Source organism: Telopea speciosissima, chromosome 4 (genome assembly GCF_018873765.1).
Source record: "Telopea speciosissima isolate NSW1024214 ecotype Mountain lineage chromosome 4, Tspe_v1, whole genome shotgun sequence".
NCBI lineage: Eukaryota > Viridiplantae > Streptophyta > Magnoliopsida > Proteales > Proteaceae > Telopea > Telopea speciosissima.
In genome coordinates, this window is record NC_057919.1 from 31,827,864 (window position 1) to 31,899,952 (window position 72,089).

The 72,089-nt window shown below is 39.3% G+C and overlaps 1 protein-coding gene, 1 long non-coding RNA gene and 1 pseudogene across 2 annotated transcripts; 1 reads left to right on the forward strand and 2 right to left on the reverse strand.

Moving 5' to 3' along the window:
* Positions 1-17,870: 17,870 nt before the first annotated feature.
* LOC122658363 lies at positions 17,871-40,764 on the reverse strand. The gene is made up of 5 exons (XR_006332431.1): positions 40,753-40,764; positions 33,495-33,496; positions 23,916-23,927; positions 18,032-18,033; positions 17,871-17,946 (listed from the first exon to the last, which is right to left on the reverse strand). It is a non-coding gene; the product is annotated as an uncharacterized LOC122658363 (long non-coding RNA).
* LOC122658362 lies at positions 24,273-31,580 on the forward strand (annotated as a pseudogene).
* Positions 40,765-64,872: 24,108 nt separating the features above from the next.
* LOC122659210 lies at positions 64,873-65,322 on the reverse strand. The gene has a single exon (XM_043854347.1). The coding sequence runs from the start codon at positions 65,320-65,322 to the stop codon at positions 64,873-64,875; it is 450 nt and encodes a 149-aa protein (XP_043710282.1).
* Between the last annotated feature and the right edge of the window lie 6,767 nt (positions 65,323-72,089).

Genomic DNA, 72,089 nt, shown 5'->3' on the forward strand with positions numbered 1-72,089 from the left:
TTAATTCATGCAGTGTCCTCAATGCATGCAGAAAAGAAAGAATAAGGACAAGGGAGGGGATACATACCAGGATATCGGGGTCAAGGTAAAGAGGCTCATGGAGATTCATGACCTCTTCATCAAGCTGGAGTAGGCATCTCTATGTACGGCTTCAATCTTTGGCCATTGACCTTGAAAGTAGCTCCTGTACTTGGATTGAGGACTTCAACACCCCATGAGGATAAACTTTTGAACAATATAGGGCCCATCCCATCTAGAACGCAGCTTACCTGGAAAGATATGCAAACAAGAATTGTACAACAAAACATTCTGGCCTACCTCAAAAGATTTTCTCAAAATGTGCCTATCATGGAAAGCCTTGGTTTTTTCTTGTAAATTCGGGCATTCTCATATGCCTCATTCCTAAGCTCTTCCAACTCGGATAGTTGGAGTTTCTTATGGGCACTGCGGTCGTAGGTCAAAGTTAAGCTTCTTGATAGCCCAAAAGGCCTTGTGCTCAATCTCTACGAGGTAAGTGACATGCCTTTTCATACACCAGACGGTACGGAGATTGACCAAGATTGATCTTGAAGGCTGTCCAATGGGCCCATAATACATCTACCAATCGGTTAGACCAATCCTTGCGGTTCGGGTTGATGGTTTTCTCAAGAATTTGCTTGATCGCCTATTTGAAACCTCAACTGGCCACTGTGCAGGGATGGTAGGGTGTGGCCAACTTATGGACGACACCATACTTTTTCATGAGGGCCTCAAAAGGCCGATTATAAAAATGCTTGCCCGATCACTAATGAGAGCCAGGGAGTACCAAAACGGGAGAAGATATTCTCCTTGTAAATTTCACAACCACCTTGTGGTCATTGGTCTTACAAGCAACGCCTCAATCCATTTGGACACATAGTCCACGCAAGTAATATGTACGGGTTACCAAAAGAGTTAGGGAAAGGCCCTATGAAATCAATACCCCATACATCAAACACCTCAACCACGAAGTGGGTTGAGGGGCATCATATTTCTCTTAGTAAGACGCCCTAAGGATTGGCATGAAGAACATGCCCCGCAATAAGTAAAGCGTCTTTAAACGGACTAGGCCAATAAAATCCACACTTTGTAAAACTTTGGCCGCAGTCTTATTAGGCCCAAAATGGCCTCCACAAGCCTCGATCATGGCAAAAAGATAAGCAGATTGTTGCTCATGATCGGGGACGCATCGCGGATTACTTGATCCAGGCAGGTCTTAAAAAGATAAGGATCATCCCAAAAGAAATACTTAACTTGTGAAAAGAAACGATTCTTATCTTGGGTGGACCAATGTGCGGTGTCACACCGTAACTGGATAATTAACAATGTCAGAAACCAAGGTTCACTAGACTCGCCATCGGATACTCATCAGGAAAATTCTCGTTATTGGAGAATCAACGATCAAGGAATTAGGCAGCCGGGATAGATGGTCGCAATCAAATTTTCACACCCTTTCTTATCCCTAATTTCAAGATCAAATTCTTGTAACAAAAGGACCCACCTAATGAGGCGAGCCTTGGCATCTTTCTTCTGCACAAGATATTTGATAGCTGCATGGTCAGTATAAATAATCACATGTGATCCAACCAAGTAGGGCCTAAACTTCTCTAAAGCAAACACAACAGCTAAAAATTCTTTCTCTGTGGTGGTATAATTAAGCTGTGCATCATTAAGAGTCCTACTTGCATAATAAATCACATGGGGCAATTTATTGATTCTTTGCCCAAGAACAACCCCTATAGCAAAATCGGAGGCATCACACATAAGTTCAAATGAACGTCCAAATTAGAGCTTGAATAATGGGGGCTGAAGTCAACGCTCTTTTCAATTGCTCAAAACTATCGTGACACTCAGAAGAGAAATCAAATGGGCAGTCCTTTGCCAAAAGAGAGGTGAGAGGTCTAGCTATCTGGCTAAAGTCCTTGATGAATCTTCTATAGAAACCTGCATGGCCAAGAAAAGATCGAATGTCCTTCACACTCTTGGGTGGTGGTAAATTAGCTATAAGGTCCACCTTAGATCTATCAACCTTAATCCCTTCTTTGGACACAATGTGACCAAAAACTATACCTTGCTTTACCATGAAGTGGCACTTCTCCCAATTCAGGACCAAGTTCTTTTCTATGCATCTTTTAAGAACCAAAGAGAGATGATGCAAGCAATTAGAAAAAGTAGAGCCGTGAATAGAAAAATCATCTATAAACACCTCTAGGAAGTGCTCTACCATATCAGAAAAGATACTCATCATGCACCTTTGGAATGTAGCAGGGGCATTGCAAAGCCCAAAAGGCATACGCCGGTAACCAAAGGTTCCATAAGGGCATGTGAAAGTGATCTTGTGTTGGTCCTCTAGAGCAATAGAAATTTGGTTATAGCCTGCATAACCATCAAGAAAACAATAATATTCATAGCCAGCTAGTCTCTCTAATATCTGATCAATAAAAGGTAAGGGGAAGTGGTCCTTCCAAGTTGCCGCATTCAATTTCCTATAGTCAATGCACACTCTCCATCCTGTTTGGATACGGGTTGGAATCAACTCATTATTAGCATTCTCAACTACAGTGAGTCCTCCTTTCTTAGGCACAACCTGCACAGGACTCACCCATTAGCTATCAGAAATAGAATAAATGATGCCATGATCCAAGCATTTTAGGATCTCTTTCTTGATTACCTCTTTCATCACAGGATTAGCCCTCCTTTGGGGTTCCCTAGAAGGTGTGGAACTCTCCATCAGATGTATATGATGTTGAACAATGGAGGGGCTAATACCTTTGATGTCGGACATGGTCCAACCTATGGCTTCTTTATTGTCCTTTAGAAGCTTAATCAACTCTTCTTCTGAATAGAAGTCAAATCGAAGCAATAATAACGGGAAGAGTATGATCATGTCCTAAGAAGACATACTTAAGGTTGGAGGGCAATGCCTTCAACTCTAATGTGGGGGCTCAATAATAGAGGATTTGGGAATGGAAGTGGATAGGGGTCCAAGGGACTCCAAAGGTGGTTGGATGCTCCAGACCTCAGATAAGGGAGTATCATCAACACCCTCCAATTCTTGCATACATTCTTGAAATCCCGAATCAAAATCAATCTCAAAGAACGTATCAATATCATCGGAAAATCCTTGAAGCATATGCACCTCTTCATCCATGTCAGGCTGCTTGCCCAACCTAAACACATTGAAGTCAGCAGAAGTATTGCCAAAAGATAATTTCATGAGACCATTCCTGCAATTGATTAAAGTATTACTGGTAGCTAGGAATGGTCTACCCAATATGATTGGGATTTGGTCCTTGAAGTTAGCAGTGGGTTGGGTATCTAAAACAATAAAATCTACAGGAAAAATAAATTCCCCAACCTTCAACAGGACATCCTCAATCATTCCCTTAGGAACTTTAACCGACCGTCTGCAAGTTGAAGAGTAATTTTGGTCGGTTTCAGTTCTCCCAATCCCGATTGTTGGTAGACATGAAAGGGTAAGAGGTTCACACTTGCACCAAGGTCCAATAAGGCATGATCAATAGTAGTATGGCCTATAGTGCAAGAGATGGTGGGGCTTCCCGGATCCTTATGCTTGGTCTCATCGGTTGTGAGATTAGAGAACTAATGTTAGCAGCCAAGAATGCCTTTTCGGGCACATTGGTGGTCCGCTTTTGGGTGCATAAGTCTTTGAGGACTTTAGCATAAGCGGGGATCGGGCAATAGCATCCAACAAGGGGATATTCACCGAACTGTTTGAACACATCCAATATCTTCTCCATAGAAGGAGACTTCTTGCTAACCAACCTATTTGGGAAAGGGCGGTGGGGTATAAATTCTTTCGGGGTTGGTCTTTTTAACTTCCTCAACAGAATCCTCTTTGGTTTCCTCAACCAAATCATCGGTATATCTTTAGGTTCATCAGACGAACACGAAAGCGTAGGCACTTCAATGGCCTCTTGGAAGGGGAGAGTCAACAGGAGTATGAGATGATAAAGACCGAGGTGCACTAGCTGTTGATACTCACGGCCACTCCTTAAAGCATAAACAACATTTACCTGTCTAGAGGGCCCTTGGTGTCGTTGGCCTTGTGCAACATTGGTTGGAGGAGCTTGGGTACCTTCGAATATGAACCGATGCCTAGGATTTGGCTGGTGGCTAGGTAACTTCCCTGTTTCCCTCTCATGCAGGATTGTGACAAGTGGGTGAGTTGTTTTTCCATGTTATTGTGGCTTGTCATGAGAAGAGCTATCTTGTTGTCCATCTCATTCAGTCTTGTTGCCTCTCCTATATTAGTAAACCCTGGGGTTGCTTGATAAGGTGCAAGGAGAGGAGGTCTAGCAGAATTAATAGAAGGTCCTGGATGAGGACGAGAGGGAAAGGGGTTAGGAGACATTCCTTGGCTTTGTGGTGCATAGTTGGTCCTTTGGGCACCAACCTGGCCTTGATGGTTAAAGTTGGATGGGCCTGCTTGGTTCCCTTGATTCCATGAGAAATTGGGGTGATTTCTCCATCCTGGATTGTAAGTATTGCTATATGGGTTATTTTGGTAGAGAGCACTTACATTCTCGGTCTTGGAATTGCCCACCAAGGTGTTGGGGCATTCCTCGAAAGGTGTCCGGGGTTTGGCACCAAGCGCATACCGACACATGGTTGACCTGGTTGACCGGATTAAGCTGGTATAGACTCTTTAAGAACTATGGACTCCAACCGTTTTATGAGACTATCAAGTTTGGCCTCCTTGGCTGGCATACCCTCAATGAGATACCCCTTAGTGGTCCTTTCGGCCTCTTGGGAAGATTCCCATTCCCTAGTCTTATCGACCAAGTTGGTTAAGAATGTCCATGCATCATTCTCCTCGAGAAAAAGAAGTAAAGCCTGCTTGGACACATAGACTCTACAAGTTGCTTGATCGATAATCAATACCCTCATAAATAATTTGGCATAGCTGCCACAAGTCAAAACCATGGTGAGGGCATTCTAAGAGGAGGTCCTTGAATCTTTCTATGAATTTAGAAAAGGACTCATGTGGTTTCTGCCTGAACTGGAGGATGTCACTTTTAAGCTTATTGGTCTTGTGAAGAGGGAAGAATTTTCTCAAAAAGACAATGGTGAACTCATCCCATGTATTAATGGAGTTTGTTGGCAGTCCATAGAGCCACTTCTTGGCCTGGTCTTTCAGGGCAAAGGGTATAAACCTAAGCCTAACTGCATCATCAGTCAAATTCTGGACCTTAATTAGAACACAGACCTCCTCAAATTCCCTAAGGAAGAGATATGCATCCTCATTAGCCATCCCATGGAAATGGGGTAGCATCTTGATGAAGTTGGTCTTGAGTTCATAGTTATTTCTGTAACAACAGAGCGAGACTAATGCATGAGGCTGTGCAGCCCTGGTGGGGTAAAACCTATCCTTAAGAGTCTTGGGTTGTTGGTCACCCATGGTCAAAGGTGGTAGAGAAGGTGGTCTTCTAATAAGACGATTACTTGAATCACGAGTCCACACCTTAGCCACCTAAATAGATATGAGGTCTCCTTTAGAAAAATTAAAGAAAAATAAAACACTTAAAAAAAAAGAAACTAGAAACAAGAGGGACCCCAAGGTAGATAGTGCATCTCTATCCCTCAAAAATCGAAACAATGGTTCAAAATTTGTAAGGATGCCATATAGGTTGGCAAAGGGAACCCGTATAGTCTTCTATAGCCACCTACGTGCGACTCCAATATGGATTACGATGTAGAATGGAGGTCTACTATACGTTTATGTTTCCAACACTCTCACTATGTCGCTTTCCTGTTATCAAGAGTGGTCACCTCCAAAGATAAGTCACATGTCAATCCACCCAACCAAGTCAAGATGTAGCGTCATAGGTAACTTAATCCTATGAGGGACACCAAAAGATGGAGGGTTGAAGCATATGAAGGACTTTAGATTGGACGCACACTATTTGAAACAGAAGAGAAACAAGAAGAGGTTTTCAAAAATTGATTTTTTTTTTTTTTTTTCAAAAAAAAAGAAGACAAAATAATAAACTAAAACACTTCGAACTACTTAAAAATCAGATAAATAAAATGGACAATAATCTCCCCGGCAACGGCGCCAAAAACTTGTTTGAGTTAAAATAAAACCGCAAGCGTACGGGTCAATCGTAGCTACGGGTCGAACACGAGGAGATATACGCCACTCTATTTAACTAACTTAAAAGTAATGCAAAATGAACCAAATTAAAGTGTTAAATTAAACTAATTAAACTAACGAAAATCAATGCATCCTAACTCATAAGCATCTAACAAAATTAAGGGATTAAATCGGCGTCCTAACACATGAGCATCTAATCTATCAAACTAAAGCGAATTGAAAGGAATAAAAATGCAGCCACACATACTAACCACATAAAAAGAAATAAGGGAATAAAAATGCATCCATAAACCACAATCATATAAAATTAAAATAAAAGAAATAGAGGGGGAAGAAGAAGAAGATAGAGAGAGATAGAGGAGATGGAGAATGAGATTGAGAGTTTAGATAGTAAAACCTGGATGTGCTTGCATGAATGTAAATGAAAAGCTTGAATACTTGCATAAACTTACCATGGCCTCCTCTTCTAAATCTTCAAGTCTTGTCATCAACTTAAGAACTTAGACTAGAAGGCTTAAAACCTAAACTAGAATTAAGAAATTACAACCCAATTGAAGACTTAAATTAAAATTAAAGCATAAACTAAACCTATTATAAGCATTAACTAAAAATTATAAAAACAAACTAGAACTTAGAAAAGCCAAAAATCACAAATTAGAAGGAGAAGAAGAGAAGAAATTTCACTTAGTGAATGAGCAAATTTTACAAGAGAGGTAGGGGGTATTTATAGGTGGAAGAGAGGAGAGAGAGAGAAGATGGAAGTGTAGGAGAAATATTCCTAAGAAAAGAGAATATTCTCTTCTCTTTCCTCTTTTACAATGCCTTGAATCCTAAGAAAAAGAAAAAATAGAAAGAAGAAGAAGAGAAGATTGTTTACATGTAGGCGTATTTCAGAAAAATAAACTTGATTTTAACAAGTCTTCCTTTTCTTTGTAGATATTTTCTCCAAGCAATAAAATCAAAGCATCTTTGATTTTTCAACCTTCCATAGATGAGAAAATATAAATCTATCCCAAGTAGAATTTCGAAGTGCCCTTGAGAAGTTGGAGAGAGAGAGAGTAAGGGTGATGACTAGGATTCCTTGAGAATAAATAAAATACCCATTCTGTCCTTCAGAAAACGTGGAGCATGAGGTGCTTATATAGGTCTCACCATTGTGTTCCTTGCGAAAAATCACACAAAATAGACCCAAATTTCATCCAATTCGGAGTTGGGGAGCCCAAGATATCTCAAGTTGAAGTTGGACTGTCCAGAGCCTTCCAAATGGAATCTTTTGGGTACAGTAAAGTAACTTCTGATAATTTCATTAAGGCCCCTAAAATCCAAACTTCCATTTCACTTTGTCCCCATCCGACTGTCAATAATTATAAATAAACCCCTGTAGACCATTTTCACGCGTCGTTATGGAAACGGCCGTAACTTCTTCGTTTCAACTCGGAATTAAGTGTCGTTTGAACCATTGCGAAGCTGACTCGATGGGCTATGCATCCATTTACACTTCTAAAAAGCTTTAAAACATCTCCTTAGTATCATCTCCTTCATTTTCACAAGAATTCACCTAAACCCTGAAAAGCACAAGAAAGCACCGAGTAACTCTGTCCAATGTGGTAAAATGTATAATTTATGCCCTAAAATTTCACACATAAATGTGCTCATCACTCGCTATTGGTATAAGTGACTCATCTTCCTACCAGGAAGCTTTAAATGATGAGTAAAGTGATAAATGGATGACGGCTATGATGGATTAAATAGAGTTTCTATAAAAGAACAAGAACTGTGAGATTGTGAAAAAACCCAAGGAAAGAAAAATAATTAGATGTAAATGGATCTTTTGTAAGAAAGAGGTAGCCTCGAAAGAGAAGCATGGAATAGATAAGGCAAAACTTATAGCTAAGGGTTATGCAAATAAGAAGATAGATTATAATAAAATATTCTCTCTGGTGGTGAAACATACTTTGATTCAAGTACTATTTGCTTTGGTAGTTTGATTTGGAGCTGGAACAACTTAATGTGAAAATGATGTTTCTTCATTGTGACTTGAAGCAACATATTTACATGGAGTAGCCTGAAGGTTTCAAGGTACATGGAAAAGAAGATCATGTTTGTCTATAGGTGCAGGTGCAGGTGCCAGTCCCATTAAAATTAGAAATTTCTCTGATAGTGCAAAGTCGTAGTTCAGGCTGCAACAGGGTCAGGTTGGGGCGGGCCTTTCAACCCTGACCCGCCCTCAGGGCGGGGGGAGGGGGAGAAGGGAGATGCATGGGCTAGTCAGGCTAGGAAAATAAAATAAAAAAGGGAAGAAGAAAGGGTCGGGTTGGGTCAGGCAAGACTAGGCTCAACCCGAGTCCTTAACCTTGACCTGGGGCTAAAATTTCCAACCCTGACTCACCTTTAAGACCAAGGTATCTAAGCTCAGAGCGGGATCAAGGCGTCAGGGACCAAACTTGCATCTCTAGCTGTAGTAATAGTACACTCCCAGGTCAGCCACATAAAATAAAGTCCCCAAAAATAAAAATTAGTAGTTCATCTCTCCAAGTTTGATGGATTCTCATGGGAAAGGAGCCATATTTGACTCCTATAACTTTTTTGTTTTTTTATTGGTAGAAATTTGACTGCTATAACGTGTGAGTATACAAGTGGCGAATGGCATTGTGAGTCTATCTTGACCCTTCTTGGTTAGCCAATCTTGACTGCACTATGGTCCACACGCATGATAAAGACTTTGTTTTCACCACAAAAAAAAAATTTGTTAAAGACTTTGTTCAATATTAATACCCTTTTCTAGCTGTAAAGTAAATTCAATTCGTATGGAAGCAGTATTTAATTAGTGGAGTCCCACTATGGATTAATAAAACTTTCTGCCTATTAAGGAAGGGAAATGTCCATTAATGTCTCAAACTTAGTTCTCACTATATCATCTATACCAATCATAGTTTTTTCAGAATTGGATAGACTTTACCTCATTTAAGTTGATTTGTTGTTGGATATTTAATGTTTGGAAGAAATTATTTGGCTTTGACCCCAAGTCGTTCTTCATCTATCAAAACAAAAAAAACAAAAATTAGTCTTTGAATACGACTACGACGATGCCGGTCAATTGGCCGGTCGAGTAATGGTTCAACACTGAACTACTGAGATCGTAGATAAATGTGATTAGGTATTGGGATCCCTTATCATGGGAGGAAACATAAGACTTATTAGTTAATTTGGGGTTTGAAAATAAAGAAGAAAAAAAATAAAATAAAATAAAATACTCTCGTGGTTGCTATTGGTGAATTAGTTTTGCATTTATTACTTTCTCTTTTATACTAAGGGTTATCCATACTTTAGCAGATGTCTTGGTTAGGAATGCTCTGCCTCTTGTATGTGAGACAGTTTGGTCACATTTCATTCTTTGGTTTGATGATCTCGGTATAAGTGATGTCATTGGTTGTACACATTTTGGAAATCAGTATTCTCTTTATCCAAAAACAAAAAGTTTTGTTTTAATTTAATATTGTCTCATATTTAGACTAAGAAAAAAGAACTTTGTCCGGGAATGTAGTCTACACTAACACTCCCATGAGTCTATCTCTTTCCTCTCCATATGAAAAGACACTTAAACTTCTTTGTTTTGAAGAGGAGAGAGATAGACACATGGGAGTGCTAGCGTAGGCCACACTCCCAGACAAAAAACTTCTTCCCTTTCGAATATATCTATGATTTTGAGAGATGAGTAACCTGTGCAACCGATTACACGTCTAGAGACTTGTATTGTAATATATGTGTAGAAAAAGTAACTATTTGTTGTATGGCCAAATGTTCTCTGTGTAGGAGCACAAGCTGAGCCCATACACATGGTGGTGGGCAAAATGATCACCCTGCCCCCCTGAATGGCAAGAATACCGAACCCATGTGTCTGGACGGAAACTGCACTCTAGCTTAGAGAAATAATATATAGTTACAGTTATAGCAAAAAGAGAAAAGGAACGCCACCCAGTTGTACTTTTGGGAGTGTACCTGCACCCAGACATAGCCGGGCGTGAAATGACTTGTCGGTATCCATGGAAAGACAAAGGTGTGCCGGTCATTTCATTCCCGATTGTGTCTAGGTGCAGGTACAAGCCTAGACAAACGATCGGATGGCGTTTTATCTCCCTATAAAAAAAAAATAGTTAAAATTGAAAGTGTGGAAAAGAAATGCGTCGCCACCTTCCTTCCTCTTACGTTGGGTACTTTTTTTCGATGGTAGGTGCAATCAATTATTCGTTTGCTGGAAATCATTTTGTTGAATGGAATAATGGATTGGGAATGCAACAAAAAAAATTAAAATTTAATTCTTCTAATTCCATTATACCTCACGTCGGTGTTGGTATAGAATGTTTAAAAAACCTTTTTTATTTTTATAAAAGGAGATCGAGAATAAACCAATTGCACAATACTTCCAAGGGGACTTGGCCTTCTTTTCATAATCCAGCAACGCAAGGGATCATTGATCTTGCACGTTCTTCAAAGAAGACAATCTTCTTCTTTACTCCAGCGGATCACAAGCCCAAATCCTATTATTCGTAAGAGAAGAGAGGATTTAAAAAACTAGGGAGAAAATTCCAAATTTTCATGTGAGTGAGAGAGTAAAGAGAGAATTGAGAGAGAAGATTAGAGAATTCGGTATAGGGAGAGGGCTGGAGTGATGGGCAACCAACCCTCCTCCCCTTACCTCCCTATTTATTGGAAATTACAAATTTGGTAGCCATATCTTTCTGGCTCCAAGTGGTCCCAAGTTGGGCTCTCTAGGGTCTTATGGTTCGACTGCCTTTTCAGCGACTTCTGGGATTGATTTTGGAAGATCTGATCGTCCGATTTTTATGATATTTATATTATTAGAAATCATTTTGAATGTAATAAATAATAACATAAATATCAACCATGGATTTGGTAGGGAACACAACTTGATCTGTGTTCGAAGTGGGGGATCCCCAGTGTGATCACCTTTTCAGTAAAATTCCGGGAGTAATTCTAGGAGATCCAACCATCAGATGTTGATGATCCACAAGTTTTCGGAAATAGTTTTAAATAAATAAATGTAAAAATAACCATCATATATTTTTAATGAAACACAGTCTCTATCCCAAGGCAGGCAGGGCCCACAAAATTAGTATTTAATGAAATGATGTTGACAATGTCTAATGTACACCAAATTTTAAGACATACATTAATATCATGTAAATATGTTATCTGGAAAAATATCAAGCCTTTTTGGCAGTGTTTCCATTAAAGTCCACTTAAGAGACAAAATGATAATTTTTCACAATGGGACTATTTTGGACTCCAATTGTTGGTAGTAAAAAGGGATGAACATTGGGGAAACAAAATCCCATGTCTACAATTGACCACATGCTAAGGTTGAGAATTAAATTAAACCATATACCTGCCAAGGATTTAAGTATATTCCATTGTATTTTCAGCCATCTATTTCTTCTAAGAAAAGTTTCATCTTTATTGTACCACATTACAAACTCCTTCTCAATGAAACTTTGCTAATATATATTTGTGTTGTTATGAATACACACAAAATGGATGCTTACAAGAGAGGGAGGAAGATGTGAGAGTGGAGAATACATGAGTCGATTCCTGACCTCCCTTGGACACTGCAACAACTTCCAAGGATACCAGCAAAACTGTACTAGCATCCGATTTTCCTTGAAAAAAATGTTCTAATAAGTTATGAGGATCTAGTAAGGGTGTCAAATTGAAACCAAAATCGAAAACCGAAATCAGATTTGGACCGAATAACTAGAACCGAACCGAAGTGAATAGAATTTGGTTACAATCTAGAATTGAAGAGAATAGATCCGAGGTAGAACTTGGTTAGTTTCCAAAACCAATATAGGAATTGGCGATTAGAACCTGATACATCCAATATTCATCGGGCCAATCAACGGCCGCCACATGTCACAGGCAACCCGCGCGGCCACCACTCGGGCGCAGCCTCACCTAGGGGCGGCCACACACCCAGGCGCGGCCTCACCCAAGCACGGCCTCACCCAGGCGCCACCACCACTCGGGCGCGGCCTCACCTAGGCGCGGCCACACACCCAGGCGCGGCCTCACCCAGGAACGGCCTGCACCCAGCGCGGCCACCACTCGGGTCGGCCGCACCCAGCACAGCATCGTGGGCACAAACGTGAGGTGGGGGCTACTCACCTATGACCCGATCGTATCGCTACGGACTCATGTCACCACCAGGACTCTAGGCCACCGCTTAGAAGTCACGTCACCCAGACGGATTCAAGCACCAAGGGCGTTATCACCACACACGGGTATCTATCCACCAAGGATCTTGATACCACTAAGACACTCCCTCCGCGGGAGATGATCAATCGAGATAGAGCCCCATTACCCAAGGTCTCTATCCACTCAACAGCACAATCGCCATCAAAGCGGACTCTCCACACCGCCATACGCTACTATAAAAGGCAAGGTACACAACCCCATCGGGGGACATCTAAACTCATCTTGAATAATCACTATTTATCTATTTGAGCCAAGAGATCTAACTTTGGCATCGGAGAGCCCCAAGCCGGAACCACACCGGTTCTCTCTGTTGACCCTTTGGTCCACTTGTAGGTACGGCACTCGCAGGACTGCTCGACGATTTCTTGACGCAACAAAACCAAAACTGAACCGAATTTGGGTACTAATATATTACAGTACATTAATATAATATAATACTTCTTACCAAAAAAATATATAATAGAATACTAATATATATATAGTATTAATATTAGATTTTATAATACTATTTTTTTTTGCTAAAGATCAACAAAGTATGAATTAATATAAAAAATTGTGGAGTTACATAAAAGAAGACTAGAAAGCTACCAAAATGCCTTCACCCAGATCCGATCATTCACCTACGGCAATGCTATCAGCAAAAGGCTTGACCCAAAAAAAAAAAAACACACATACACTAAATGGAATAAATCCCAAAGACTCAAAAGAGCGAATTATGTAAATCTGTAATAAGGGCGGCCAAACGCATCCCACGAGACATCTTGAGAAATGAAGGTAGGGGTACCTTGCCAAACATTAGAAGTTTTTCTTTTACCCGCATGATTTGCTAAAGCGTCGGCTACCACGTTAGTTTCCCTGTAGCAATGGGTGATTCTCCACTAAATAGAATCAAGGTAAGGAGAAATTGATCACCAAATCTGCTATATTATAGTATAATATAATGTAAACAATGTATAGTAACCAAATCGGAACCGTATAGGTTCAGTACAAGTACCAAATTTCATAATCAAAGCGGGGCTTGGTCCGAATCTAGATCACACTAATACTCCTTGGAACCAAATTGAATACCTGGTTCTGGACCGATTTACCCCCTTAGGATCTAGTTATTAAAGTAGAGTCCATCTAAACTTGGGTCCACTGTACAAGTTGTAGGGTAGTTTCTGCAATTATTAGGTAATTTCATAACTACCCATTTCTCAACCGTCATTCGGTCACACACATATAGTCAATTTCTGACCGTTCATCGGTCACACACAATTTGCCAATTACTGATAGTCAATTGCAATATTTCAATCACTGACCGTTCGTTGGTCACACACAATCGTCAATTACTGATTATTTATCGATCACTCACAATATTTTAATCACTGACCGTTCGTCAGTCATTAACCGTTTATCGGTCACTATCACTGACCGTTTTCTTTTCTAATCATTGACTGACAAGTTAGTCTTGACTGAAATAGATATCGGTCTATTTCTCTACTGATCAAAATAGAGCGAAAAATAGGATGTAAACACAAGCAAAATCCTAGCCCTTGTTTGGATGGCTTGTGGTAATTATAAGAGGCAAGTCCAAGTTCTAATTCTTTTTACATTAAACTCAAGGACTCTTTTTACCAACAAAAAATAAATAAAAAAAAGCCTCAAGGACTTCGCTCGAGTAACACCAGCAGGGCAATGCAAATATTATCGTAAGGCAAGGGCTTTGATGCTTGGTTGCATGACTTTTCTTTAATTGTTTGAACAAAACAAAAGGAATGAGGTTTCTCTAAGCAAGCGGCAATACGGCATAGAGGAACATAGCGATAAAATAGTATCGTATATTAGAGGGTAGTGAGATTATTTTTTGTGTTGGGGGTACAATGTTTTGGATTCCGTTGCTTGTTTTGTAGGTATTTCGATAAAATTTCTATATAGGGTTTTGTTATAATGTGTAGCTAGGGGTCTTTCTCTATAATGAAATCTGAGAGAGGTATGAGGACGAGCGACTGTAACGCTATTCTCCATTGATAGTGAAACAATTATCATCTTATCGTGGACATAAGCAATCTTATCAAGGCTCAAGCCACGAAAATCCATATATTTATTGGGTACGTGATTATTGTTAGTGGTATCCATTCTTTTCTTCGTCGTGTTAGATTTTATTTTTAACATTCATGTGAAAGAAAAATATAAACACAAAACGGTCAGCATACCCTACCACAACGGCTAGACAACTTTTCTTCAAATAAAAAATTCGTTAAATGGGGAGAACATTTAAAGCATGAGGACAACATTTTGCTGAACAAAAGTCGCCACTAATAGAAAACAGAGTCATCTTTGGTTGCTGGCCGTTGCTTCCGGGAGGTAACACCCTTAATTTATTTACTTATTAATGCCTTTTTTTTTTTATTAAAAAATAGTCAGAGAATATTGGAACCAACAAGCATGGAATTACCCATTGTTGAAGTTTCCACTTTACCCTTTTCTAGAAGGGGACAAGACATTGTTTTTTAGCCAACGCACTAAACCCTTTTCTAGAAGTGACAAAACAGGTTTTTTAGCCGACGAAATGGGAAGCACAAGTGCACAACCCAAACGTCAACAACTTATAGTCTTTCAAGTTCAAGGACTTTAATAGAGAATGCCATTTCAATAGCTTTAATTCTATATTTATTCTACCAAAAAAAAATAATTCTATATTTATTAATTTTATTCATACTTTTTTTAAATTTTACTTCTTTTTTTATTCCTAGGGCAATCTTTCACTTTTTCCTTATCTCTTGACTTATTAAAATTTTTAGATTCCCCTTAATGACATTTTCATTATTTTTTTTAACTTTAGTTTTAAATTTACAACATATTAATAAACTAATTAATCATATAGTACATAATAATTAATGCTATATTATCCCTTTAATACTTATATTTAACTCTTTAAAAACTATCATTAATTGTCCATTAATATAATAAGGAATTTTAGTGAAATGTTTCATTGAGGGTGTGGACATAAAACAAATTAACTAAAATCAGTAAAGGAATAATATAATATTAATAATTACGTAATACATTGTTACGTCATCTTGCTTGAAGCATACTTTAAAGGTAGATTTAAAAGTGAAGTAAAAAAAAAAAATTAGTTAAAATGTACTTTGAAGAATAATTTTAAAAACCAAGGGACAAGAGATTTTTTTTTTGTTTTGGTGTGTGGAAAAACCCTCCTCAATGAAGAGGGGAAGAATTTATTAAGGCTCTCTTTGTTGTAGTTTAAATTTATGGTATCTGACACATAAACATAAATAGATATGTTTGGTATGATTTATGACCCCTATTTCTCATTAAAAATCAATATAAGCATAAATTCATTAAACAACATAGTTGTTTATGATTTATCACCATAAACTATTAATGTTTGTTCATGCGGGTACATTAATGAACATGTGTAGAATTATTATTTAAGTGGAGGTAAATTGGTAAAATTAACGAAAATTATAGCAAAGCCTCTCTTTCTCTCTCCATCCCCCTTGCCCTGACCATAATACATAATATATTCTTCACTTAAGCATATCAAACCTATTTTTCATTATATAATCTAGTATTTCTAGCATTAATTATTGGCTCTCATTGGCATAATTTATATTTATATTTATGACCTATTTATAAATAATTAATTATGATAATAGGTTATGGGCTATAAACAATAATCTTTGGTTACTATTAGATATAATAGATTATATAATGACAAATAGGTTTGGTATGCTTAAGTGAATAATATATTATGTATTATGATGGGGGTGGGGTGGGGTTGGAGAGAGAGAGGGAGGGCAAAAGAGAGGTTTTGTTCTAATTTTCATTAATTTGACCAATTTATCCTCACTTAAATAGAAATTCTGAACATGTTCATTAATGATACCCGCATAAACAAACATTAACTGTTTATGGTGATAAATCATAAATAACTCTCGAGCTATTTATGAATTTATGCTTATATTGATTTATTTTAATAAAAAATAGGGATTTCAAATCATACCAAACACATCTATTTATGTTTATGTGTCAAATAAACATAAATTTAAACTATACCAAAGAGAGCCTAATGATTATAGTTATAGCCCATAACCTATTATCATAATTGATTATTCATAAATAGATTATACATATAAATATAAATTATGCCAAAGAGAGCCTAAACTACGCTGAGCAAAAAGGGATATGCATGCCTAATGCCTCAAATATCCAAAAAGTAGGAGGACTACTCAAGGCTCATTTGGAAATAGAGTGAGCAGTAAGGTTCTCAGACCTAATATCTTGGAGGGAAGGTGAAACTCAACATCCAATAAGAAACAAATAAGGGTTTTTTTTTTTTTTTGGTGAAAAATAGATTTACTGAAATTGAGAACCATGTGTAAAGCCATTAGCTTTAGAAACACAAAGTCTATGAAGCCAAGGAATGAAATTTGGCCAATCTGTCGTACACATGATAGACAGGACCTTCCTTGCCAGGGCATCTACAATACTGTTCAGAACCCATGAAATACAAGAGAAAGAAATTGATGTAAAAGAAGCACATTGATTGTCAAACAAATAAGGGTTTGACAGTCAAAGAAGCAAATCACCTTCTTCAAACCAACAAGAAGAGCTGATTTCAAACCCGATCTGAGAACTAAAGCCTCTCCCACTACAGGAGAGTTATGGAACAAGTGATCAGACGCCACCAAGAAAAGTTTTTATTGATCATCCAAAATGAAGCGACCGATGTAATCTTCCAAATTGGGTGCCGGTCTAACATGAGAGGATGAGGGACATAAGTCAAAGTTTTATTGACATTTCTATATATTCACCGGTCCTATCCAAGATCTGAAAGTCAGGCATAGCAACTCTGAATACTCTAGTATTTCTGAGTTGGGCTCACGTTTGAAGCGTATGAGAATGGCTCACAGTTGTTCAGATGGAATCCATTTCATGTGAGTCCTATAGAGTGGATTCCATCTGAACGGCTGTGAATCATTCTCGTACGTTCACGTACGTGAAGATCCTGGACCGTATTTCTTTGCTTCAAAATTTCTCAGGCAATAGTGGTATGAGGAGTAATGAACCATAATAGCTAGAGATGAAAGTTTGCTTTATTGAGGGAATCATAAAAGATGTATCTCAAAGGAAACTTTGGGTTATAGATCCATTTAGGAGACTGGCAAAAATTCTCCCTCATTGAAAAAAAATATTAATAAAAATTCTTACAAATTTGGAAAGAAAGCAAATCTCACCATTCCTAGGGTGATTTCAAAATTCAAAGAAGAATTTTTCTTTATTTCTTTTCATTGACAAACAAAGAACTAGAAAAATAGAATATTCATTTGTCTTAATCGTCTATAGACATTAGAGAAAATGATGTACACACTAGTGGGGCGTAATGAAATTTTACACGCTAGTATTATATTGATCTTCAAATCCCCCTCTACATTTTATCGGTTCTACCCTTTTATTGAGAGGACCTTTCCCTAGTACGAGAGGACCGGGAAGGACGCACCTCTGGTGTACGTACCAGTTATCGTGCCCACCTGACCCGGCTGGTCCCATTGGAGAGGAGAGTTTTGACTACGAAAGAGGCAGGGGCGGGTCTGGTGGTATCGTATATAAGATCACGGCTGCATTTAGGGATCCATAGTTGCGGTCTCATTGTACCCAGGATCCTGCAACTTCGACTTATTCCACCAGGAGGCACTGAGCTTTTACGAACCCTCCTTCGGGTAATTCCTTTTAGGCTTTTTATTGCATCCCAACAAAATATGGAGCAGCAAGAGCCCCGTCTCGCATAATCAAGGAAGATCGTAACTGGATCATCCTATTTAGAGGACTCACAGAAATACCTTGGATGGTGCCACAATTTGTTCTACGGATAGCAATGTGTTGAACTACTTCAACAAGCCTGCGCGTGACCGACAAAATCGGAAGCGCCCCTTGTTTCAAAGAGAGGAGGACGGGTTATTCACATTTCATTTGATGTTCAGAGGCGAATTGAAAGCTAAGCAATGGTCCCTTCTCGTGGTTGTACAAAAGAAAAGGTTTTTTTCTTCGAGCTATCGTGAGATATTTTTTTATTATATGATAATCGAGAAATTGCAATAGAAAAGAAAAAGGGGAGGTTTGTGATGATTTTCAAATCTTTTTTACTAGGTAATCTATTATCCTTATGCATGAAGATAATCAATTCGGTCAGCGCCAGTAGTGTAGGGCGACCGGGCCAGGCCGAGTCAGAAAGGCTTTGATGACTCAAGGTTCATATTAGGGAAAGGAGAGTGAGGGTGGTAGTAGAATCCATGCCCAGATCGATAAACTATTCATTTCAAAAGGGTTATATCCATTGATAAGTTGTGAAGAGTTTAACCAAAGATAATCTCTTAACCATCCCATCAAATAAGTGGAGGATTCGTTAAACTATGAAACGCTACCTGCCATAATGTGATGTGCATAACTCAAGTTGGATAATTCTCAAAGAGCTGAAAAGAAAATCCTTAGGCATTTCATTTATTGAGCCGTCTCTAAACCCCTTTATTTGTCTCGTTTCAAATCTATTTTGATTCCTCATTTTGATCCAATTGTTGAGACCATTGAAAATGGTGTTTCCTTGTTCAGTTTGATAATGATCGAGTGACATTGCTCCTTCGGTCCGAATCAAGGAATCCCTTAGATATAATGCAAAATGGATCTTGTTCTATCTTTGATCAGAGATTTCTATATGAAAAATCCGAATTGAAGTTTGAAGAAGGGGAATTAAGGAGCCCTCGACCTGCAACAGATAGAGGAGGATTTATTCAATCACATAGTTTGGGCTCCTAGAATATGGCGCCTTTGTGGCAATCTATTTGATTGTATCGAAAGGCCCAATCCTCTCAAGAGAAAGCAAGTGTTGATTTTTTTTTTTTTTTTTTTTTATAGGTAGGGGAACCAGGAGACTTGAACTCAAGACCTGCTGATAGCAGTGGGCCTTTACGCATCACTAGCTACCAAGTGTGCTAGGCACTTAACCACAAAGCAAGTGTTGATTGGATGGGTCCTGCTGCATCTGGGACTGGATATAGAATAACAGACTTCTTTGCTTTGGGCTGTTCTGCACTACAGAGAAGTGCTCACGATTCAGCTTACTAAGATGGGGCTTGAGAAGCTTCTATTTTTGTACTGGTCCCGCAATGGTTTAAGCTTGCGGTTGGTACCCTTTAACCCTTACTTAGGCAACTTTAACCACACTCAATCTCCCACCTGGAACTTATGATCGGTTCCGTGTCGATCGTGCCTTTGCTTATGTTGCCACCCTGTGAAAGATTTCATTAACGCCTAATCCATATCGAGTAGACCTTGTTGTTGTGAGAATTCTTAATGTATAAATTTAGGGAGGGACTTATGTCACCACAAACAGAGACTAAAGCAAGTGTCGAAATAGAGTTCAGATTCGAATTGCATAGATAATATAGATGGGATTCTTTGTAATGATCAAGAAATGAAAGACTTCCTTATGATTCTTATTTTATGTACTTGATACTACTCCAATCTTATTTTACCTACTCCCCTTGCTTCTATTGCAACCCATCAACACCAATACGTCTCTCTCTCTCTCTCTCTCTCTCTCTCTCTCTCTCTCTCTCCCCTCCTCACTTCGTTCATCCCCTCCCCTTTGCCCCGCCCTTTCTCTCTTTCCCCCTTGTTGTCTCTTCATCTCCCTCCCCGTGCTCTCTCTTTTAGGTTTGCAACTCATTTGATATTATGAAAACAGATCGGTTACATATTATCTATTTTTTTTGTTTAACAATTACTATTAAGTCACTGCTTACTTCTTTACATCTTAAAACAACAACAGTTCCTATACATGTATGGGGGTGGAGTTGTAATTGTGTGGAGATTAGATTTTTTGGATTCTCTATATATTAGTTCTATCGGAAAAACCTAATTACAAGCAAAGGGGAGATCATTTTTCTGAGATGAAAAATATCTAATTCTTTCTGGTGGATGTAGGAATTCTTGCTGAACTAAATTAAATTCATCATGTTGTGTGATTCTTTGCCTGATTTTCTTCCTCATGGTTACACATTCACCCCAAATAGAGGGTAGAGGAGCGGAGGGTCAGGGTCAGGGCAGGGGGGAGAGAGAGAGAGAGAGAGAGAGAGGGCAACAATGGATTGGTTGAGCAACTGAGATGCAGATAAGGTATCCGACTTTCTTGTATGCATTTACAGGTGTATTATTTATGTACATATATTATCTACCTAAAAAAAAAAATGCTTTGTTCAATTATTGCGTACTATTTTTTTTTTGGTAAATTTCCGCACATCTCTTTTGACTCCACCAATATTGGCATGGAACTTGAGTTTGAATATTCCTATTATATGAACCCAAGAATTAATAATTAAATTGGTGGTTTGGGTACATAGTCCCATAATACACAGGGTTGATTGAGGATTTTTTATTCCCCTCAAATTCTCAATTGGACAAAAAATACTAAAATAACTTGAAATCAAAAGACCCCGTATCTCTGGTCTTGACATGTAATTCCATCACATGGAAAGGTTAATTGGTAAATCTAACCATTGGATACCAAGGAGAAGGTCTAAATATACCAAATGCCAAATTTAGACCTAAACTAAATCATTTGCTCCCCATGTATCGAGATGCAATTTTTATTTTAGTTCATAAAGTGTTGAGATGCATTTTCTTTGTAAACATGTATGTCCATACCATGGTTCGTAATCTTGGGATCAGTCCTAGTATCACCTTGACTCAAGCTGAATTTGATGAATTTGTCCTTGTTTTTTTTAACTAAATAAAATCATTTTTTTTTTTTTTTAATGTTTTTATCCTTGGATCGTACCAGTGGATTGGTATCAGATCAATCAAGATTCGGTATCAATCTCAACCCATATCAATTGATATTATGAAGTATGGTCCATACACAATTATTGATTCTCTAATTATTACTAAATTATTTATGATTTTTCAATACTTTATTCGGTCTGATGAACTTTAGTTGTTGTAATTTCACATGTGAGAAGGAGACTTTGAAATCCAACATGCAACATGGCGAAAAGGAATTGGACCACAACTTAGTTAGGACTTGAGACTTAAATGACCAAAATGAAAATATTGAGTGAAATTTGTCAAATAAAAAAAATAAAAGAGAAAAGAACATTACTTGATCGTGTGGCTCCTACGCTTAGATATAAAAGCACTCAAAGATACTATGCTGCTCCCATGGAAAGACGAAAATTCTGCTCAAGATGATATTTACCGATGTACTCCTATTGACCAACACGTGTGTATACTCTAGAAGGTCAGGCAGCGTTCTCTAACCCAAAAAGAAAAAATCTCTCTCTCTTATGTATGATATGGATGATATGGGGGACCTTGCCTCTTTTACTTTGACTCCACCGTTCTTAAATTTGTACGTTATGACTGGTCAACACTGTCGTTTTCCCTCCCATTTTATCTATTTCCTCTCCTCCTTCAATATTGCCATGAATCATGAAGCCACACGTAATAATATTTTTTTTTAATAACATTTAAAGAGGTGGCTCTTCGGTCTTCTCCCTCATGTACTTTTTTCTTATTTTATTTTGGGAATTTATGAGTTAGGACTAAGTGACAAAATGCAAATTTCCACAAAAATTAAAAGATATTAATCTCTCTCTCTCTCTCTCTCTCTCTCTCTCTCTCTGTCTCTCTTCATTAATCCAAAAGTTATCCTCTCCTCCTTTGAGATTGTCTTGAATCAAAATACTCAACAATTAAACCAAAAAAAAAAAAAAAACAAAACAAAACAAAAATAGAATTAACAAAAATTTTTGTTTGTTACATGTAGAAAGGCATCTCCGTTCTCTCTAGATTTTAATTTTTTTCGTCAACTCTCCCTCAATCTTTGACTTGGTCTGTCTAATCCATTTCTCAGTCTTTGTAGTCACGGTCAGCCCATTCATAATTAGGCAGATTCAATATTGGCCATTCAAAAATGGAAAAAAAAAAAATTCTCTTAAGTAGATATATTTAAATTTAAATAATCTAATTATAATAAAAATATGATAACCAATGATTTTGATGAATTTAGATGAATAATCAGGGGATTAATTAGGTTCTGGCTAAGGTTAAAAGGATATTGAACCAGGGTTGAACCTGCCATTTCGTGGGAATAAGAGAATACAGAACAAGGAACCTCTAAAAGGTGCAAGTTTGATCCTATCGGCCCAAACCCGCCCAAAACCTGAATAAGGTTTGGGCTGAGATACCTTGGTCCTAAGGGCGAGTTAGGGTCAGAAAATTTTGACCTTGAGTCAAGGTTGGGCTAGAGCAAGGTTAAGATCTCGAGCTAAGCCTGGACCAACCTATCCCGACCCTGTCTTAAGTAATACTATAATATATATGGGAAAAGGATCTCTGTCCGGGAGTGTGGCCTACACCAACACTCCCATAAGTCTATCTCTCTCCTACCCATGTGAAAAGACACCTCTGCCACCTTGTTTTAAGGAGAAGAGAGATAGACTCATGGGAGTGCTGGCATAGGCCACACTCTCGTACAAAAAACTGCTTCCCAATATATATAACTTTAGGGCAAAAGAACTCTGTCCGGGAGTGTGGCCTATGCCAGCACTCCCATGATTCTCTCTCTCTCTCTCTCTCCTCCCTATGAGAAAGGACACCTTTGCCCTCATGTTTTAAGGACAGTTTGGCGTAGGCCACCCGGATAGAAAACTACCTTCCATAACTTTAAAACGCTACATGCATTTTGTTTTATAATATATTATATATGAAGATAATAAGTGATATAATTTATTTTAAGGGGAAAGAATGTTACCTGGTCACGTGTGGTGCACATCCCCTGTGCCCAGATATAGGGTTGAACAAAATATCGTCGCATCCTATGGAAAGACGAAAATCCTTGAGGGCGTGACTATCATTTCATGCGGCCCTGTATCTGGGCATAGGGGCCGCATACCGCACATGACCAGGTAGCTTTCTTTTTCCCTTTATTATATTGTAATGTTATTTAATGAAAAATTGATAATTTTCGCCCAAGCCCAGCCCAACTCATGCATCTCCCATCCTCCTCCACATGATCAGGGCTAATCAAGATCAACCCGGCCAGGCCCTGACTCAGGGTCAAGGTAAGATTTTTCAAGCCTTGAGTGAAGGCCGGGTTGGGGCTAGACCAACTAAGGAGACTCAGGATTGGACTGGGGTTTTAGAAAACCTGACCCATAGAACCTTCCATCCAAGTTGCAATATGAGAGAGAGTGGCTTAGCTGGCTGTTATCCTACCTATTTTAATCATTTTATAAAGGTCAGGATTAGATCTCTTTCTTCCTTCTTTCACGCTAATCTTTGCGGTTTAAGGACTTAAAAAAGAAAATTTTATTAACTTAATAAGCCCACCCTTCTAGATGTTTGAAAATAGTTGTTTAACCAAAAAGACAAGGTCAAACTTCAGCTTCTAATGACCAAATACAATGTGGAGTGATGTTTCTGTTACTTCCCTATACAGCTATACTATACGCTGTGTCTTTCATACTCGTATTCATTCTAGGAAGTTTCCCATCTCTAATTTTGACGTCTATATATAGGGAGATCATTTTTTTCCACTATATCATTGAACATTGCCAGCATTACTTGGGTGATTGGATCTGTTTCTGTAAACCAAGGAGACCAGGAAAAACAGAGTAGATCTGTTTCTGGTTTTTGAGTTTTCTAGCTCCAGAAATTGGGTGTTTCTGCAATTCAAATTGATTGGTTTTGATGGGTTCTTGTGTATTTTAGTCCGTCGAAACACAGAACAAGAACAACCCATCAAAGAAAGAAAAAAAAAAACCCAACTTCAGACAGGGTTTTGAGTTACTTCCATCTCTAGAATTTGTGTGTTTTTGAGTGGGTTTTGCAGTATTGGGTGGTGGTGGTTCAATGGAGACGGCTGATCTTTACAAAATTAGTAGTTTTCGTAATAGTCGTCGTGGTGGCGGCAGTTTTCGTGGGGGTAGCTTTCGCGGCAGTTTGCGAGCGGAAAGTTCTTCAATATGGAGGAACAGTGGGGCTGATGTGTTTTCGAGATCTTCTGTGTCTCGAGGAGATGATCATCTCGATGACGAAGAAGCTCTGAAATGGGCTGCTATAGAGAGACTACCCACTTACAATCGTATAAGGAAAGGTATATTTGCTGTTGCAGAGGGCGAGACAAAGGAAATTGATATTGACAGTCTTGGGTTCACAGAGAGAAAGATTTTATTAGACAGACTGCTTGCAGTTGCAGACGAAGACAATGAGAAGTTCTTGTTGAAACTCAAGGACCGCCTTGATACGTAAGAAATGAAATCCTCTTTCTTTTTATAGATAAAAATTTTTGAATCTTGAAACAATATTTCTCTGTTTTCTGTTCTGAAGGTCTTAAATCTAGAGTTGGTCTCCTTATATTTCTCATTTTTTGTCTTGGTTTCTCAGAGTTGGAATTGAAATTCCCACCATCGAAGTTCGATTCGAGCAATTAAATATAGATGCAGAAGCTTATGTGGGAAGCAGAGCCTTACCTACAATGGTTAACTTCTCTACTAACGTAATAGAGGTAATTTTTCAACCTTTAAATCATCTTATTGGTTCTCTCTCTTCGATTCTTGAGCAACTATAGCTTACCAAGTGTTTGTTGTCTGGTTTAAAAGGGGCTCTTGAGTAATATTGGAATTCTGAAAAGTAAAAAGAGGCCATTAAAAATTCTTCACGATGTCAGTGGAGTAGTCAAGCCTGGCAGGTGAGTAAACTTAAGAGACAGACTCGGTTTATAATTTGAACCAATAATAATTCCTCAAAGTTTAGTTTGTTTTCCTCCTAAGCTAATCCAAGGCACTGTTCGATCTGGGTTTTGCAGATTGACATTGCTTTTAGGCCCTCCAAGTTCTGGAAAGAGTACTTTGCTGCTGGCTTTGTCAGGAAAGCTTGACAAAGAACTAAAAGTAAGGAAATTAAATATTTCTTGGTGTTTCTTTGTTCTTTTGTAGCTGTTTCTGTAAATCATCTTCCGATCAGAAAACTAAAACCTGTTCTGTTTAATTTTTCTTCAGGTCGATGGGAAAATAACTTTCAATGGCCATGAAATGAATGAGTTTGTCCCACAAAGAACAGCAGCATATATCAGTCAAAGAGATCTCCACATTGGGGAGATGACTGTGAGAGAAACCTTAGCCTTTTCTGCTAGATGTCAAGGGGTGGGAACTCGTTATGGTATGTTGTTGAACGTGACAAGTTTAAAATTTAAGATGATTTGTTTTAGTTGGCAAGCTTTAGCCTGATGAGTGATGTTGAATTTGAATCAATTGTTTTCAAAATTGGAAAATCTGCAGATATGTTGACAGAGCTGGCAAGAAGAGAAAAGGAGGCAAAAATTAAGCCAGATCCCGATGTCGATCTTTTCCTCAAGGTAAGAAGACATCCTTTTGCAATAGGTTAGCATTGGGTTTGATCAAGTTTTTCTTGCTGTATTTTCTGTTCTAAATGTTTTTTGGTTGAGCGTCCTCTTATCCAAGGTTGAAGAATTCCTCAGAATAGGTGATTTCGCCCCTACTGAAACCAAAACATTTCTTTGAAATGATCGAAATGGGGGGTGAAATCTAGAAATGGCCTAAAATCTCCCCTAAAATGGTGGAAATTCAGATGAATTAGTTTGTCTTATAGAATAAGAACTTTATATTTCATTGCCCAGATGGGTTCTTAATTAGCTTGGTTTCATCTTATGTGTAGATTTTCTGTTAATTTTTTGTAAGTTGCATTGTTCTTTCCCATACCCACACCTACACCTGAAACCCAAAAAAATTTATGATAAATAGATAAAAATTACAAATTTATGTTTGTGATTAGCCTAGTTTAAAGAGATGAAAATTTTGGTTTCCACATCTGCAGGCAGCATCAATAGTAGGACAGGAGGTCAATGTGGTGACTGATTATACTCTAAAGGTATCAACACTATAAACACATCTATGGAGAAGGAGATTTTTAAAATAGCTAGATTGGACTCTAATAATTTTTCATGTTGCTCCATATCGAACTTACAGACTCTTGGACTTGAAATTTGTGCCGATACCATGGTTGGTGATCAAATGCTGAGAGGTATATCTGGAGGACAAAGGAAGCGTGTCACAACAGGTAGAATAACTTTTAATTCTAACAACTCCTTCAATATTCTTCTTCCCTTATCAGGCATTCTAATTCTTCTAAAATTCTTGACTGAAATGATGCAGGGGAGATGCTTGTTGGACCAGCAAGAGCATTATTCATGGACGAGATATCAACCGGTTTGGACAGTTCGACAACCTTCCAGATTGTGAATTCACTTAGGCAATTCATCCACATTCTAAATGGGACTGCTGTCATCTCTCTCCTCCAGCCAGCACCAGAGACTTATAATCTCTTTGATGACATTATTCTCCTATCGGATGGGCAGATTGTGTATCAGGGGCCCCGTGAACATGTGCTTGAGTTTTTTGAATCTGTGGGATTCAAATGTCCTGAAAGGAAGGGAGTAGCTGATTTCTTGCAGGAGGTAAATGTGGCTTCAAAACTTTTTTCCTTTATCCCATTTGTTTCTTCTCTTTTTATTGTTTAGCAAAGCTGGGACTATATTTTAATGAATTTGACAGGTGACATCAAGGAAAGATCAGCAACAGTACTGGGTACAAAAAGATGAACCCTACAGATTTATCACCGTCGATGAATTTGTCCAGGCGTTCCGCTCATTCCATGTTGGTCAGAGGATTGGAGATGAACTTGCCATCCCATTTGATAAGAAAAAGAGTCACCCTGCTGCCTTAAGTACTGACAAGTATGGTGTTAGCAAGCGGGAACTATTGAAAGCCTGCATAGCAAGAGAACTATTGTTGATGAAAAGAAACTCCTTTGTATATGTTTTCAAGATGGTGCAGGTTGGTAATTGATCTTATCAAAATTTTCTTCTGAAAAGTTTCAAGATATATCAGTAAATGAATTTTTTTTTTTTTCTATTTTTTTCCCAGCTTACCGTTGTGGCGTTCATAGCGATGACTGTCTTCCTGCGTACTGAAATGCATCGAGAAACTATAATAGATGGTGTGATTTTTTCGGGTGCTTTGTTCTTTGCTCTCACAAATATTATGTTTAATGGACTGTCAGAGCTTGCCATGACTGTCATGAAGCTTCCTGTATTCTACAAGCAAAGAGACCTCCTATTCTATCCTTCATGGGCATATTCACTGCCCGCATGGGTCCTAAAGATCCCAATCACACTAGCTGAATGTGCTGTTTGGGTGTTCACAACTTACTACGTCATAGGCTTTGACCCAAATGTTGGAAGGTAAATCTAAATGGAATGGTGTTAATGTCCTTAATGAAGGTCTAGTTTTACCTTTTATTGGCAATTGTTGTGTAGGTAGTAACTGGCATAATGTTCTTATTGCAGGCTTTTCAAACAGTATCTTCTACTCGTATGCGTAAACCAAATGGCAGCTAGCTTGTTCCGATTAATTGCTTCATTGGGGAGGACCATGGTTGTCTCGATGACATTTGGGTCCTTTGCCTTACTTGTACTCATGGTTCTGAGTGGATTTATCTTGTCGCGAGGTATGTCTTGGAATTATAGATTTCATTTTCTTTCAGCCACCTCCATGTTGTAGCCTCAACTTAATATGAGCTTCTTTCTTTGTCACAGACAGTATAAAAAAGTGGTGGATATGGGGCTATTGGATCTCTCCCATGATGTATGGGCAAAATGCATTAATGGTGAATGAGTTCTTTGGGAAAAGCTGGGCAAAGGTGAGGGTCTCCTTTTTTCCCCCTTCCTTTTATCATGGCATAAATGAAGACTAATTATAGGAAGAAATATCTCTGTAAAGGTTAAATGAGGTTCTAATTTCATAATGTTACAGCTGTATAACAATGGAACGACGACTCTAGGAGTGGCAGTATTGCAATCTCGTGCAGTTTTCACTCATTCATACTGGTTTTGGATTGGAGTTGGTGCATTGATTGGTTATGTTTTCCTGTTCAATGGTTTATTCACAATTGCTCTCGCTTATCTCAATCGTAAGTATGATTTATTTATTTATTTTGGTGTGGGGGGGGGGTGGGGTGGAATGGGGTGGGAGGTTGATAAGTGATTCAGTTGATCTTTAAAACTTTCATAACTGAGTGATCTTGTCTAATACTTGGATGACCTTATTGCAGCACTTGGGAAACCTCAGGCAGTTATATCTGAAGAGAGTGTGAATGATCAAAATGCCAGCAGAAATGGGGAAATGATTGAGCTCTCATCCAGGGCAAAGAGTCCTGCCGGTAAGTATTCATCTAGATGTGGTCAAGCTAAAGCATTTCCACTTTTTACTTTCTATTTCTAACCTGTCCACATTATTCAATCAAAATGACAAACAGAAACGTCAACGGAATCTTCATCTTCTAGAGCGGTTGCGGGTGAGGCCAGTCAGAACAAGAAGCGGGGAATGGTTCTTCCGTTTGTGCCATATTGTCTCACCTTTGATGATGTCAAATACTCTGTAGACATGCCACAGGTAGGTTTCAATTTTCAAATTATGAATACCAAAGTAGGAGGAATTCTTTCTTTAGAACCCTATTGATGCAGTAATTATCACTGTTCAACTGAATATGCAGGAAATGAAAGCACGAGGTGTTACAGAGGACCGGCTGTTGCTTCTTAGGGGAGTGAGTGGAGCTTTTAGGCCGGGAGTTCTTACAGCTCTAATGGGTGTTAGTGGTGCTGGTAAGACCACTTTGATGGATGTGTTGGCTGGAAGGAAAACTGGAGGATACATTGAGGGAAGCATCAAGTTATCTGGCTATCCAAAGAAACAGGAAACATTTGCTCGTATATCAGGATATTGTGAACAGAATGATATCCACTCTCCTCATGTTACAGTCTATGAATCCTTGCTTTATTCTGCTTGGCTTCGGCTTGCTCCTGAAATCAATTCTTCCACTAGAAAGGTACATGGGACAGATGCTTTAATCCTTAATTGTGCTCTTTTTCGATCTTTTGGGTGTTTTCTAATGGGTAAACCTATTAATGATTGCAGATGTTCATCGAAGAGGTCATGGATCTTGTAGAGCTAGACTCATTGAGGGCTGCACTGGTTGGGCTTCCAGGTGTAAATGGTCTCTCAACAGAGCAGCGCAAGAGGCTGACAATCGCAGTTGAGCTCGTTGCCAACCCTTCAATTATATTCATGGATGAGCCCACCTCTGGCCTGGATGCAAGGGCTGCAGCAATAGTGATGAGAACGGTGAGAAACATTGTGGACACTGGACGAACTGTGGTGTGCACCATTCACCAGCCAAGCATTGACATATTTGATGCTTTTGACGAGGTTAGAAATGTTTGAGATTAATGGACCAGTATTCTGTCATGGCTTTTCTAGTACTTACCAAGTATTTAATCCTCTTAACTCTGTATGACAGCTATTCTTGCTGAAGCAAGGAGGGGAAGAAATATATGTGGGTCCACTGGGGAAACATGGTTGTCAATTGATCAAGTACTTTGAGGTGAGGAAAACTATGGAGATTACAAATAATCAAATAAACCTTGTAGACTTTCCAACCTTATATCAGTAATTGATAAATATTGTTTGTGTTCCATAAAAGGCAATCAAAGGAATCAGTAAGATAAAGAATGGTTATAATCCAGCAACATGGATGTTGGAGGTGTCATCAACAGCCCAAGAAGCAGCTTTGGGAGTGAGCTTCCCTGAGATATATAAGAACTCAGAACTTTACAGGTAAGTTCACTTGTAAATTTCTAATTTGACTTGCCACAGTTAATAGTTAATTTGTGGTTATAGCTATTAATATGCTGTAAATGAATCATGCAGGAGCAACAAAACAATGATTGAGGAACTGAGCAAACCTGCCCCTGGTTCTGAAGATCTCTATTTCACTACTCAGTTCTCTCAATCTTTCGCCGTTCAATGTATAGCTTGTCTATGGAAACAGCATTGGTCATACTGGAGGAACCCACCTTACACTTTTGTGAGGCTCTTCTTCACAACTTTCATAGCTCTGATGCTTGGGTCAATGTTTTGGGGTCTTGGATCTAAAACGTAAGTGATCTTTTAGTTGAGTCCAAACTTTTACATTCTTTGCTTGTTTGTGTTCCAAATTAATTTGATTTAAATAATTGGATATTGCAGGGGGAAGTCACAGGATCTCTTTAATGCAATGGGTTCTATGTATGGTGCTGTTCTCTTTCTTGGGGTACAAAATGCTGGATCAGTGCAGCCTGTTGTAGATATCGAACGCACAGTCTTTTATAGAGAGAGGGCTGCTGGAATGTATTCAGCTATGGCATATGCCTTTGCCCAAGTAATCACTTTTGTTTTTTTCAAACTCAACATCATCAGTTCAATTGTCTACATGTTTCTCACCAAACAGTCTTGTTTCTGGTGCAGGTTGTGATTGAGATTCCACATATCTTCTTCCAATCCTTAATATATGGAGTTATAGTGTATTCAATGATTGGATTCCAATGGACAGCTGCAAAATTCTTCTGGTATATGTTCTTCATGTATTTCACATTGCTATACTTCACCTTCTATGGTATGATGGCAGTGGGTGTTACACCCAACCAACACATTGCTTCTATCGTTTCTTCGGCATTCTATGCGATATGGAACCTTTTCTCAGGATTCATCATTCCAAGACCAGTAAGTTCTGATGATTTTTCCCCATTTTGAAGGGTAGAAATAATGTAATTTACTTTTCTTCATTTATTTATTTATGTTTTGTTCATTGCAGAGAATTCCTATTTGGTGGAGGTGGTACTATTGGGCCTGCCCTGTTTCTTGGACATTGTATGGATTGGTTGTGTCACAATTTGGCGATTTAACGACTCCTATGGACACTGGCACAGTATCTGTGCCAGTTCAAGTTTTTCTCCTGAATTATTTTGGATTCAAACATAGCTTTTTAGGAGTGGTTGCAGGCATGATTGTTGGGTTCACTGTGCTTTTTGCAGTCATCTTTGCTTTTTCGATCAAGGTATTTAACTTCCAGAGAAGATAAGTATATTCTGGAATATGAGGCTAAATCAAGTGATCGGCAACCTCTGAAGCCATGTATACAACATATCTCAATGTTCTGAACTTTTAGCATGTCGAAACAAGTCAAGAATTTTTATGGTGTTCAAAAATTTGATTGTAATTTGTTTGTATTACGTTTTATGTAAAGAGACGAAAGTTTCCTTCTAATTTTGAATTGTTTTGACTCTTATACTTACAGTAATAAAATTGAAATTTTATTATTTTTCCCTGAAAGAGGAACTTCCATTATTATTTATGGTCCTGCAAAATTTGACATAGAGAGGATTCAATTGTTGATTGATTATGCACTTTTAGAAATTTTCTAATCTAAGATTAACTAAGATCATGCCTCATGTGGGGTTAGGGTATTCTATCAATCCATCAAGGAGAGGAACAAGGTTGTCTTTTGTATCACAAGTTCAGTATCTCAGGGGAAAATCGGCTCTTCTCCAACCCAGCAAAAGTACGGTAAGCAACAACAATTGTCGCAGCAACTCCTTGCATGAGAAGTAGGGGAGACTTTCTTCTGCATGGTGTGAGGATTGCAATTCTCAATGGGGGTCTGAGTAGGCACGTTTTTTTTTGGGACTCCTTCAAAGGGTCTGGGTCTTAAAAATTGACAAGAGTTGCCACCTAGATTAAAGTTTAGAACCCACAAAAACTATTGATTGTACCTCAAACTGATCCAACCAAAGGTCGGGTTCGGGATAGGTTGTGATTTGAGGAAGGTGTTGGGCACCTCGGTTCACCCAGTTAAACTAGATTTCAAACCATAAGTATGCTACATAAGTTATAAGCCAACTAACCATCATGAATTAAACCAAGAAAAATGAAAGAGACTCATCTCAATACAGCTGTGCTACATGGTTAGTATACTGAATGTAAACAAATAATACGAAGCCCTAAGACTAGCAAGATATCAAACATAGACTAAGGTTAGAACATGCTAAAAATTATGAACGAACATGACATATAAACAAAGAAGCAATATCACATGAGTATTAATTAAACCTAGGAAATTCATGCTCATGTGAAAAGACGAAATTACCCATAAGCATAAGCATGACCTAGGTGAAAAAAAGCATGGAAAAACCAAGGGGAAACGACCCTATACTGAAAATCAGTGAAGAAAACTACAAAAGCACGACTAAATATTGACTAAACATCAATCAAAACACCATGAACAAATTGGAAAAGTGAATCAAATAATGAAAACAATGGTTTGGAAACGAAGAAAATGTGACAGAAAACCTGACGACCAATCATAGAAATTGAAGGAAAAATAGAAGAAGTCATTGGAAAAATCATGATTAAAAGCTAAGTCCTCGATCTAAACATGTACACGAAGATATCTAAGAAAAACTACATAGACATGACCATAAAATATTGTACACTGTTGCTACCTTGTTGGGGCATTAACAACGCGCCCTCAATAAACAAAGGATATCTAATCGTATACTTAATGGAATTGAATGAAACCAAAAGCAAAAGAAAGAAGACTCACTTGTATTCAATTTTCGTGAAGGAGGCATGAAGGTTGGAGCAGACTAAGCTCAGGTTTGAAGAGGTTCAACTCGAGGTAGCTACATCAGATTTGCAGAAACTCGAACTCGATCTCTCTCTTTTGGGTTGCCAACTTTCTTAATTTTTGATCTTGGATCCTCTTAAACGTGCAAGGGACCTCTTATTTATAGCCTAGCGTGTTACCTACATCCAAGGTAAACATTCCTTATCCCAACTCTTAGAGAACTCCTTGGCTCTAAGGGATTGAATGGTTTTAAGATTTTAAATGGATACAAACTCCATCAAGCAAGGTTGGCAAGGGTTTATAATGAAGTACAATACTTATTGGCAACCTCCATCACATCCTCTAGGGTCTCTAAAAGAGTCTAGGTAAGTTTTAAGGTCTGCAAAGATCAGATAAGGTTGTTGCAAATCGGAACTGGAAGAGCCCACAAATCTGGAAATACCCAGGATCCGGCACAAAATAAGGATATGCCGATGCTGGCTAAAGACACAACAATGCCGGCCACAGCTTTGCTGGTGCCAGCTTCAATCAACTCTTCGGCTGGTTGAGGCTTGACATTGGAGTTGGGCCTGGTTCAAGTATGAACTTACACCACAAGGGGTCTTGGTTCTATGGTGTTTTGGGCTATGTCGTTTCTATGCATGGCAAAGCCATTTCCATGATTTTTAAAATACATTGTTAGACAATTTCGAGAAAATCCTAAACCATATGACGAGTTGAAATGCTTTTGGGGGTATAGGGAACCTCCCAAGCTATAAATAATGGATCCCATGTTATTTTGGGACATATCAGTTATATCATTGCTTAGTCTGCTCCAGGGTGACAAAATGAAGTGTCTATAGAATGCCCCTTTTACTGTCCCTTTTCTTTAGTTCTACTCCGAAAAAACTGAAGAAACTGAAGCATTTCATTTTTTCAGAGGAAGCTAAAGTTTGACTTGACTCTTCGTTAATCAAAAAAATTAACTCAGTTTCTGAGTCAGAATCAGTTTCTCTATTTGTAGAAATCAAAATTTGAGATGTCATTTTCATAACAGACTTTATAATCGTTTTCTTCTATAAATTTAACCATTTTGCGTGCTCCTTTTCCCTTGTTTGGGCAGGTGTTTGCGTAATGACCGGGTTCTTGATAAATATAACACTTGCAACCTTTTTTAGGAGTCGTGTCTTTTTTGTCGTTGTTTATTATTGTAAGGGGATTTAGGCATATTTTTATTATACCTTTTCCACCTGAATTTTTTAAACCTATTTTTAGTAAAAGGTTTAACAGACTTTTGTGGGATGGGTTTGCATCCAAATTCCCAATTATCTTTGATAAGAGAGTTACAAAAGGTAGGTGTAAGCCTCTTTTTAATTTGTTTAGTCGCTTTCGCTTCCAAACAATGTTTAATCAGTTGACGGTGAACGAAATTAATTCGGTTTCCTAAAGTGTCTGTACTACCAGTTTCAGTACAGTATTTAGGGTAGGAGGAATGACATATTTCATCCCATGGAGGTACTAATTTATAGAAAAATTGAGTAAGCCAAAACGCAGATTGTTTTGCTTCCAGAAGATGATAATTCTTTTGATAGGTTTTAGCAAAAGAATCAAATTCTGTCATACTACATAATTTCAGTTTGGAAAGTATATAGTTTGTCTTCAAGAAAAGCATTCTGTGAAGAAATTCCACAAAATTCTCGTTTAAGTACATTGGAAAATTTACAGAGTATCTCCTTAGGAGTCAATAAGTCTCTTGTTAGGGCAGTATATTCGATTTTACCCGTATCTGAGGCTTTCCATTTTCTAATGTACTGCAATACATCTCCCTGGAGTGTTCCAGTGAAATAAGCGAGATATTTTTTGTTTTCCCATGAAGTTTTATAATTTGTGATGACTATGGCTTGGGATTGAGCTCAGTTATCAATTGTCTGCTCATAATCTTTATAAGCAATATGGGTCAAGTCTAAATAAGTGTCTCCCGAGGCGACATGTTATTTGTTTAAATCATCTCACCGTTGTGTGGTTGGGACTGGCTCATCTTCAAAGGTATGTTTTACTTCTTCATGAAGGTTCTGACCAAAATCGGATCTGAGTCCTATTTGTGGTCGACATAAATCATCTTGGTCTAGATGATCAAACTGACCAACGTTTCGTTTTCCTTTTGGCTCTAGGTCTTGTTCTTGTTCATCCTCTGAGGTTGAGGACGAATTAGACTCGGACTCCTCCGTCTCAGCCTGAATGGTTTTAGTGTCTGATTCGTCAGAGAATATTTGATATTCATGCAAGCTGAACAGGGTTTCATGGTTAGAATAGAGTTCTTGCATCATTGATAAAAGCTTGTGTCTTTCATCAGGGTCTTTTTCATTTATAAACCGTGACTTCCAATAATCCATTATTTCTTTTAACGGATTAAAATCTGACTCATCAAATGAATAATTTGACGTGTTGTCATCGAAAACATTTATGGAGTTTTCACAAAATAAATTAGAACGATGAGAAGTATTTGGGGATACATACCCATCAACAAAGATTGACAGTTGATCAGACAAAGTTTGCATTTGAGCTTTGGTTTGCTCTTTTAAGTCTAAATCTATAATAGATCCAATGGTTTTAATATCGGAGTGTAGTTTATTGATTTTGTTATCAATACTTTTAAAAGAGGTATACGTAATATCTATTATCATATTAATACCATCATAAGCAGAATTTACATTTTTTTGGTTTTTAAATATATGTAAGCTATGATCATACAAGGATTTATCTACTGTGCCTCCAGATGATAATAAACAGTCAACAGAATCCATTAACACTTTGAGGTGGTACCTAAAACCGTCTTTGGTTACAGAGGGAACTATTGTAAGCCGCCAACAGATGGTCTTATGCTGACAAAATCAACCTCCCAAAGGAATATGGGTTTTTCTCAAGAATGCTGAAGGACTCGTTGAGAATGCAGAGAATAACTAGAAGAGAAAAGTAGAATACCTGAAAGAAATCTTGGATAATATAGCTTCTGAATGCGTTCCCTATAAAGATAGATCAGATGACAGTAGAACTGGTCCTCTAAGCTCTCTAGATAGAGTAGCACAATTACAACAGTATAGGAACAGGTGTGTTCCTTGGTCTGATACCAAATATGAAAGAAAATGCGAAAATACAAAAGAGTAGAACTAATGCTGGAAACAGAAAAGATTACAAAGAGAAAGCCAAGTTCGAAGTGTCTTCTGCTAGCCTTGAGACCTTCGTTTTATAGCCATCGGACTTCAACTGATTATAAAATCCAATAAATGAACAGTTGGTTTTGTCAGTGGAAAAAAGCTTGTTGTGTGCTGGAAGATAAGCTGGAATCTTATCACATGCAGTCGTCCTGCCTTTACTGTTTCAAAAGTAGATTCCTTTCAAAACTTACCGACCAAAGCTTTTTCAAAAAGTGGATTCTTTTCGAAAAGCAGATTCTTGGGATGTCAGCATACTGTCATGTTGTCAATGTTATGCTGAGTCACACTATCGCCACTGTCGGTGGACGTATAATCGGATCCGTGTTGTTCTTCAACAAAAACCTGTTCTGCCTCAATGAGTTCTTCTACTTCTAGAAGATCATATGGAACGTCTAAACAATTTAGATTTAGGCAGTTGGTGATCAGATTATCTATTTTTTGAATTTGTTCATCAGTAAACATATAATTGATGTCCATATCGGAGCAGAAAATTCTTCTACCATCAGTGATTCTAATGGTAGCATATCTCCAATGTGCTGCAGCTTTATGTAGTTCTATCAGAGATCCACGATACATGGATTCGGGGCAGACTTGTCTTGTAAGTTGTAAAGCTTGATCATCCTCAATTTTTGGAGGTCCCACAAAGTCACTTTCATTGGCACGTTGAAAGATCCAAAATTGATATGGTTGAAAAAATGTATCCCTCTGTCTCCATCCCAAAGTGCCAAATATATCCAAGACAATAGAATTCTGAATTCGCCAATTTTTTGTTGCATGATAAATCATGGTTTTGATCAATATAGGGAATTCTTTTAGAAGATGACTATTAGGAAGGACGACTATCCTGCTGACGAGTTCCCATTCAACAGAGTTGATATCCCAAGGGTCATTTTCTTGGATATAAAAAATAAGACAAAGATGCTTGTAGGTGTTTTCAAACATATTCTTATAATATTTTGTTAACACATTTTTAAATTTAGCATACTGTTCTTTTCACAGTAATGGGAAATTTGAGAAAACAGTTCAGAAGGGAAGAGTTGTTTGCATTTTTCATATAGGCAGATTCGTTTAATCTGATAAAATTCTTTGTTTTGGAAAAATGTGTCTTCATCCAAAAATTCAGAAATTTCAAGAAAATTGTTTATTTTCTCAAAATCAAAATCGTCATCCCAATTTGTTTGTTTAACAAATTTGAGAATGAGCAGTTGGAAAGCAAGATCCTTTTAAAAATGAGTTGCCAATTTGGTGGAAAGAGTGCTGAGATGTTTTTGAAACATTCTCTTCTGTTCAAGGACATGGGCTTTCTATGCATCATTGATTTCATGGTAAATTTCAGGAAGAAGATTGGGGTTAAAGAAATCTTAAACGGGTTGAGTTTCAGTGAGTGGCCGTGTATGGGGTGAGGTATTACCTTGGCATTGAATGCCCAATTGATTTTTTATTTTTAGTGCATCCACATACGATATGTCATGCCAGTATTCAGACCAAGGGTTTTGAGCATACTGGATTTGTGAAACAGGAGTATGAGTCATTGGTTGTGACTCAAACGAGAAACCAGGTTGGCTACCTGAGAGTGTATGTGGAGAAAATGCTTGCTGTGGAGGTGAGTCATTGATTATGACACCCCTGTTAGAATTGAAGGGTACAAATGGTAATTGACCCTTTCTATTCTTTTTGGGCTGAATCCAAGGTTATTTTCCTTTGTCCTTTCCCTTGTCTGGTGGTGGTGTGGTTGCCATGACCAGAAAAATTGTTTTCCCTGCTAAGAAAATCAGCAAGAGTATTATTAGTACCTTTGATAAACTCGATTTCGAAAGGAAATTGACAAATATAATTATTCCAATTTACTCGTCGTGGATTTTCTTCATGCTTTTTAGCTTTTAAAAAATCTTTTACAGCCTGATTATCTATTCGGATTAAAAGTTTTTCAAAAGCTAAAAATATCTTAAATCTCTTAAGTCCATTTTTTATGGCTAATAGTTCTTTTTCATAAATAATATATTTTATCTCATTGGGCTTAAATTTTTCAGAATTATATCCGCAGACTTCCTCTTGTTTAGGATTTTTAAGCGGTTTGTATTTTAAAACTACGCCCCAATGTTCATTGGAGGCATCGGTTTCGAGAATCATATAATCTCCGGTTTTAGGAAATTAGATGGGTGGTAAATCTGTGATTTCAGATGTGATAGCTTGAACTAAAGTAATGTCTGACGTAGTCCAGTTGAATAGGTGATTGTTCCTCAACTTTTCCTGTAAAGGCTTTTCCTTTTTAGAAAGACTTTTGATAAAATTACGACCATAATTTAAGATTCCTAAAAAACTTTGTAATTGTTTTTTATCCTGAATTTCCTCAGGAAAATCTTTGATTTTTATAAGAATATGGTCTTGTTATTGGATCCCATTCTGATTTAGAACTAACCCAAGAAATTCGATTGAAGTTTGTTCGACCTCAATCTTTTTTGGACTAAGAATTATTCCATATTTTTTAAATATATCAGCAATTATTAATAAATGATTTTTATATTCTTCCATGGTTTTGGAAAAGACTAAAATATCGTCTAAATATACTACACAAAAAGTAAGATGGTTGAACATTTTATCCATCCATCTTTGAAAAATTTGTGGGGCATTACATAGTCCGAAGGGCATAACTTTCCATTGGTAATGCTTGTAATATGGTACACTAAAGGCGGTCAATGGTTTTGACTCATCAGTTAGCTTTATCTGCTAGAATCCAGATTTACAGTCAAATTTACTGTAAATTTTAGCATCTCTAACTTTATCAATAAGAACATCTTTGCGAGGGATAAAATATCCATCAAATATTAGATGTTGGTTTAAAGCTCGGTAGTTGATTACCATCCTAGCTTTTCCTCGTTTTACCTTAGCATGGTTTCTTACCATAAAAGTTGGACTAGAGTGAGGACTTGTGGTTTCTTCAATAAGCCCTTTGGATAATAGGTCTTTTAATTGAATATCAAATTCTTCAATGTCTTGTTTGACATAAAGAAGAGGGTTTATCCTAATAACCATGTTAGGGTTATTAAGTTTAAGAGAATAAAATCGAGGGCTTCTTTCCCAAAGTTTTAATGGGTTTTCATCAAAATTTTCTTTTAATTTTGAAAAAGCCAATGGTCTTCATTGATTTGCCTAACTTGATGTACCGCAGGAGTTGGTGTATATCCTGTGTCACATCAATATTTATGATCTTGGTTTAGAGGTATATCAATGGTAGTGTTTTTTAAAGTTAAAGAAATAGAATTGGACTTTATCGTAATAGGTAATTTTGGATAAAATTATTTCCTAATATAAGGTCTCCATACATAAAAGGGAAACATAGAATCTTTGGGATTAAAAATTCTTGTTTTTCTAGAATAATGGGAATGTTACTAGCTTTATATACTATGGCTGTCGGTTTTCCAGAAACACCTACAGTGCTAATAGGTCTTTCTAATTTCACCCATTTTTCCATTGGAATAGCATTCCATCTACAGTATCATGTTGTTGCTCCTGTATCAATTAAGACATCCAATTTATAAGGTTTATAATTTGAAAAATCAAATCTTGCAGAACATATGTATGTCTCTTTTTTCCCTGATGTGCAGAAAAGATAAGTTCTTCATCATCTATGAATACTTGCTTAAACATTATCAAGGTACTTACTTCTTCAACATTTTTTATGTTAGAAGAAGAATTACTAGATTGTCCTGAATTACTGGAATAGAGTGGTATTTTACCATGCTTGTATCCAACAAGATTGGTTGACTATTCGATGTTTTTTCGTGCTGAGTCTTTATCCTTATCCTTTTGGACGAACAAGGTTCTAGTTAGGGCTTCTTTATTTCTTCGGTTAAAATAAAGATTGCCACCTGAAGCTTGAATATTTAAAGTGTTATAATCTAAAGATCTTTTGGCTGGTGGAATTATATCTTTCATAAGCCATTGTTTTGGCAGGCTTAAGTCTGTCCAATTAATAAGTCTTGGTTAAATCTCTGTGTCAAAGGATAGAGTAGCACAATTAAAACCATTGGATCTATTATAGATTTAGACTTAAAAGAGCAAACTAAAGCTCAAATGCGAACTTTGCCTGATCAACTGTCAGTCTTTGTTGATGGGTATGTATCCCCAAATACTTCTCATTGTTCTAATCTATTTTATCTCATTGGGCTTAAATTTTCCAGAATTATATCCGCAGACTTCCTCTTATTTAGGATTTTTAAGCGGTTTGCATTTTAAAACTGCGCCCCAATGTACATTGGAAACATCGGTTTCGAGAATCATATAATCTCCGGTTTTAGGAAAGTAGATGGGTGGTAAATCTGTGATTTCAGATTTGATAGCTTGAACTAAAGTAATGCCTGACGTAGTCCAGGTGAATGGGTGATTGGTCCTCAACTTTTCCTGTAAAGGCTTTTCCTTTTAAGAAAGACTTTTGATAAAATTGCGACCATAATTTAAGATTCCTAAAAAACTTTGTAATTGTTTTTTATCCTGAATTTCCTCAGAAAAATCTTTATTTTTATAAGAATATGGTAAGGTAATTGGATCCCATTTTGATTTAGAACTAACCCAAGAAATTCGATTGAAGTTTGTTCGACCTCAATCTTTTTTGGACTAAGAATTATTCCATGTTTTTGAAATATATCAGCAATTATTAATAAATGATTTTTATGTTCTTCCATGGATTTAAAAAAGACTAAAATATCGTCTATATATACTACACAAAAGGTAAGATGGTTGAACATTTTATCCATCCATCTTTGAAAAATTTGTGGAGCATTACGTAGTCCGAAGGGCATAACTTTCCATTGGTAATGCTTGTAATATGGTATACTAAAGGCGGTCAATGGTTTTGACTCATCAGTTAGCTTTATCTGCCAGAATCTAGATTTACAGTCAAATTTACTATAAATTTTGGCATCTCTAACTTTATCAATAAGAACATTTTTGCGAGGGATAAAATATCCATCAAATATTAGATATTGGTTTAAAGCTCGGTAGTTGATTACCATCCTAGCTTTTCCTCGTTTTACCTCAGCATGGTTTCTTATCATAAAAACTGAACTGGAGTGAGGACTTGTGGTTTCTTCAATAAGCCCTTTGGATAATAGGTCTTTTAATTGAATATCAAATTCTTCAATGTCTTGTTTGACATAAAGAAGAGGGTTTATCCTAATAACCGTGTTAGGGTTATTAAGTTTAAGAGAACAAAATCGTGGGCTTCTTTCCCAAAGTTTTAATGGGTTTTCATCAAAATTTTCTTTTAATTTTGAAAAAAGCCAATGGCCTTCATTGATTTGACAAACTTGATGTACCGTAGGAGTTAGTGTAAATCTTGTGTCACATCGATATTTATGATCTTGATTTAGAGGTATATCAATGGTAGTGTTTTTTAAAGTTAAAGAAACAGAATTGGACTTTATCGTAATAGGTAAGTAATTTTGGATAAAATTATTTTCTAATATAAGGTCTCCATGCATAAAAGGGAAACATAGAATCTTTGGGATTAAAAATTCTTATTTTTCTAGAATAATGGGAATGTTTCTAGCTTTATATACTATGGCTGTCGATTTTCCAGAAACACCTATAGTGCTAATAGGTCTTTCTAATTTCACCCATTTTTCCATTGGAATAGCATTCCATCTACAACAGCATGTTAAATCTAAAAATGTGTTAACAAAATATTATAAGAATATGTTTGAAAACACCTACAAGCATCTTCGTCTTATTTTTTATATCTAAGAAAATGACCCTTGGGATATCAACTCTGTTGAATGGGGACTCGTCAGCAGGATAGTCATCCTTCTTAATAGTCATCTTCTAAAAGAATTCTCTATATGAAAAATGCAAACAACTCTTCCTTTCCGAACTGTTTTCTTAAATTTCCCATTATTATGAAAAAGAACTATTAGCCATAAAAAAATGGACTTAAGAGATTTAAGATATTTTTAGCTTCTGAAAAAATTTTAATCCGAACAGATAATCAGGCTGTAAAAGATTTTTTAAAAGCTAAAAAACGTGAAGAAAATCCATGACGAGTAAATTGGTATAATTATATTTGTCAATTTCCTTTCGAAATCAAATTTATCAAAGGTACTAATAATACTCTTGCTGATTTTCTTAGCAGGGAAAACAATTTTTCTGGTCATGGTAACCACGCCACCACTAGACAAGGGAAAGGACAAAGGAAAATAACCTTGGATTCAGCCTAAAAAGAATAGAAAGGGTCAATTACCATTTGTACCCTTCAATTCTAACAGGGGTGTCATAATCAATGACTCACCTCCACAACAAGCATTTTCTCCACATACATTCTCAGGTAGTCAACCTGGTTTCTCATTTGAGTCACAACCAATGACTCATACTCCTGTTTCACAAATTCAGTATGCCCAAAACCCTTAGTCTGAATACTGGCATGACATATCTTATGTGGATGCACTAAAAATACAAAATCAATTGGGCATTCAATGCTAAGGTAATACCTTACTCCATACACGGCCACTCATTGAAACTTAACCCGTTTCAGATTTCTTTAATTCCAATCTTCCTCCTAAAATTTACCATGAAATCAATGGTGCATGGAAAGCCCATGTCCTTGAATAGAAGAGAATGTTTCGAAAACATCTCAGCACTCTTTCCACCAAATTGGCAACTCATTTTCAAAAGGATCTTGTTTTTCAATGGCTCATTCTCAAAATTGTTAAACAAACAAATTGGGATGATGATTTTGATTTTGAGAAAATAAACAATTTTCTTGAAATTTCTGAATTTTTTGATGAAGACACATTTTCCCAAAGCAGGGAATTTTATCGGATTAAACGAATCTGCCAAAACAATGGCTTATGAAAGATATAATTCCACCAGCCAGAAGATCTTTAGATTACAACACTTTAGATATTCAAGCTTCAGGTAGCAATCTTTATTTTAACCGAAGAAATAAAGAAGCCCTAACTAGAACCTTATTCGTCCGAAAGGAGAAGGATAAAGACTCAGCACGAAAAAACATCGAATAGTCAGCCAATCTTGTTGGGTACAAGCATGGTAAAATACCACTCTATTCCAGTAATTCAGGACAATCTAGTAATTCTTCTTCTAATATAAAAAATGTTGAAGAAGTAAGTACCATGATAATGTTTAAGCAAGTATTCATAGATGATGAAGAACTTATGTTTTCTGCACATCAGGGAAAAAAGAGACATACATATGTTTCTGCAAAATTTGATTTTTCAAATTATAAACCTTATAAATTGGATGTCTTAATTGATACAGGAGCAACAACATGCTGCCGTAGATGGAATGCTATTCCAATGGAAATATGAGTGAAATTAGAAATACCTATTAGCACTGTAGGTGTTTCTAATTTCTTCGTATCAGAGCAAGGAACACACCTGCTCCTATACTGTTGTAATTGTGCTACTCTATCTAGAGAGCTTAGAGGACCAGTTCTATTGTCGTCTGATCTATCTTTATAGGGAACGCATTCAGAAGCTATATTATCCAAGATTTCTTTCAGGTATTCTACTTTTCTCTTCCAGTTATTCTCTGCATTCTCAATGAGTCCTTCAGCATTCTTGAGAAAAAACCCATATTCCTTTGGGGGGTTAATTTTCTCGGCATAAGACCATCTGTTAGCAGCTTATGACAGTTCCCTCTGTAACCAAAGACGGTTTTACGTTCCACCTCAAAGTGCTAATGGATTCTGTTGACTGTTTATTATCATCTGGAGGCACAGTAGATAAATCCTTGTATGATCATAGCTTACATATATTTAAAAACCAAAAAAATATAAATTCTGCTTGTGATGGTATTAATATGATAATAGATATTACCACTAACTATTTAAAAGTATTGATAACAAAATCAATAAACTAGACTCCGATATTAAAACCATTGGATCTATTATAGATTTAGAGTTAAAAGAGCAAACCAAAGCTCAAATGCAAACTTTGTCTGATCAACTGTCAGTCTTTGTTGATGGGTATGTATCCCCATATACTTCTCATCGTTCTAATCTATTTTATAGAAACTCCATAAATGTTTTTGATGACGACACGTCAAATTATTCATTTGACGAGTCAGATTTTAATTCGTTAAAAGAAATAATGGATTATTGGAAGTCACGGTTTATAAATGAAAAAGACCCTGATGAAAGACACAAGCTTTTATCAATGATGCAAGAACTCTATTCTGACCATGAAACCCTGTTCAGCTTGCATGAATATCAAATATTCTCTGACGAATCAGACATTGAAACCATTCAGGCTGAGACGGAGGAGTCCGAGTCTAATTCTTCCTCAACCTCCGAGGATGAACAAGAACAAGACCTAGACCCAAAAAGAAAACGAAAAGTTGGTCAGTCTGATCATCTAGACCAAGATGATTTATGTCGACCACAAATAGGACTCAGATCCGATTTTGGTCAGAACCTTCATGAAGAAGTAAAACATACCTCTGAAGACAAGCCAGTCCCAACCACACAACGGCGAAATGATTTAAACAAACAACATGTCGTCTCGGGAGGCACTTATTTAGACTTGACCCATATTGCTTAGAAAGATTATGAGCATACAATTGATAACTGGGCTCAATCCCTAGCCATAGTCATCACAAATTATAAAACTTCATGGGAAAACAAAAAATATCTCGCTTATTTCACTGGAACACTCCAGGGAAATGTATTACAGTACATTAGAAAATGGGAAGCCTTAGATACGGGTAAAATCGAATATGCTGCCCTAACAGGAGACTTATTGACTCCTGAGGAGATACTTTGTAAATTCTTAGATGTACTTGAACGAGAATTTTGAGGAATTTCTTCATAGAATGCTTTTCTTGAAGACATAAACTATATACTTTCCAAATTGAAATTATGTAGTATGACAGAATTTGATTCTCTTGCTAAAACCTATCAAAAGAATTGTCATCTTTTGGACACAAAACAATCTGCGTTTTGGCTTGCTAAATTTTTCTATAAATTAGTACCTCCATGGGATGAAATATGTCTTTCCTCCTACCCTAAATACTATACTGAAACTGGTAGGACAGACACTTTAGGAAACCAAATTAATTTCGTTCACCGTCAACTGATTAATCATTGTTTAGAAGCGAAAGCGACTAAACAAATTAAAAAGAGGCTTACTCCTACCTTTTGTAACTCTCTTATCAAAGATAATTGGGAATTTGGATGCAAACCCATCCCACAAAAGTCTGTTAAACCTTTTACTAAAAATAGGTTTAAAAAATTCAGGTGGAAAAGGTATAATAAAAATATGCCTAAATCCTCTTACAATAATAAACAACGATTTGTTAGGAAAAAGTCCTTTAACAAAAAAGACACGACTCCTAAAAAAGGTTGCAAGTATTATATTTGTCAAGAACCCGGTCATTACGCAAACACCTACCCAAACAAGGGAAAAGGAGCACGTAAAATAATTAAATTTATAGAAGAAAATGATTATGAAGTCTATTATGAAAATGACATCTCAGATTGTGATAATATTTTATTTTCTATAAATAGTGAAACTGATTCTGACTCAGAAACTGAGTTAATTTTTATGATTAACGAAGAGTCAAGTCAAACTTTAGCTTCCTCTGCAAAAACTGAAGAAACTGAAGCATTTCAATCTATGCCAGAACAAGAAAAGGATACTATTCCGTTATCTGATCTTGTACATGAAGATCTTGTTTTTGCTTTAAATATTTTTCAAAAACAGAAAATGGTTAAAAAAGAAGATATCTATAAATTTTCTAAGCTAAACTTTTGGTCTAAAAGATACATAGATCAGGCTAATGGTAACACCACATCTAAAGCAACCGATGATGCCAATCTAGAAATTCCTATATTTAACAAAGCAAAAATTTTGAGGTTATGTAAAAAACATCTTCAATTAAAATACATACATATAGGGGTTATCCAGATCGAAGTAACAACCTTATTTCGACAAGGAATAGATACTCCTATCTTAATGGCTGTTTTAGACAAATGGCTCATTGAAGATCCAGTTTCTGCCCTAATTGGGGGTATGGAATCAAATCTTGTTGCTGGAACGGTTTGGTTTAGAATAAAGCCAAACTATTTCATCTCAGTTACAGATCCTAACATCGAGGAATCTGTAGTTTTGAAAATAAAAACTCAAGGAATAGGTATGAAATCCAATAGTCATAACCTTTCTATTAGCTGGAATTATGGCATGAGTTAACAAATGTTACACAAACCTCTATACACCCAATTGATAAACGAACAGTTGAAGTCTTCGAACCAAAATCCTTTGACATAGAGATTCAACCAAGACTTATTAATTGGCAAGCTTAAGTCTGTCCAATTAATAAGTCTTGGTTGAATCTCTATGTGAAAGGATTTTGGTTCATCAATAAACATATAATCAATGTCCATATCGGTGCAAAAAATTCTTCAACCATCAGTGATTCTAGTGGTAGCATATCTCCAATGTAGATGGAATGCTATTCCAATGGACCAAGAAGATGATCCTTAGATGCTCAATTCGTTGAGGTGAGCAAAACTCCTCAGCACCCTTCATAGAGGCACTGATGTAAAATTAAGGTAAGATAACAAAAATGCTCATTCATCTGCCAAACATCATTGAAATCATGTATATGTCAAAACTGGAAAACAAAAACAAGCACCCCTCATTATCAAAATTGGGTAATATGTGGATGAGGTAAAAGAAAGACCCTTTAGCTACCAAAACTTTTACGAAAGTGGCCCGAAGGGCCACCAAAGAAGTCCACTTGAGTTACTTAGGGTTTTGAAAACATTTTGAAATCATTGAAATTAGGGCGAGAAAAGTCCCTTGACTTTTCTGACTCATTGGGGAACAAAGTGATAGAGCTTCTTGGGTGTGTACATTGTGGTAACACTGGGGAGCTAAACAAAAGAAGGTCTGGCTTAGGAATCATCATAACTCTATAAGGGAACCAGAACAACGACAACTTCATAGAGAAAATTGGAGAGAATATACTTACATGAGGAACTCCCTTAGCTCCACTGGGAATGAAATTAACTTGTGATGTGTTGAGTTGCATGACTGCTCTACTGGACCATAATGAAGCTATGTTGTTGCATCATTTGGTATGAAACTATAGGAGTGAAGCTACGTGACTGCTCTACCGAGAAATGGGTAAGAGTATTGAAGCTATGTTGAAGCAATAGAATGCTGTGATCTCTCAATGAGAGAGGTTACACTTATATTCAATTATAATTCTATGAGTGTTACAATAGGATAGTAATCCCATTAGATAGCAAACTGTTATAATAAGATAGTGATCTCTTTAGATAGGAAACTTAGGATACATAAGATCTTATCTCAAAGAGGACTTCATGACAAATCTGGAAAATAGAAACTGTCACACCCCGGATTCATGACCATGGGAAATATGATGGAAAAGCCCCCACATCCCAAGCTATTTGGCAGGATCGACATCCCTTGCTGTGACATGTACATTAACCTAGCCTCTTATTCAGGAAATAAGAAGAGAGCAGAGATTGGCGGAAGGATTTTCATATAAAGACCATCATAAATAAGGAAGTCTAAGTGATACCATATAAGTAATATAAAGAGTTCAGTCATTTAACAACAAAAGTATGAATAAGAGATAAGAAATACTAATGCCGAAAGACAGGAGGAGGTAAAAGGTGCAAGTTATTATTACAGTCATCCAAGAGTTCTTAAGTACCAAATAATCAAACCGAGTGTGGTACCCAAACCCAAACTAGATACCCTCCTGAGTGCAATCATCACAAAGATAATCCGACGTCGGCCCTACATCCGGTTGAGCTCCCCAAGCCACGTAGTCCTCGCCCGAGAGCACCGTCGAGTCACCTCCAACAGTATCAGCAACCCTTGTATCCATATCTAAAAAAACCATTCCCAATGGATGAGCTTACAAAGCCCAGAGCTATCGAACCAAGCACAATACATAAAGTAGATACCTCATCAATGCATGCTAAAATACGCTCACCATGCCTGATCCATGAATGTCCTTAATCGAAACCACTTCCCCTAACAATGAGACTCTAAGTCAGGTCAAGTACTACAGTAACATAGGGAGCATCATCGGCCAACGGTACCATAAACGGATGGCAAAGAACGGTGCCATAAACGGATGACAATAACGGTGCCATAAACGGATGACAATAACGGTGCCATAAATGGATGATAAATAATGGTGTCATAACGGATGGTATTCCAACCATGTCAACCCCATGTTACCTAGGAGACCCACGAGACCGGACTCGCTCACCGAGATTATCCGTGAGCCCCCAATACAAACCCCATCCTGGAGTCACCAAAGTACGACGATGACTTCACGGTGGGCTACCCCAAAATACGGTCAGGACCCATGGGTTTGCCCGACATCTACAACCCTGTCGGAAGGGTCGTAGTACTGGGTTCATCCCCTCCTAGCCAACTGACAACTATAGAATGCAATGATAATGATTACAATTCTACACATTACAAGTGTAATCCGGAGGTTGAGTCCGTAGTGCCTAATTCGGAGGTCACTACCTTCTCATTTTCTGACTTACCCCCACATCAAAGTAACAATACGGCGGGTGTGTTACCAAGATAACGGTCGGCCGTTCACATCCGAATCAATCCCACAATCCATCATAATAAAGAATTTTAAATAAAACATCTTATATTCTACACCCCCCATAATAGCATGATCAATTTGTAAAGTCCGTCACTATTCATACATGAATAAACCCGCCCCCATTCATTACACATAACACAGGAGAGATAGTCATGCTCATGATGCCTAATTAATTCAACATGCATAAGTAATTGGATGCCTAAAGAGAAATACTCTATAAAATAGTTCAAGTTTTCAATCCACTCACCGAGTACCACGCGTAGGGGAAATAAGGACCTTCATGCAATGTACGTCACACCCTCACGCGTACGTCAACCTATCATATCATAATAATAAGGTGTAATGTGTGAGAGGTGGCCCCAACAAGGTCCCAAGGCTGGAACCAACCAAAATAGAGCATTCTGGCCTTGGCAGATGGTGTACTGTGGTGTCTGGCGGATCATGCATCATCCGCCACTGCATCATTCACCAGAGTCCGAGAGAGCTTTCTTTAGCTCCAATGGCTCCCAAATTAGGGCCAGAGTTTAAAGGCTCATCAGGGATAGCAAGGGGGTATTGAGAGATCCAAAGGAAGCAATTAGCTCAGTGGTTAAGACTCCGGCTTGTGCCCATTAGGTTGGAGCTTTATGCAAGCTCCCAACATCCATGGAAGTGGTGTCCATTTGAGGTTTCCAAGCTACCTAAGCTAATAGTTGATGGATTGGCCCCTCCTTGAGCATTTATTGGCTCACACAGGTAGTAATTAGTGGGCTAGGTCTCTAGAAATAAAAAGCCCCTTGATAGGAGCATGGATTGGGCACCCATACATGAATTCCTCATAGATTTGCATTGAAGCAAGGTGGAAGAGATAGCTTACAATGAGTTCTAGACAAGAGCAGCAAGGAGAGAAGTCCCTAAGCTGAGTTTCAGCTCTAAAACAGCCTCTCTACTGACTCCTACTCCATTGGTAAGTGATGGGCTGGTTGGGGAAGAGACGTGAGCTCAAGAATAGCTCCAATGGGGATGGAGGCTCCCTCTCTTTCTCTTTCTCCTCCTTTCTTCCTCCTTCTCTCACCCAAGCTTGCTCTCCACGTTTTGGCTCTCTCACAAGGGCTGGAGATGAGTGGAAATGAAAGGGAATATGGTTTGCTAGGTTTATATAAGTGGTCTAAGTCTTGTTTGGCTTGGGGTTGAGTCTAAGATTCACAAATGGGTTTGCCTTTAAGGTGCAGCCCAAGTGGTCCAAAGGTTCATGATTAGTAGCCCATGGTAAGCCTTGAGGTCCCCAATACCTAGGCTCAGTCCTTGGCTAAGCCTTGGGTTAAGGCAATGGTGAACCAAGCAGCCATCAGCCTCACAGAGACAATCTCGCAACCTGACGGATCATGGGCTGGCGGGTCATGCATGATCCTCCAGTTCCCTGCTGCATGATCCGTCAGTCCCAGACTTGGCAGTTCAGGCCCCCAATATGCCTAAGCTTCTAGGGTGGGTCCCGATCACTGAGGGGATATCAAGGGTCACACCTATGGGTCGGTATACTATTTACCCGAGGGGTATAATTGGGACTCGACAATGAGAATGGTATGTACCTTCATCCCTCATTTGGGAGGGGTGGTCCCAGGGGAAGGTTGATGTATGTAGAATCATCAACGAACCTTCCTCGATCCCTATCGAGAAACCTCTCATCGACTGGCTCACCACTCTACATGTCGAAGATCTTAAAGGTTGGCTTCATGGTAATGTTCCAGAGGCCACCAACATAATAGAGTTCCACCCCTACACAAAGGTTTAAGTTAGTTATGACTTGGTTACGGGTGTAACAATCTCCCCTCCTTATCAAAAATTTTACCCTCAAATTTGATGTACCTGATAGTCCGAATAGTTCTGGATGTTTCGCCCTTAGCTCACTCTGAAGCTCCCAGGACGCCTCCTGATCAGCGTGATTGCTCCAGTGCACCTGAAAGTACGGGATTGAGCGGTTCTGAAGGTTATATTCTTTTTGGTCCAATATTGCCACAGGTTGCTCATCGTACATCAAGTCGTCGTTTACCTCCGGTAACTCCTGGGAGAGTACATGAGACGGGTCTGGAACATATTTCTTCAGCATGGACACATGGAATACATCATGTACCCTAACGAACATAGGGGGTAGGGCCACCCTATATGTGACCTGTCCAACATGAGCTAAGATCTCATATGGCCCAATGTATCGTGGGCTTAGCTTCCCTTTCTTCCCAAACCTCATCACCCCTTTAGTAGGTGAAACTCGGAGGAACACTTTCTCCCCTTCCTCAAACTCGAGGTCCTTCTGCCTAATATTAGCATAACTCTTCTGCCTTGCCTGAGCGGCCCTCAACCGCTCCCGAATCCGGTCTACTATTTTGATTGTCTCCTGAATCAGATCCGGCCCTAAGATGGGTCGCTCGCCCACTTCATCCCAATATAATGATGTCCGATACTTCCTCCCATACTGGGCCTCGAAAGACGCCATGTCAATGGATGTCTGATGGTTATTGTTGTACGCGAATTTGACCAGAGCAATGTTCTCATCCCAACTCTCCTTCATATCGATAGCATATGCCCTAAGCTTGTCCTCCAATGTCTGGATGGTACGCTCCGATTGTCGGTCGATCTGAGGATGAAAAGTAGTGCTAAAGTGCAATAAGGAGCCCATGGCTTTCTGAAAGCAACTCTAAAACCTCAAAGTGAACCTTGGGTCCCGATCCAAAACAATGCTAACCGGTATGCCATATAAACGAACTACATTGTCAATGTAAAGCTTGGCCAGCCGGTCCATGCTATAAGTCAACTTTATGGGGATGAAGTGTGCAGCCTTGGTCAATCTATCCACAATGACCTAAATAGAATCTACCCCTCTGGGAGTATGGGGCAACCCAGTGACAAAATCCATAGTGATGTTATCCCATTTCCAATCCGGGATAGGCATCGACTGTAGTAGCCCATGGGGTCATTGCCATACTGCCTTTACCTGTTGGCAAGTTAGGCACCGAGAGACGTAGACTACTACGTCAATCTTTATACCCTACCACCAATATCTCTGTTTCAAATCCTTGTACATTGTAGTGCTACTAGGATGTACTGTGTACGATGAGAGGTGGGCCTCGCTCAATACCTCCTTCTTCAATTCGTCATCATTGGGTATGTAAATCCTTCCCCGAAACCTTAGAATGCCACCCTCGGACACGGTGAAGTTTACATCAGGGTTATGCTCATCCAGTGCCTTCCTTATCAACCCCTAAAATTCTGGGTCATTGGGTTGAGCTGCCTTAACCCTTTCGAGTAAGGACGATTGCATGGTGAGAGTCGCCAAGGATACCATTGCCTCGTCGATCATTCCCTGCTCAATCATGGTGGCCACAGAGACTGACTCTCCCTCCGTTAGTACCTCTAACTCCATTTGGTGAGCTTCCTCGGTCAAGTTCTCAAAAGTGGTCAAGGCTGCCAAAGATGTAGTCTGAAACTTTTGGCTGAGGGCATCCGCAACTACGTTCGCCTTGCCGGGGTGATAGTGAATCACACAGTCGTAGTCCTTTATTAGTTCCAACCATCGCCTCGGCCTCATGTTCAACTCCTTTTGTGTAAAGAAGTACTTCAAGCTCTTATGGTCACTATAAATTTTGCTCTTCTCACCATACAAATAGTGGCGCCAAATCTTCAATGCAAAAATGATCGCCGCCAGCTCAAGGTCGTGAGTGGGGTAGTTCTTCTCGTACTCCTTCAACTATCTCGAAGCGTAAGCCACCACTTTCCCATTTTGCATCAACACACACCCCAACCCTAGTCTTAAAGCATCACTGTAAACAGTCATCCCACCTGTGCCCTCTGGTAACGTCAAGATCAGTGAAGTACTCAACTTTCCCTTCAACTCCTGGAAACTCTTCTCACACTCATCGGACCACATGAACTTTACCCCTTTTCGATTTAACTTGATCTGGGGGCAGATATGTGTGAGAAGTTCTTGATGAAGCGTCGGTATTAGCCGACCAAGCCCAAAAAGCTTCGAATCTCCCCCGCATTCTTTGGTGTTTCCCACTCCATAATTGCTTTTACCTTCCCTGGATCGACCTTGACCCCTTCAGCTAAAACCACATGGCCCAGGAAGGCCACCTGTGAGAGCCAAAACTCATACTTGCTATACTTTGCTTACAACTTCCTCTCTCTTAGTCATTGCAACACCATTCTCAAGTGTACCGCATGCTCCTCCTCTGATTTCGAGTAAATCAAGATGTTATCAATAAAAACAATCACACACCTGTCTAATACATCTTGAAATACTTGGTTCATTAACTCCATGAACGCCGTTGGGGCGTTAGTCAGCCCGCACGACATCACCAAAAACTCATAATGACCATAGCGTGATCGAAATGCTGTCTTGCTATCATCACTCTCTCTAATCCTTAGTTGGTGATATCCAAACCTCAAGTCTATCTTGGAAAATACCCTGGCCCCTTGTAACTGGTCGAACAAATCATCGATCCTCGGTAGGGGATACTTGTTCTTGATAGTGAGCTTATTGAGCTCCCTATAGTCGATGCACATCCTCATTCTCCCATCCTTCTTCTTAACAAAGAGGACCGATGCACCCCATGGGGACACGCTAGGACAGATGAAACCCTTCTTCAGTAAATCCTGTAACTGTGCTTGTAACTCCCTCAATTCGATTGGGGCCATCCTGTAAGGGGCTTTAGACATTGGTGCCGCCCTGGGTAGTAAATCAATGGCAAACTCATTCTCCCTGTCACGGGGTAACTCGATCAAGTCATCAGGGAACATGTCCGAAAAGTCCCTCGCCACTTCCAGCTCTTCTAGTGGCTTCACTTTGGCTTCCTTGTCAATTACCGAGGCCAGGTAGCATTCACATCCTTGATCCATAAGCTTCTTGGCTTGGAGGGCCGATATCACAAGCTTCTTAGATCGCTTCTTCCTATCCGCCTGGAACACCAAAGCTTCTCTGTCGACAGGTTTGAAAATAATTTGTTGTTCTGCACAGACCAAATTGGCCCTATTAGCTGCCAACCAGTCAATACCCAGGATCACATAGAAATCTTTCATGTCTAACTCCACCCGGTGCGCAATCATATCCTGACCGCAGATCCGTACTGGGTAGGGCTCATAGATTGTGTCTAGGCCTACCACTCCCCCCGTAGGCGTGCAAACAGCCAATCCCTGGGCTAGATTCTTCGGGCTGATTCCCAACTTCTTGGCGAAGGAAGAGGACAAGAAAGAGTGTGATGCCCCCGAGTCAAAGAGTACGTACGCGGGGGTGGAAGCAATAGAAACGGTACCTGTTATATTGTTACCAGACAACCATGCATGTATGAAATGATATGATGCAATGCGACAATCTCATACAAGTCAAGAGTCGGGTAATACCTATCAACATCCCGGGCGCTGCCTCTGCCTTTGCATCGATCAGAATATAGGCCTGGGCTGGAACCCTACTCCCCAGATTTGGCATGGGAGATTTCTTGGCTGGTTGGGAAAGAGACGCATGTGAAGTAGCTGGTTGCGCTCCAGGTCGTGGTGCCCAAGGCCTAGGTTGAGGGCAAACCCTGGAGATGTGTCCATACTTGTTACAATTGTAGCACCGCACCGGACCACTAGTAGGTAAGGATGAAGCTGCTGACTGAGTAGGTTGTATGGCCTATGTTGCTTCCGTACACCTAAAGGGGGTGGGGTTATAACCCGCATACTGTGACTGAGGAAACTTGCTTGGTTCGCGGCTGAATGATGTTGTGGCCACTCTCTTAGTCTGTCCGGACTGAGCATAGTATGAACCCCTTTGCTTGTCTTCAATAGTCTTGGCTACTTGAACCATCTTGGCATAGTTCTGGGGCCCATGGGATGACAGAATCGAGCTAATCCCCGACCTCAGGCCCTTCTCGAACCTCTTTCCCTTCTCAATATCTGTCTTCAAGTGAGAGGGTGCAAAGTGAAATAGCTCCTCGAATTTTTGTTGGTATTCGAGAACTGACTTGGCCCCTTATGAAACTTCGGTAAACTCCATTGCCTTTCTCTCTTAAAAGCTCTCCAGAAAGTAATTCTCAAAAAATGCATCCTTGAACTGTTCCCACGTGAGATTAGGGTGAGGCACTAGTAAGTTAGGCTCCGTAGACCTCCACCAGTCGTCCGCCTCGCCTTTCAACATATAGGTGGCACACCGGATCTTACACTCCTCCGTGCATCCAACCATGGTGAAGGTCCTCTCCATTTCCCGAATCCACACAGCTGGGTGAAGTAGTTCCTTGTTAAGGCCATTAAAGTCCATAGGCCTCATCTTTTGGAATCTCTCAGTGACCTAGATGAAGTCAGCTTACACTAGAACCGGTTGAGCCGCCACCCCCGGTGTAGGAGGTGGAGGGGGTGGAACATAGGCTGCTGCCCGAGCCCTCTCGTCGACCTCATACCGGCCCGTTAAGTAGTCTGTAAACTCCCTTTATTGCTGTTGGAAGGTGCGGTTATTTCTTCTAAGTGGTCCACTCCCTTATCATATCCCCAACCATTTGGCTCACGTCATGAGCCGTAGCATACCTAGGGGCCCCTGGGAATGGGTTGCTGGAAGTGCCAGCCATGTCCCGATCGTAGCCATAACCAGGTGTAGGTGCCCTAGGACCACGTCCACGTCGCCCACGTGCCATAACTATGCTCCTAAAAGAAAGGAAAAAGGAAAAACAAAACCACAATTGTTAGTCACGCATTTCGACATATCAAGTAATTCATAAGCATAAAAAAAAAAAAATAATTTTGCACTACTATATTCATGAAATCATGTTTAAGGTGTCCATTGTGTATATCGAGCACATGAGCCCAATGGGGCGACCAAATACGACAAAATTTGCCCAGATTACACCTGGCAGATGATGTGTTCTGGCGGATCATGCATCGTCCGCCAGCTCTGGCGGTTCTTGCAGACAGTAGCTAGCCCAAATTTTTCCAGGCGGACGATGACTGGCGGACTATGTGAATAGTTGTGGTGGGCGATGGATCGTCCGCCATGACAAAAACAGCTTTTAAAAACATAGAATCACGACTCTTCCCTTCCCATTTTTCATCCTCTCTTCGACCAGACCCAGGTAAGGGCGACCAAGAGGGACCTATTCCACCTCCAATCCCCGCCTCTAAGGTTCCAAGGCTGTGGCTGCATTGTCCTCACGCTACGCGAGGTGAGTTTTTCTTGATCCCAAACCCTTTTTCTCGTTCTCTCTTCTTCTTCCACCTACCCATGTCTGGGTTTTAGGGTTTCTATGGGGTTTCTTTTCTCATTTACTTACTTGCTTATGTCCTTATATTCTCTCCCTTTGAACGCTTTTACGTTTGGTCTAAATGGCCTCAATGTTTGTCGTTTCATCATTGCGACATGTCTCTGTAGCCCTATTTTGGGGTTTTTGGTGGATTTACCCCAAAATCGAATTCCCATGGTGTGAGTTAGGGTAAAACTCATGACACCTTGGTTGTTTTGATTCGACACTTCGAGCTTGCACCATTACTTGTGTTTATTTGTATGCTTTCATGGATTTATTTCTTCTCATGCCCCAGAATAGATGTCGTGGTTATTATCTCATTATTTGCTCTAACCAAGGTACTCTTGGCTGTGTTTTCCTTTCTTGTGTAGGTATTTCACGGCATTCGATGGACACTTATTCCACGATCCTGCCTATGCGGAGTTATGGGGTGACCTACAACACGCCTCCGTTCTCCCAGGGAGGCGCGTCATGACCGGAGACATTCGTTCCTTCCGCGTGGCGGAGAGGTTTGCCCAATTAGGGTGGTTCAACATTCTTGAGCCAGAGAATGATTACTACCCTTTACTTGTTTGATACTTTTATGTTAACCTGGAGTTGGAGGATATTGGCGCTGCAGGGCACCGACTCACCACTTGAGTACCAGGGTGGATATCTCTATCACCACCGCCAAATTGGGTGAGTTGTTGGGTGTGTCCATGGCCGGTTCCCAAAAGTACGGACCTTCGGGGAGTGACTGCACCTCCTTTCTTACTGGGGACAAGTACACCGACATGGTTAAGGCCCTATGTCCTGAGGCAATCACAGGTTGGCTCCTCATCAAGGATTATTACCCTTCCCTTTGCATCCTCGCGCGCCTGGCGCAACTTATCTTCCTCCCGTCAGGCAGTCATAAGGACCAGGTACAAGTTTTCCTTGATAGTACTTGTTAACCTATTTTGTCTTATTTCAATGTTTAAATATGTATATGTCATTATCCTTATATATATATATATAAATATATATATATATATATATTTATTTATTTATTTACGCATCGAACTTCTCATCCCTTGGCAGGTATCCAATATGCTGAGCTACTGCGCTTACTGTCTATATAGGGTAATACCATTTTGCCTTCCTAATGTGATCATTCGGACTATGGGACATCGTGGCGAGTACCCCCTCGACGGTAACTTACCCTATGCTAAGTTAATCACCCACATACTCCGTCGATTCGATGTTCCCTTGAACAACGATTGGCTAGGCAAGGGTGTCACCCCCATCAACAGGACTACTCTAACAAAGATGAAGATGACGATACGGGATGGGAGCCTGGAGTTGTCTTCTGAGAGGCCACCAGGGGGTGGTGATGATGATGATAGTTCAGACAATTCTAACGGAGACGGTGGTGGTGATGTAGCAGCCCCTCCAGTTGTTAGCGAGGCCAGAGTTACCCGAGCCTCGACACGTGCTGCAGTACCGGGTCGTGAGCGGAGAGGTGGTGCCATTGCAGGCCGCGGTGCAGCTACCGTAGGTCGAGGTGCTGGGGCTTCTAGTTCCCAGGTTTCTGAGGGACCACCCCCACCAGGGGAAGAGCGAGATATGGCAAGCACTCTGGGATGGGGGTACCTGGTGTTGAGGTTGGGCTCCATGGAGCAGGCGCTGCAGGAGAGGCTTTCAGCCATTGAGAAAAAGTATGAGGCCCAGTATAATGATGTAGTAGCCTTAGTGAATGCGGGCTTTGACGATACTAATTAGAGGTTGGCGGACATCGAGTCTTGCTTGATGATGGAGAGAGCTGCTTCAAGGAAGACAGGGTCAGCTTCAGCACAGGACAAGGGAAAGGGGAAGGTAGCAGATTAATCTTAGGATTTACTTAGTACCTATGCTTTTTAATTAATTTCCAGTTCTAGTATCTATTGTTCTTAGGCAGTAAAGGGAGTCAATAGGGACTTATACTCTTCTTCTTTCTTATTGTGACCATCTTTTTAGCTATGTCGGCCTTGTACGGCCTATCTACTTGTAGTAAGGTCCTGCTCAGTGAAATTTTAAATTTTCAAGCAACAACATGTCTCTATCTTAGTCTTCTTAATTGTACTTGTTAATGTTTTTATTATTCAATACCTAACACAGAATGGACCAAGATAGGATAGAACTAGTCATGTACATGACAGGGCAAGGAGTAGCTCTGATACCAAGTTGTCACACCCCGGATTCATGACCATGGGAAATATGATGAGAAAGCCCCCACATCCCAAGCTATTCGGTAGGATCGACATCCCTTGTTGTAACATGTACATTAACCCGGCCTCTTATTCGGGAAATAAGAAGAGAGCAGAGATTGGCGGAAGGATTTTCATATAAAAACCATCATAAATAAAGAAGTCTAAGTGATACCATATAAGTAATATAAAGAGTTCAGTCATTTAACAACAAAAGTATGAATAAGAGATAAGAAATAATAATGCCGAAAGACAAGAGGAGGTCAAAGGTGCAAGTTATTATTACAGTCATCCAAGAGTTCTTAAGTACCAAATAATCGAACCGAGTGTGGTACCCAAACCCAAACTAGATACCCTCCTAAGTGCAATCATCACAAAGATAATCTGAAGTTGGCCCTACATCCGGCTGAGTGCACCAAGCGATGTAGTCCTCGCCTGAGGGTGCCGTCGAGTCACCTCCAACAGTATCAGCAACCCTTGTATCCATATCTAAAAAAAAGGTTCCGAGGGATGAGCTTACAAAGCCCAGCGAGCAATCGAACCAAGCACAATACATAAAGTAGATACATCGTCAATGCATGCTAAAATACGCTCACCACGCCTGATGCATGAATGTCCTTAATCGAAACCGTTCCCCCTAACAATGAGAATCTAAATCAGGTTAAGTACTACAGTAACACAGGGAGCATCATCGATCAACGGTACCATAAACGGATGGAAAATAACGGTGCCATAAATGGATGACAATAACGGTGCCATAAACGGATGATAAATAACAATGTCATAACGGATGGTATTTCGACCATGTCAACCCCATGTTACCTTGGAAACCCGTAAGATCGGGCTTGCTCACCTAGATTATCCACGAGACCCCAATACAAACCCCGTCCTGGCTTCACCAAAATATGGCGATGACTTCATGGTCGGGTACCCCAAAATAAGGTCGGGACCCATGGATTTGCCCGAAACCTACATCCCTGTTGGAAGGGTCGTAGTACTGGGTTCATTCCCTCCTCCCCAACTGACAGCTATAGAATGATGATTACAATTCTACGCATTGTGAGTGTAATCCGGAGGTTGAGTCCGTAGTGCCTAATTCAGAGGTCACTACCTTCTCATTTTCTGACTTACCCCCACACCAAAGTAACAATACGGCGGGTATGTTACCGAGATAACGATTGGTCGTTCACACCCGAATCAATCCCACAATCCATCATAATAAAGAATTTTAAATAAAGCATCTTATATTCTACACCCCCCCCCCCCCCCATAATAGCATGATCAATTTGTAAAGTCTGTCACTATTCATATATAAATAAACCCGCCCCCATTCATTACACATAACACATGAGAGATAGTCATGCTCATGATGCCTAATTAATTTAACAAGCATAAGTAATTGGATGCCTAATAAGAAACACTCCATAAAATAGTTCAAGTGTTCAATCCACTCACCGAGTACCACGCGTAGGGGAAATAAGGACCTTCGTACAATGTACGTCACACCCTCACGCGTACGTCAGCCTATCATATCATAATAATAAGGTGTAATGTGTGAGAGGTGGCCTAACAAGGTCCGAAGGCTAGAACTAACCAAAATAGAGCATTCTGGCCTTGGTGGATGATGTATTGTGGTGTCTGACAGATCATGCATCATCCGCCAGAGTCCGAGAGAGCTTTCTTTAGCTCCAATGGCTCCCAAATTGGGGCCAGAGTTCAAGGGCTCATCAGGGACAGCAAGGGGGGGTATTTGGAGATCCAAATGAAGCAATTAGATCAGTGGTTAAGACTCCGGCTTGTGCCCATTAGGTTGGAGCTTTATCCAAGCTCCCAACATCCATAGAAGTGGTGTCCATTTGAGGTTTCCAAGCTACCTAAGCTAATAGCTAAGGGATTGGCCCCTCCTTAAGCATTTATTGGCTCACATAGGTAGTAATTAGTGGGCTAGGTCATTAGAAATAAAAAGCCCCTTGATAGGAGCATGGATTGGGCACCCATACATGAATTCCTCATAGATTTGCATAGAAGCAAGGTGGAAGAGATAGCTTACAATGAGTTCTAGACAAGAGCAGCAAGGAGAGAAGTCCCCTAAGCTAAGCTTGAGCTCCAAAACAGCCTCTCTACGGACTCCTACTCCATTGGTGAGTGATGGGCTGGTTGGGGAAGAGAGGTGAGCTTAAGAATAGCTCCAATGGGGATGGAGGCCTCCCTCTCTTTCTCTTTCTCCTCGTTTCTTCCTCCTTCTCTCACCCAAGCTTGCTCTCCACATTTTTTGTTCTCTCTCAAGTGCTGGAGATGAGTGGAAATGAAAGGGACTAGGGTTTGCTAGGTTTATATAAGTGGTCTAAGTCTTGTTTGGCCTGGGGTTGAGTCTAAGATTCGTAAATGGGTTTGCCTTTAAGGTGCAACCCAAGTGGTCCAAAGGTTCATGGTTAGTAGCCCATGGTGAACCTTGAGGTCCCAAATACCTAGGCTCAGTCCTTGGCTAAGCCTTGGGTTTAGGCAATGGTGAACCAAGTAGCCATCAGCCTCATAGAGACAATCTTGCAACCTGGCGGATCATGGGTTGGCGGCTCATACATGATCTGCCAGTCCCAGATTTGGCAGTTCAGGCCCCTAATATGCCTAGGCTTCTAGGGTGGGTCTCGATCACTGAGGGGATATCAAGGGTCACACCTATGGGTCGGCACACCATTTACCAGCGGGGTATAATGGGGACTCGACAATGAGAATGGTACGTACCTTCATCCCTCATTCGGGAGGGGTGGTCCCGGGGGAAGGTTGACGTATGCGGAATCATCAATGAACTTCTTTGATCCCTATCGAGAAACCTCTCATCGACTGGCTCGCCACTCGACATGTCAAAGATCTTAAAGGTCGGCTTAACGGTAATGTTCCAGAGGCCACCAACATAATAGAGTTCCGCCCCTACACAAAGGTTTAAGTGAGTTATGACTTGGTTACGGGTGTAACAGAAATCGTGTGCAATAGTGATTGTAGGAGTTCCACTCAAACACACACACACATGGAAAGCTTGGAGAGCACGCCCAGCTGGTGAAAGAAATCTTGTTTGAGAGATTCTTGGTTGATTTTAGGAGCATGTGATATGAACCTAGAAAGGGAAGTGTATAGCAACGCTTTCTCTTAATACATCCCCTCAAGGTGGAAAATTGGGCACCCGAATCTTCAACTTGTCCCTCAAAAATTCAAACCGAGATGAGGCCAACAGTTTGGTGAGAGAATTAGCGAGTTGGTCATGGGTAGAGATAAACTGAACTTGCAATTGTTTCTTTGCAACATGATCACGAACAAAATGGAAATCCACCTCAACATGTTTCTTACGAGCGAGGAAGACTAGGTTGGTAGACAGGTATGTGGCACCAAGATTGTCGCACCATAGAACAAGCGCCTTCGCAAGAGGAAACCCAAATTCACATAGAAGAGATTCCAGCCATATCAGTTCAGCAAAGCCATCGGCAAGGGCCTTGTATTCAGCTTCTGTAGACGACGATGCAACAGTATGTTGTTTGCCAGATTTCCAAGAGATTAGGTTGGGACCTAGAAAGATAGCGAACCCTTCTATTGATTTTCTATCAGTACTATCGCCGGCTCAATCAGTATCAATAAATGCTTGAAGTGACAGAGAGGCAGAGCGCTCCAGTAGTAGGCCTGCACGCCTAGTGCCCTTCAAGTAGCACAGAATGCGCTTGACTGGCTACCAATGGTTATCAGTTGGAGCGTGCATGAATTGACACACTTTATTAACATCAAAGGAGACATCCGGTTTGGTAAGTGTTACATATTGAAGGGCCCGCACAATGGACTGATACTGAGTGGGGTCGGACATTGTGGACATGGGTGTCTTAACTTCTTTGCAATCAACCATGCCAACTTGCTTGAGTAGATCTGAAATATAGCGTTGCTGGGAGAGCATAATCTCCTTAGAGTGAGGAAGCACCTCAACACCCAAGAAAAAATTTAAAGTGCCCAAGTCCTTAATCAAAAATTTGCCAGAAAGCTGTTGAAGCAAAGACATGACCATAGAGGTGTCACTACCCATGACCAAGATATCATCCACATAAATAAGAATATAGCAATCATGGCGGCCAGCCCGATGAATAAATAGTGAAGTGTTGGTTTTGAACCATAAAATCCCAAAGTGACAAGAAACTCAAACAGGGGATGAAACCAAGACCTGGGCGCCTGATTGAGACCATATAATGATCGTTGTAATCAACAGACATGATTAGGGAAGTTGGGATCAACAAATCCGGGCGGCTGAGACAAATACACTTCCTCCTGGAGCAGGCCATAAAGGAATGCATTATGGACATCCAATTGACAAATAGGCCAACCCTGAGATATAGCGATAGAGAGGACGCACCGAATCGTGGTTGGCTTCACAACAAGACTAAATGTCTCACCATAATTAATGCCATGTTGTTGGTGACACCCCTTTGGTACTAGATACGCCTTATAGCACTCAAGTGAACCATCCGCTTTTCTTTTAATCCAATAGACCCATTTGCTGCCAATCAAATTCATGGTAGGTAACCGGGGAACAAGAGACCAAGTTCCATTCTGAAGAAGAGCATTAAACTCATCAGCCATCGCAACCCTCCATTCAGAAACCTTATTTTCCTGCGAAAAACATGTAGGCTCAGTAATAACAGCAGAGAAAGATGCATCCATTGCCTATGGTGTATGGGACCGAAGTCGTATGGGGTGGGTAGAGGTTTTGCTAGGCATTGGGGGTAGTGGAGTAGGGGCTGGTATTATAGGAGGGGAGGGCGATTATGTTGGTGAGGGTTGAACCGGAGATGTGGGGACTAGTGGAGCCCCATAATAATTAGACAATGGCCTAGTTCACAAGGGTGGGGATGGGGTAGGTGTCAGCGGTGTGGATTGGGCCGGTTGTGGAGCGGGTGTAGAAAGGGTCGACTGGGTGGGAGAGATAGATGGAGCCGATTGTGGGCCAGGTGGTGTATGACGAGATTGTGTAGAGGATAATGGCGACAAAGGAATGGGTGTCGGTAAGGGGGCAGGCACAGTGGGAGATGGGAAAGATACTAGAGGGGCTGATGCCCATGGATGTGGAGTTGGGATTGAAGCGGGTGGTGGTGGTGGGGAAGGAAAAGTAGTGGAAAATGGAAAAACGCTCTCATCAAAGCAAACATGACGTGTGACAATGAACTTTTATGTAAGCAATGTCATGATAGCGGTATCCCATATGTGAAGGACTGTAACAAGAAAAAATACACGGTGCAAAGCGAAAATCCATTTTATGCCTATTGTAAGGACGAAGATAGGGAGAACATAAACACCCCAAAAATTTTAAGAACAAAGTAATCTGGAATTTTGTGGAAAACAAGTTGGAACGGAGAAACACCAAGAGAGATAGAATAGGGCATCCGATTTATTAAATAGACAGCAGTTTCAAAAGCAAAGTGCCAATAAGACTGTCGAACAGGCTCATGAGCAAGGAGGGAGAGGCCAGTCTCAATAATATGGCGAAGACGACGCTCAACAGAACCCCAGTGCTCATGGTTGTGGGGTGCAGATAGACGATGAGTAAACCCTAATGTGGAGACATAGATAGGAAGAGAGCGAAATTTGCCACCCCAGTCAGTCAGCACAACCTTTATTTTTCTAGTAAACAATCGTTCCACAAGGGCTTGAAATTGGGTAAAATACAAAAAATATCAGATTTGCATACAAGAGGGTAAAACCAAACATATTTAGTATTATCATCCACAAAAATAACATAGTAGCAGTGTCCAGAAAATGAAGCAGTAGGGGATGGACCCCAAATGCCACTATGAATAAGATCCAAAGGAAATAAACTCCTATTATGGGTAACAGACTAACAGGTAAAGACAAACGACTGGCCTTGCCAAGCTGACAAGCCTTACATAAATGATTAAGAGTAGACGATTGAAAATGTAAATTATTTAATTTAAGCATATGACGAAGAAGAAGCTCATGTGGATGCCCCAGACGATGATGCCATAAATCAAGAGAACCACAAACAGCGGAGTTCACAGAAGGATAAGGCATAGGATGAAGTTCGTAAAGACCACCATTATTCGGGCCGGAAAGAAGTATTGACTTGGTTACCTGATCCTTCACAAATAATATGAGATGGGTGAAATTCAAAGAAAACATTGTTGTCTTTACAAAATTGATGGCAGAGAGAAGAGATTTAGATATGGAAGGAACATGAAGTACATTATTAAGATAAAAAGAACGAGAGGATAGAGAAGGGATAGAGGAGGAACCAATGTGAGATATGCCTAAACCCTTACCATTACCAATGTGCAACTGATCCGGACCATTATACTCGTCATATTGGGAAAGGGACTGAATCTCAGGGGTGACATGGTGAGAAGCACCAGTGTTAGGATGCCAGGATAATATTGTGGAGGGAAGAGGGGTGGGTAAAAGGGGTGGGTTGGGGTTTGGATAAGTGGTCATGGCCATGGGAGGAGAAGGGTAAGGATGGTAGCTATAGTGATCTGCGGGTGGGGTGGGGTGGGTAGGGTAGGTATATGCTTGAGAGACGGGAACGCCATGTTGAGGGCGATAAAGCACCGGTCAGTGCTATGGTTCGTGCGCTTACAGATGGCACATCAGAACCGACCATAACCCTGATTGGGACCTCCACGTCCCCCGCGAAAACCTCTGCCACGGCCACCATGCCCACCACGGCCACCCTGGTTTGGTGAAGAAAAACCAGGGGTTCCGGATGGAGTGGAGCGCTGTACATTATGGGCAATGGGCTGACTGGCAGCAGGCGTTGCATCAGATATGGAGAGCTTCTTCAGAGAAGCACCATGGAGAAACTCATGGCTTAATAGCATGGCATGCAAATCATCATAACTTATCGGGTCTGTCCGGGTAAGAAGAGAGGACACCATAGCTTTGAAGTTGGACTTGAGACCCCGATAGATGTGTAAATTAAAGGCAGCTGGACGAAGAGGATGGCCGGCGGCAGAGAGCTCGACAACGATGGACTTGGCATGTTGTAAAAATTGGGACACAGATTCATCACCCTTTTGTTCAAGATCAAAGAGGGCCATATTGAGGGACATCAAGCGACTCTCAAATGGAGCGGAGAAGGGAGTTGTTAAGGCCAACCAAATATCACGGCTGGTACGCTTGCCGAGCACAAGGGGAAATACCTCCTCAGTAAGGGAGGAAATCAGCAAGCTGCGGATCACCGAATCCTGATGGTGCTAGGCAGTAGCAGCAGTAGGATCTTCTGGACATGGGGTTATTCCATTAAGATGTCCAAAAAAGTTCTGGCCGTCAAGGAACAGCTCTATCTGGGTCTACCAGAAGATGAAGTTTTTGGAGGTAAGTTTGATAGAGATGTAATGATTGGCATGGTGAAGAGGAGTAGGAGAAAGGGAGGGGGAAAGAGTGGATGTTGGGCTAAGGGTGTCAAGATCGACAACAGAAGGAGCTGTGTTTAACGCACCTTCCATGAGAAAGAAAGGAGAGATAGGTGAAAAACAAAAAAGGTTAATTGCTCGGTGGAGCTTCTATGGCTCAGTATACCATGTTGAAGCAATAGAATGTCGTGATCTCTCAATGAGAGAGGTCACACTTATATTCAATTATAATTCTGTGAGTGTTACAATAGGATAGTAATCCCATTAGATAGGAAATTGTTACAATAAGATAGTAATCCCTTTAGATAGGAAACTTAGGATATATAAGATCTTATCTCAAAAAGGACTTCATGCCAAATCTGGAAAATAGAAATCGTGTGCAAGAGTGATTGTAAGAGTTCCACTCAAACACACACACAGATGGAAAGCTTGGAGAGCACGCCCAGCTGGTGAAGGAAATCTTGTTTGAAAGATTCTTGGTTGATTTTAAGAGCATGTGATATTAACCGAGAAAGGGAAGTGTATAGCAACGCTTTCTCTTAATAAGCTATATGACTACTCTACTGGGGATATCCGACTGCAAGTTAGTGATCCACTGGGGATGGTAACAAGGGACAACCCTAGCATCTTTCTGGCTAAGCCATAGTTATTTTGTTAGTTCTTATAGATAGCTTCAGTTCCTATACTTAGGGCTTTCTACAAAGATTCCAATGAAGGGCTGTGTTTGAAGGAAATTCCTTCTCACCTCTCAACCATTCTTTTTAATAACCTCTGTGGTTTTTCAAAAAGGACGAAGACCCTTATTTGACCCTTTTAGCTTCAAATTTTTATTTATTTTTAGCCAAATTTTCATCAAATTCACACGGAATGGAGACCAACATAGAAAAACTTTAGGCTGTGTTTGGTTGTCTAGAAATAAATAGAAAAAAAAGAAAAAGAAAAAATACAGATTCTGTACTATTTTTTGGGTCTTGATATTTTCTATGCATTTGAATGGCAAAATGTTGCGAGAAGATTCTATTTTCAAAATTTGAAATTACCTCGGGATGTACAAACATTTCTATCACCGTCAACAAAAAAGTCTCATCTATGGTACGAGAAAACTATACATTTTGTGAGGTTGAGGCATTGGGGGCGTTGTAGATTGAGGGTTCTACGGCTGGAACTCATTTTTTGGGGTTGTATTGCAACGGAAGGGAGTGGTGATGATGGGGAGCAGTGGAGACACGATTGTCTAATGGAGCTTAAAGAATTCAAGAAGCGGTAGCGCTTGCGAAGGACAAGTTAGAGATCCCTCTGGTGCCCTTCAACAGCGATCTTAACAAGTTCCCTTTTCTTCCTTGCTTGAATCCCCTTACCCTTGTTAGAATTCTATTTAATTAGTGACTAATATTCTATCTAATTATGGACTCTTATTAAATCTCCTAAAGTAGGCTAACCTATTATTGGTCTAATAAAGGTCTTTTAGTTATATTATGAGTCTGATGTGGACTGAGTTAGTGTGGGTCAGGTAGATCCCTGTTAGAATTATGATGAGTGAGATCTTATAGGAAACACTATATAAAGAGAAATAGGTCTCCCCCTCTAGCCCATCACAATTATTATTCTCAATCTGAGTTAAATGAATGTATTCTGGAAAGAGAGAGAGATATACAGAGTTCATCATCCTTATTGCATACGGTATTCTCATCAAGTCAATGATCTTTGGGAATAGAAAAGAAGCACCTTAGTCTTTATTTTTCACCTGCGATTATCATCCCTATGGATTCGAAACAAGGTTAGTAATTCTACTCTGACCCTTTATTATTTGTTTGTATTATGTTCTTGAACAACCTATGGAGATTCTATTTATTTGATTTTTATCCCTATTAGGTATAAATTAATCTAACAACCTTGTCCTCTAATATTCTGTGGGAGTTAAGAGTACAGTTGGAAGTCATTAATATACCTGTGGTTGGTGGTTGCTCTGTTTTAGAGTTTATTTTCAGTCAAAGTCGATTTCAACCTGAGAAGGATCTAAGCATCAGATCTGGACAAGATTTTGGGGCAGCACAGGGATACCGAAGGAGACCTCTTGACTAGGTTATTGAACAGATCTGACCTGCAGATCTAATTCTATCCAAAATATACTTTTTTTTTTTTTTGTTTTTTTGTTTTTTGCATATTTTGATACGAGCATTGGTGTTTGTTTAATTACTTTGAATCCAACCATCAGATTTGAATGTAATTTAGGGGTTTGATTGATCCTACCTAGGGTTATGTTCGATCCAAGTTTGAGGCCTATCCAACTCTTGGATTTGATTTAATTTCAGAATTTCTATTTGCTTGGTTTCTATTTCAGATTTGAAATTCTTCGATTAATCTCAATCTGACCACTTGGTGAGGTCCATGTTGTCTCCTCCGTCAGCTTCATAGTCATGTGGTCTCTCTGTCTCTCAAAAGACTCACATCTATCTTGGATTTATTATCTTGATATATTATTTTTTTCTTTTTTATCTTAACTAAATAATTTTTTTTTCATTCCTTTCATTTCATTTCTATTCTTTTCTTTTATTAATCTAAATTATTTTTTTTATTTCTTTTTTTTTCAATTCATTTCTAGACAACCAAACAAAACCTTCGGATTTGTTTACGAATCATTGCCGCCTTACTTTACGGCGGGAAATCAAAAGCGGTGTTAGGATTGAGGAATCAAGGCGCTGTATCCACCGCCGCCATCAACCACCGAACCATCGCAGTTGATGGCTAAGCAGTGGTTCGGGAAGTTGCAACATCTTGCACATGGAGTTAGAAGCAATCAGAAATGGCCTCCGCCGAGCCATGATCGATGCCTACCCTCGGATCCATGTTCGGTCTGACTCCCTGAGTGCCATCCACATGATCAAGGGGTGGTTTCGCGTGCCTTGGCATTGTATGGAGCTGTTGGAGGATATTATGTGCCTTACGGAGAGGTTCTCTTCTTGCACCTTCACGCATGTGGTTCGAAAAACTAATTTTTGTGCGGATTTCTTGGCGAGCTATGTTCACTCTGACCAGGAGATCCTTCTTAGGCCCAATTGCATTCCTTCTGTCCTCACTCACCTTGTAGGGGAGGACGCTAGAGGAAGAAACTACGAAAGAATGTAATTTTATAGTTCAATTCTTTTATTATAAAAGCTTTTTTTCTCCCCCGTAAAAAAAACCTCTCTCTCTCTTTTGTTCATTTGTACAAAAGTAAACACAATCAGCATCTCCGGTTTCTTTAAAATTCGTCTTGCTAGTTGACTTTATAATCGTGTGGCCATAACCAGAGCCGCATCTTTCCCCTCCTCTACTGTCCCACTACAAGGACAACCAAAAAAAGTCTAAAGGGTTAATAGTGTTGGATGGAGGTGGCGTCATAGCTGTGCCCGTTAAGGGTGTCAATCTGGAATCGAAGCCGTATATCGAAATCGAAACCGCCCGCGTAAAATCGTACCAAATCATATCATTGCAAAAATGGTACGATATGGTATGATCAAACGGTATTGACCACGGTACAGTACGATAATGGATTTTACGATCATACCGTCGGTATGTACTGAAACTGTACTATTTTACCAAATTTGTACCGTAACCGTACCATTTTGGGGTGTAAACATGCAAAAATGAGATCATACCATTTTTGTACCGTATGCATACCATTTTCGTACCATATATATACCATTTTCATATACATACTGTTTATAAAAATCAAATTTATACCATTTTTTGTACCATATATATATCATTTTCGTACCGTATCATATACATACCGTTTTCATACCATACCGAAACCGTACTGTAGCGGTACAGTTGCGGTATTAAAAATAGGATTCCTAAACGGTATGGTACGGTATCGGTATTGGGTACCTATTTTTGGTACCGTACCGTATTACCAAAATCGTACCGGTTGACAAGCCTAGTGCCCGTGTATCCAAATCAGAGAAAGAGATTGAATGTTGAACACCTAGAATCTTCAAGTATCGACTGAAGCTGATCCTGAGATTAAAAGGGATTCTGTCCAGGTTTTATGAATCGGTAGCTGGATCAAATTACCCGTTTGAATTGGAAGATTTGATCCGATACGTATGATTTGCAGAAGAGTTTTAAAACCCATATTTTTTCCTTCGTTCTTCAAACCGAGTATTTCAAGTCTTGATTCACAAATTTGGGAGCCTCAAATCAGAAGGGGGGAATCTTACTGTTTTTGATTGGAGAATCCATTAAGGGATATTTTATTCCATGTAATCATTAATATGCCTAAGGTGATTAGGATTTTAAAAATATGCTTAAGGTCGTTAAAGTTTTAAAAAGGGTTTTAAAAGCCAAATTTTCTGGTTTGAGCCTTTCATGCCGTGATTTAGACATTTGGAGCCTCAAATCCGTGAGAGAAAAAGGAGTGATCTTACCATTTTTTAGTAGGCATTAAACCTAGAGATTTTTTAGATAATAGTGTTAATGGTAGTAGTGGTAGAGGTGGAGGAGATGAACTCAACACAAAAATAAAGATAAGATAATTTCAACAGAAAATTAGGGATTAGAGAAGCCGTCATAATAGTGATTAATCTTTTTTTAGAACTTTTACCAAAAAAAAAAATATTTTATAGAATTGTTTTTTATTTTTTATTTTCTTAATTTTTTAATATTTTTTTGACCGATACAGTAACCGATCCGATAAAGCCTGTATTTTGGTTATTTTTGGCCGATCTAAGACGATATTGATATCGCGGCCTTGACCGATCTCGAGTAGAGTCTTTCTAAGTTGTCAACAATCTTGCTTCGAAAGAGAGAAGATGTAGAATCTAAAAGGGATTGTTATCTTTTTAATTATGACCAATAATTTAGTTTTATTTATTATCATAAATAAAAGGGGAATTATTAACATAACAAGGGTCTATTATTTATCCAAACATAACAAGACATCAAGTACCTTCTTAAAACTACACTTTAGGAGACTTGGAAATGAAATTACGAGGGTAGTTGAGTGAAATCACATCCACCGTTAGAAAATCCGAAAAAATAAAAAATTTTAATTAGATTTTTTATCAAAGGATTAAAATGTAATTGGGCAACCATCTTCTCTAAAACATCAACCCAACATCTCTCTCGTCTCACTCCCCGACCATGATCCAACCCAACTTCTTTCTGTTGTTTTCGACGGAGCTGTCCCTTGAAGTGGCCGACGAGTATTGCAAAGAACTCTACGGCAGCATTCTCCATGTTGTTATGGATTTTGGAGGTTAAGAAAAGAAATCTATTCCTTTTCCTTCACCCTCATTGAAGATCGCAAAACAGCAGCAGGAAAAGTAGAACAGTGAGTGAATGCTCTAGTTTTCATATTTTCCTTCACCCTCATTTTGGAGTTAGTTACTGAATCTTTTTTTGTTGAATTTGATGAGAATCGCTTGTTTTGATTCTCTCTTCAGCTTGAAATAATTTATTCTTGTTTCTAAGTTCAAATTTGTTCTGTGTAATTCGTAATTCTCCAGGGTTTTAATTGTCTTATTTTTAAAAGCTTCAATCCTATATGAGCTTGCAGTGATGAGAGTGTTTCCCTGGTGAGACAAAAATGTCATTTTAACAATATAATCATAAATTTTAATAAAGAAATTGAAATATGTCTAAATTGCCCCACCTATTTGATCTTTTAATGTTCATTACTTATTGCATATTGGTCTTTTCAGTATTTTGTTATTTTTCCAAACATAACCCACCCTTGTTACATGAATAATAACCCTAAATAAAAAGATAGTAAATCAATTAATATTCTCAAAATTTTCAAGCATAACTAAACTTTTTAGTTTGTAAATAAGACATTTCACTTGACTAATATCCCATAATGAGTTATAAGACATATAATTAAATACTGCTAAACTCCAACTCAATATACAATTTTTTATCAGAGATTCTATGAATATGATTGGATGTCGGAAAACATTTAAAATAAATTTAATAAATAAAATATTACTTAGGCTCATCGAGCCAAACATAAGGTATATATATATATAAGGGAGAGCGATATCCACATTGCCTGTGTGTGGTAAACTAGCAGATGACACCAATCGGGGTACGAGAGAAGGCATCATACATGAAGGACAAGGGGATCATCATTTCAAAGGGGGTACCGAGAGAAACAAGTGCTGTGCTAGCTTGCGGTATGCGAGTGGTATGGCAGAGTGGTATGGCAGCCTTTTCCCATATAAAAAAAACTACACGTGCTAATATGAAAATCAGGTTTAGGTATGGTTGAGTATAAGAAAATAATGTACATACCTGCTCACACACTCTTTTCTTTGTGAAACTCTCTAACACTATATGAATCGTGAGACACACCGTTCTATGTGATAATTTAATTGGCTTATCATGAAAGATATCAATATACATGGATGGATAACATATAGATCCCTCTTGAGTGAAATATTATTTATTTATTGAGGAAGAGTTCTCTGTGT

Excerpts from the sequence above, each read along its gene's own strand:
- LOC122659210 (XM_043854347.1), bottom strand. The coding sequence starts at position 65,322 with ATGGCCCTCTTTGATCTTGAACAAAAGGGTGATGAATCTGTGTCCCAA.